The sequence below is a fragment of the Chenopodium quinoa genome, unplaced genomic scaffold (genome assembly GCF_001683475.1).
Source record: "Chenopodium quinoa cultivar QQ74 unplaced genomic scaffold, ASM168347v1, whole genome shotgun sequence".
Classification (NCBI taxonomy): Eukaryota; Viridiplantae; Streptophyta; class Magnoliopsida; order Caryophyllales; family Amaranthaceae; genus Chenopodium; species Chenopodium quinoa.
The window spans coordinates 5,509,165-5,581,253 of NW_018745684.1; the positions used below are offsets into that span (position 1 = coordinate 5,509,165).

General features: G+C 33.8%; 5 protein-coding genes and 1 long non-coding RNA gene across 14 annotated transcripts in view; 3 read left to right on the forward strand and 3 right to left on the reverse strand.

The window, feature by feature from the left end:
- Positions 1 to 704: 704 nt before the first annotated feature.
- On the forward strand, positions 705 to 4,002 carry LOC110717643 (probable peroxidase 61). Its single transcript, XM_021896394.1, has 4 exons — positions 705 to 1,030; positions 2,311 to 2,490; positions 2,877 to 3,036; positions 3,346 to 4,002. Exons 1-4 carry the CDS (start codon positions 776 to 778, stop codon positions 3,780 to 3,782), a joined length of 1,032 nt encoding a protein of 343 aa, XP_021752086.1. The 5' UTR covers positions 705 to 775; the 3' UTR covers positions 3,783 to 4,002.
- Positions 4,003 to 5,228: 1,226 nt separating this feature from the next.
- LOC110717987 (coatomer subunit delta-1-like) lies at positions 5,229 to 25,745 on the reverse strand. Its single transcript, XM_021896789.1, has 14 exons — positions 25,615 to 25,745; positions 24,984 to 24,988; positions 24,847 to 24,869; positions 24,476 to 24,526; positions 15,171 to 15,210; positions 14,679 to 14,902; positions 14,224 to 14,466; positions 13,880 to 14,063; positions 13,150 to 13,439; positions 12,200 to 12,392; positions 11,966 to 12,119; positions 11,337 to 11,399; positions 11,159 to 11,255; positions 5,229 to 5,361 (listed from the first exon to the last, which is right to left on the reverse strand). Exons 1-14 carry the CDS (start codon positions 25,743 to 25,745, stop codon positions 5,272 to 5,274), a joined length of 1,788 nt encoding a protein of 595 aa, XP_021752481.1. The 3' UTR covers positions 5,229 to 5,271.
- LOC110717384 (small G protein signaling modulator 1-like) lies at positions 24,560 to 36,126 on the reverse strand. Of its 4 annotated transcripts, none has more exons than XM_021896067.1 (12): positions 35,843 to 36,126; positions 34,894 to 35,065; positions 33,275 to 33,373; positions 31,924 to 32,027; positions 30,456 to 31,270; positions 30,227 to 30,349; positions 30,007 to 30,095; positions 29,716 to 29,916; positions 27,826 to 28,230; positions 26,821 to 26,904; positions 25,615 to 25,844; positions 24,560 to 24,869 (listed from the first exon to the last, which is right to left on the reverse strand). In XM_021896067.1, exons 2-11 carry the CDS (start codon positions 35,032 to 35,034, stop codon positions 25,797 to 25,799), a joined length of 2,109 nt encoding a protein of 702 aa, XP_021751759.1. In that variant the 5' UTR covers positions 35,035 to 35,065; positions 35,843 to 36,126; the 3' UTR covers positions 24,560 to 24,869; positions 25,615 to 25,796. The 4 variants fall into 4 exon arrangements, with proteins under 4 accessions (XP_021751759.1, XP_021751762.1, XP_021751760.1 ...); XM_021896070.1 differs by having other exon boundaries at positions 34,989 to 35,065; positions 35,843 to 36,125; XM_021896068.1 differs by having other exon boundaries at positions 34,906 to 35,065; positions 35,843 to 36,125.
- A 9,023-nt stretch (positions 36,127 to 45,149) lies between these two features.
- LOC110717794 lies at positions 45,150 to 48,094 on the forward strand. 3 transcript variants are annotated; one of them, XR_002510795.1, is made up of 3 exons: positions 45,150 to 46,150; positions 46,228 to 47,144; positions 47,785 to 48,094. It is a non-coding gene; the product is annotated as an uncharacterized LOC110717794 (long non-coding RNA). The 3 variants fall into 3 exon arrangements; XR_002510794.1 differs by having other exon boundaries at positions 46,228 to 46,384; positions 47,036 to 48,094; XR_002510796.1 differs by having other exon boundaries at positions 46,228 to 46,384; positions 47,045 to 48,094.
- Positions 48,095 to 57,576: 9,482 nt separating this feature from the next.
- Positions 57,577 to 65,588, forward strand: LOC110717683 (peroxisomal membrane protein 13-like). Of its 2 annotated transcripts, none has more exons than XM_021896446.1 (5): positions 57,577 to 57,734; positions 58,482 to 58,718; positions 58,840 to 59,168; positions 64,355 to 64,447; positions 65,061 to 65,588. In XM_021896446.1, exons 1-5 carry the CDS (start codon positions 57,713 to 57,715, stop codon positions 65,277 to 65,279), a joined length of 900 nt encoding a protein of 299 aa, XP_021752138.1. In that variant the 5' UTR covers positions 57,577 to 57,712; the 3' UTR covers positions 65,280 to 65,588. The 2 variants fall into 2 exon arrangements, with proteins under 2 accessions (XP_021752138.1, XP_021752139.1); XM_021896447.1 differs by having other exon boundaries at positions 58,482 to 58,715.
- A 1,208-nt stretch (positions 65,589 to 66,796) lies between these two features.
- Positions 66,797 to 72,089, reverse strand: part of LOC110717682 (uncharacterized GPI-anchored protein At1g61900-like) — a 6,321-nt gene continuing 1,028 nt past the window's right edge. Inside the window, exons 2-8 of one of the 3 annotated variants that reach the window (XM_021896445.1) lie at positions 71,652 to 71,784; positions 70,318 to 71,172; positions 69,077 to 69,322; positions 68,953 to 68,967; positions 68,549 to 68,689; positions 68,037 to 68,084; positions 66,797 to 67,064 (exon numbers count right to left, since the gene is read on the reverse strand). In XM_021896445.1, coding sequence (XP_021752137.1) covers positions 66,991 to 67,064; positions 68,037 to 68,084; positions 68,549 to 68,689; positions 68,953 to 68,967; positions 69,077 to 69,322; positions 70,318 to 71,172; positions 71,652 to 71,700 — 1,428 coding nt within the window. In that variant the 5' untranslated portion in view covers positions 71,701 to 71,784 and the 3' untranslated portion in view covers positions 66,797 to 66,990. Of the gene's footprint in view, positions 67,065 to 68,036; positions 68,085 to 68,548; positions 68,690 to 68,952; positions 68,974 to 69,076; positions 69,323 to 70,317; positions 71,173 to 71,651; positions 71,785 to 72,089 lie in introns of all 3 variants that reach the window. The other 2 variants (XM_021896443.1, XM_021896444.1) reach the window with 2 other exon arrangements.

The window sequence follows — 72,089 nt, forward strand, 5'->3', positions numbered from 1 at the left end:
AAAATCAGGTTGATAAAATAAACATACCTTAAATCATTTATGATCTACTAATATATCAATCTTACTTTCGGTATATAATCTAATAGTTTAGGCGTGGTTATTGCATAACACAAATTCTTGAATAAGGGTAACTTTAATAACTAACTTATATATATACTTCGTATATACTATTAAAGTTATCTTTTTTTGGCATAAATTCTGAGGATAACTTTAATTACTAACTTATATAATCAAATTTCTTTTTACATATGCATCAATTTTATAATAAATAAAATTAAATTATACTACAAAGTACAAAGTATGCAAAAGTGTATTATCTTTTATGATTGCATGAAATTACGTGAAAGATTTAAGGGAAGTTTCTAGCTAGGAACAACTTTGCATTATTCAAATGGCCATGGTAGAATAAATACAAAGTTATAGAATATTTTTAATTTGCATCCAAAAAATAATTAGTAGTAATTTTTTAATTATAAATTAAAAGCCGACTTTCGCAATACTAGGAAAATTGTAGCATAAACAAGCTTAACAACTAATATTGCATGAAAAATGAAGCAAAATACTTACGTACAACACTAAAATATACCAAAACCTATTAAATAGTTACACTAATTGGAGTGTAATTTACTCAACTAAGCTGGCATATTATACACTATATAAATCCTTTACCAATAACGCTAATTTCAATATCAGTTAAGCTTAGAAATCTAAATTTATAGAGTTAGAGCACCACTAAAGAGAAGTTTTAAGCCTTTTTTTCGGGTAAGAGAGTAAAATGGAGGAAGGCAAGCAATTGTACTTTCCTCTAGTGGCTCTTCTTTTCCTTGTGGTGGGTTTTTTGATGATCGGAGATGTCGAAGGGGCGGTTACAGTGCCTCGAGACACCTTGACCCGAAGTTATTACAAGAAGACTAACACTTGTTATCATGCTGAGGCATATGTGAAGCACCTTGTGAAAGTGTTTTGGGATCAAGACAAGAGCATTACTCCTAAACTTCTTCGGTTGGCCTACTCAGATTGTATGGTCACGGTAATTTTATTTTCACCTTTAAACTACTTTTCTTTCTTAAGGTTTAGTACGTGTATATTACTATTAAAGCTGACATTGAGCCGTGCTCGCCGCTAGGCGGCCGGCCCGTGTTTTGTGCCAAAGGGCTGAGGGATGTGTGGTCATTCCGTTTGGCACAATGAATGTTCAAGTTATGTAGGCATGAATTGTGTCATGCTGGTTTATGTTAATACGGTCTAGATGGAGGTCTCTTGTGATAGGTTGTTTTAATTTACCATATATATGTTCTCCTTGTACTTCTTGATGAATTAGTCGTTAAACAACTTTGTGTTGTGTTCATTATTTGCAACCTTTCACAGTTCAATATACAGTTCAAATTAATTAGTATGGAAATAAGCTAGGGGGGCGAGGAATGTAGCACAACTGCACAAGAGTCCATATTTACAAATCCGCTAAAATTTCTAAAAATTATAAGCCTAAAATTTGCTTATTAAAAAATTTAATGGTTATTGTTCTTTTTCAATATTGTCAATGACAGCTTAGATCTAGTCTACAATGCAAGAACTTTTTTTTTTGTTGTTTAGAGAGTTACAAGGGCGGGTGATAAGAGTCGATGTTAGATCTCCTAAAATCAGAAAGGAAGCTTTAACCAAATGAGCTATTAAATTTTGGAAAAACAAAAAATTAGTACAAAGCCTAAATTAGTGTTAGTTAAAGATGCCTTGATGAATTTTCGTTAGCAACATAAGTCACGTGCTTTGGTTTTCCTTTTGGAAAAGTACCTTTTTTTTTTATTATTATTTTTTTAGGTAAGAAGAAGGCACATCCTAGAAGGAGGATATATGAGAAATTCCTCCTAAAATGTGCTTGGTGAGATTCGACCCCTGGTTTTACGCCTGGAAGTCAGAGAACTAGCCAACTACTCTAGCCTCCTATCTCAAAAATTAGGTTATAAGATCCACCGAATTGAAGTGGGTAGCCTTAACCGGATGTGTATGTTAACAGGAAAGCCCGAAGGCCATTCCCATCTCTATTAGGGGAGATGCCAACCATCTCTCCTTTCTATGATCACATTAGCAGCAGTAGTATAGCGTGGTGAACTGATCATCGTACGTTAATACCGTATTTATACATTTTCATTTATGAGAATCAAGATTGGCCAATTGTTAGCCATTTTTCATAGGTTTCGATTTTCAACCCATTGTAAGGTGTGTGATCCCTACATAAGCGTATGCAATACACTATTATGCAATGTTTATAAAGTTGTCATATTCTCTAAACTCGTATGTAACGTGATTCAGGGATGTGATGCCTCGATTCTCTTAGACGGACCAAACTCAGAGAAAACGGCACCACAAAATACCGGACTTGGAGGATTTGCGTTCATTGACAAAATCAAGGAAGTCCTTGAAGAAAGATGTCCTGGAGTTGTCTCTTGTGCTGATATCCTTCAACTTGCTACTAGAGATGCTGCTTACTTGGTAATTTCTATTTTCTTATGCATCATTATTTAATTTATAGTAATTTTTATTTAAATCAAAATTATTCCTTCTAAATCGTAGAGAAATAGGGAGTAATTCGTACTTAAATATTTCCCTTTATCTCTGATTCTCCACAATCAATTTAGGAAAATTATTAGGAGTAATACAACAATGTTTTACTCAAAAGTGACGCATTATTTTAAAACAACCTAAAACAACGTTGAGATCTAGGAAGTACTTTGTATTATATTATTTAATCAAGAATGAAATATCACAATTACTTGTCTAGTTGAATCATACTTGTAAATTTTTTTTTAATTTTTTTGAAGTTGAATATTAATAATAATATTTATAATATGTAATAATATTTTTTGGAAAAATTCCAGTCTGGTGCTCCATCCTACCCAATTCTTACAGGAAGAAAGGATGGGTACACTTCAATGGTTTCATCTGTGGACCTCCCTTCACCAAATATCTCATGGGAAGAAGGATTTGCATATTTCCAAGCTAGAGGCCTTGATCTTCAGGATTTCACAACACTCTTAGGTAACACCTTCAAGAAAGCCTCTAATTTCAATCTACTAATTTATTATTTCACCCCGTACTTTATTTATTTTTACTCACATTTTAAAAATTCTTAGATAAAAGGTTCGGTTGATAATGTAATTTATGTACGAACAAGAAACAACTTAGACGTGCATTAATGAATTCTACGTGCTAAATAACTATACCATCCTATTTAAATCGATCAAATTTTTTAGATAACGAAAAATATTGGTTTTAAACATAAGTCCTACCCGTATAGACATAACTTTTTAGACTGTCAATTCATGTATACTTTGTTATGATTTATAGGAGCACATTCAACCGGGAGGGCAAGATGTCGTTACATTTATGATCGTCTATACAACTTTCAAGGCACCGGAAAGCCGGATCCAACCCTAGACTCTTCAAGTCTAGAGGACTTAAGGAAGCAATGTCCACAAAAGTACCAAAAAGGCGAACACGAAGGACTAATTGCCCTAAACAAGGGCTCGGATGGAGCCTATAGGTTCACAAACGACTACTACAAAAACATCATAGCAAACCAAGCTGTGCTTAGAATTGATCAAGAACTCTTGTATGGGAATGAAACCCAACAACTTAGTGAACAATTTGCTCACCCTGGTTACGGGTTTGAAGACTTCCGGAGGGCATTCGCATTGTCGATGAATCGATTGGGTATTTACAAGGCGTTAACTGGACAAAAAGGAGAAGTCAGGAAGAACTGTCACAAACGTAATAGTTATTAATCCCAAACCTAAGTATTAGCTAGGGATCATCTTCAAGTATTGAGTTATTTTTCTTGTGTTAATTCTTGTAATTTATTGTGTTTGAATTTGTGCTTTTGACAGCCAATAAAATAAATGAGGACAAATCTGTATACTAATTTGTATCATACAATAAGTTAAATCATTTTTTGTCGAATGTAGCAATCAAAATTGCATTGATCTCTACAAATTTATTAAACTTTTTTTTTTTTTTAATTATTTTTAATTTAGATAAATTTTTCTAAGAATTTTCTAAAATACTTGTACAGTACAGCACGTCTTGTGTGTGACTGACCGTATTATGTGACCACTTGTAAAATAACAAAGTAACCCCTATAAAATTGATTGACTAACCCTGTAATATTGACCGAAAAACCCCTGCAACACTGGCGAAGTAAATCTTGTAACACTGACCGAGTAACCCCTATAACACTAATGAGCAAGAGCAACCCCATGATGGCCGGCCACATATAAAAATGTGTGTGTACCTTATATTATAAATCAAGTAGAAATTTATAAATGCTATAAATGCAAATTACTGAAACAATCATCTTGGCCAGAATGGCCACATGACTTAACCAAGGTACCAGGCATTCAATTAGGGTGCATTAAAATTTTCATGTGTTAACATATAATACGATGTATTAATGACAACAGCTAAAAAACGATTAAGAAAAAACTATTCTTTGACAAGGTACAACGAAAAAACGATTAAGAAAAAACTATTCTTTGACAAGGTACAGCTAAAAAACGATTAAGAAATCTTATGAATTAAAAATGATGTCCAAACATCAGCATATATTGGAATACGAGGTACAACTTGAAGAACGGATTTTGAATTAAATATTATCATGCCTTATGTGGGTTCGATATTTAAATAGTCGGTCACTTTTTATTGAGTCGTTTATGAGAAATTTGGCTTAAACATTATATTTGTCCTTGTAAGAATCTTTTTGCTTCGGAGTAATCTTACTTCAAGTAATCTTAAGAGCAACATGGGCTAATTGTAAGTTATTAAGCTAAACTTATAAAGCAAACTATAGAACTCGTAATTTTTAGACAATAATCCAAAATAGAAATATAGTCTATAATTCAGGGACAAAGAAAGTATGAATACTATTTAAAAAGTTCCAGGACACCGCAAAAGAAACTTTTTCTACATTGTTAAGTTATGTAACTTTGGCATTCAAACAAAAATCCAAGTAATTGTAACTTAAGGAAGAAATATCGTTGACCAAATTTTTTTGCAATTCAAAAGTCAATTCAAAACTTGTACTGAAAAAAGTCATTTTTAGGATGGAAGGTCATACTGGGTTGCAGTCGATGAGCAATCCTTAAGGAACAAGAACAAATTTGTACTCAAGCTAGGGAAGTAAAAACCATGAGCTAGCAATGTGCAAATTAGCCCGGCGATAAGCATCTGTCGAAAAATAGCTGCAAAGTCACATATATGTAAGACTACCTTGCCTGATCAAACCACAGTGTAATTCTCTGCACAAAGCATGGTTCTCTGAACAAATTTGGGTGGCGAACCGCCTTTTAGTGGCATGATATTAACAACCTGTGAGACATTATCAAGAAAGAGTAAGGCCAGGTAAAAGGGATACGAGTATCCACATCCATTAGGCTCCCCATAGTTTCTTTCTTCTTACCTCATTAGTCCACATCACTTTCCACTAACTTCTTCACATATCCTTCCCATTTTACATTTTCATACCTATATTCATTAACCTCCTTATTTACTTTCGCTCTCCTATTGTCCATACCCCATCACATTTTCTCTCTCCTACTTTCCATATCCTACCAATTTTAATTAAATACTAACCCGTTAACAATTATTTGCAACATATGCCAAAAAAGGATGCTATTTATTATTTGCAACAAAACTATTTCTTTCCTAATATAGTAACTTTTTATGGTAAAATGACCAAATTACCCTCATTTAAAAATTATTAACATATAATACTACACATAATTACAAATTATTATAACCCTAATCTAACTTAATAGTCTAAACTTTTCCTCCCAAAAAAATCAGATCAATCCCTAATTTCATCTCCCCACCATCTCTCTCCTCCATCTTCATCTCTCAGTTCATCATCATCTCTCATCTTCTTCCTTCTTCCTTCTTCATCTCATTTCTCATCATCTTCTTCATTGTCATCTCTCATCTCAGTTCGTGGGTGGTTGTTGGTGGTTTGTGGGTGGGTTCGGTAAATCTGGTGATAGTGGTTGTTTGTGGGTGGTTGTTTGTGGTTTGTGGGTGGGTGTTGGTGGTTTGTGGGTGGCTATTTCGTGGTTAGCGGATGGTTGCTTTGTGGGTGGGTGTCGGTGGTGGTGGTTTTGGGCGGTTCGTGGGGGTAGTTTTTGGATGGGTTTGGTTTTTGGATTTCAGATCTGGTGGTTCTAGGGTGGTTTTCGTGGTTTTTTCGTGATTCTTAGGTGGATTTCAGTGGTTTGTGGGTGACTTTCAGTGATTTGTGGATGGCGTGGATGGTAGTTCGTGGGTTCTGGGTGGCATGGGTGGTGGTTCTGGGTGGCGTGTGGTGGTGGTGGTGGTGGTTCTGTGTGGCGTGCGGTGGTGGTTGTTCTGGGCGGTTCTTTTTAATTGTAACTGGTTTTTTTTTAAGATTAATAGTTAATTACATGTTCATAAGTTTCAATAATCATGTTTAAGAAGTTTTGCCTAGGAGTTCACACTGACCCCCTTTATTGCAAATAACTGTTAACGGAAGTAGTAATTTGATTCATCACACTAATTAATCAGATTAGTTTTCTTAAAAAAAAAATTAATCGCATTATCGTAAAAAAAACAAAAAAAAATTAATCGCATTACTTGATAAAAAAATTTAATTAATCGCAAATATTATTTATATTATTTATTATTACAACAACTAAATACTTAAAAAAAAACATGCATAGATTGTATTTAGGGGGAAAAAAACAAAAAGAAACATAGATGAAATTAAACACGATACCACATAATTAATTTTTTTGATTAAATTGCGGGTAGATATTCAGTTGTCATCGGTAGACCGCCCACAATATTGCCAAATATGCTGAGCCAAGTCTCTTTGTAAGGCGTTGTGAACATTTATATCCCACGCGTCAGCTCTCCTTTTCATATATCGGTCCAATCCAGTATCATTAAATCGACCAGGTTGCATAGAATAGGTTGTTCGAGTTGATCCATCAATTACTGACCTGTTTTCTTGCTCAAATTCAGACATGTCATGATAATTCTGGTATGTATCTCGTTCATCTTCAACAATCATATTGTGAAGAATTATACAAGCCAACATTATCTCCCACAACAAGTGTTCGTCCCATACAAGAGCTGGTCTTTGTATTATTGCGAAACGTGATTGAAGAACGCCTAAAGCACGCTCAACATCTTTTCGAACCGATTCTTGCCGCTGGGTGAACAACTCATCCACGGGATTCATTGGGAGTCGAATAGCTGGGATGAACACTAACCACTTAGGGTATATCCTATCAATTAGATAGTACCCTTTTGTATATGTGTTCCCATTGACTATAAAGTTCACTTCAGGAGCTTTACCTTGATATAAGTCATCGAATACCGGAGATCGTTGCAACACATTGATGTCGTTGCAAGTTCTAGGTGTCCCAAAAAATGCGTGCCATATCCACAAGTCACCAAAGGCAACTGCTTCTAAGATAACCGTTGGAAATTTACTACTTCCTTGGTATAAGCCTTTCCAAGCACGCGAACTGTTTTCCATTGCCAATGCATGCAAGTATGCAACCTATACTGCCTATCATGTCTTGGAAGCCTCGTCTTTCCCTATCACGTAGGAGGCATTGCAAATCTGTAATAGTAGGCCTCCTCAAGTACTCTTCCGTGAACGCCTCTCGAACCCCACTAACGAAGTGAGCAAGACTTTCTCTTGCAGTTGACTGAGCTATTTTGATGTACTCATCAATTGAATCAGCTAAAGTTCCGTAGGCTAACATCCTCAACGCTGCCATGCATTTTTGGATTGGAGTGGCTCCTAGCTTTCAAAGCTGCTGGAAGTATCTGTGTTGCTTAGCGGTAACTCCTTCCACAACTCGAAGGAATAGTGGTCTTCTCATACGGAATCTGCGTCGAAATACAGAGTCTGGGTATAAAGGACGATCAATAAAGTAATCGTTCATTAACCTTGTGTTTGCAGCTTCACGATCTCTATCAATGTACTTCAACTTTTTGTAAGATCTTCTTCTGTGGCTGAGACAACAACCAATTGAGCAGCTTGCTCCATAATGAAGGCTTTTTCTTCATCTAGACACTCGTTCATAGCGATCATGTTGTTAACATAATCATCAAAGAAATCATCACTTGAGCTAGAAGAATTTTCATTCGGGTTCATGTTTGTGGAGCAATTTGCATTGAAGAGGGGGAAAGCTATATTGTTTGTTGGAAGAAGAAGGATATTGTGAAAAACAAATGCAATGTAACTCTTCTTTTATAAACTTATACGGATAAGATAGCAATCTTGAATCTATGGACAAAAAGCATTCAATCACTACGGATAAGATTGCAAGCAAAATTTGCTGATAAGGTTGTAATCTATCATTCGTAACACAATCAATCAATGGATAAGGTTGTAATCTATCAATGAATATAAAATCTAATATTGGATAAGGTTGTAATCTATAATGTCAGTGGATAAGATATCAATATTTATTTATTATTAATAAGCTTTAAAACACAATTACATTTTACTCTAAAACTTAATTAGACTAATCATAAAATACTACCACAATAAGCATAAATTACTACTACATTTTACTATAAATCAAAGTTACAGTTATCATAAAATACTACTTCCTCTGATTTTTTTTAATTGCAACTTTTTCTATTTTAGTCCGATTTTAATTAAATGCAACTTTCTATTTTATTTCTATTTTGGGTAAACAAAAACCCTTAAAATTATTACTTCACCCACAACTTTACCAAGTGGTGGGCCAAACTTTCTCTCTCTACACACTACTTTAAACTATTTTACCCACTACTTTACCAAGTGGTGGGCCAAACTTTCTCTCTCTACACACTTTAATCAACTTCAATTAACCCCACTTTCACATACCCCTTAACTTTTGCATCGTGAACCGCGTAAGGCCCCAAAGTTGCATTTAAAAAAAATCGGAGGGAGTATTATAATAAGCTTTAAAACACAACTACATTAATCATAAAATACTAGTTATCCTAAAAGTAGATGATTCACTTCAAAAACTCTTCCTTCAGTTTAGCAAGATACTCTTCCTCAAATGGTTCAAGATGCGATTTTGTCATCAACAACTGAAACGTTTTAAACCTCAATTTAGTTTGATCTCGCTGTTTTTAATACTCGAGCATATCAGACATTCCCTTCCTCATAAGGCCCCTCTCATCTTTCAACCCACCTATGTTGTTGTTTAATTCATCCATGCATGCTGCTGCAACACCTTTCATTTTATTTTGGGCTTTCACTTTTTCCACACCATCGGGACGTTTTGGCATTCCAGCTTCATCGCTTGATCTCTTAGAACTCCCTTCACTCACAACGGTTGAAACTTTACCAGACATCCATCGTGGAAGGTGTTGCATTCCAACCCAACAATGGTAAAATACAAAAGGTTGACCACCTTCCCTTTTTTGAACATAAAGTTCATGTGCTTTAGCCTCTACGTCATTAACAACGTAACCACTAGCCCGCCGCTTCACCAAATTGTGCAAACCGACAGAGTAACAGCTTCGTTGATTTGATCCCAGCACCTTTTAAGAGCTTTCATGCTTCTTTAATGCAAGACATTTGGTTTTTTAGCAACTGCTGCGTCATAGGACTCTTTGATTTCAGCCCATAACGCTCCCTTTTGTCGATCTGTTGCTTCCTTTGGATCACCGAAACAATTGAGGTAAGCGGAAACCAAGTGTTTATCTTCTTCTGCATTCCACCTGTCCTTTCCCCCCCTTTATTACCACTAATTAACTCAATGTCGTGAACTTGAACTTCATCTTTATCATCAGCAAGTGATTGCTTTGGATATTGGCATTCAAAAGGCATTCTGGTGCTAATCCTGTCTCCTCCGGGAGTTGTGGGATGTGGCTCTACTTGTGGAGATGTTGGCCGAAGTGTGCCCTGTGAGGAACTTTGTATAGTATTCTGGTTCACGAATGCTTGGAACATAGCAAGGAATTGAGGATTGTTTAGCATATTGGATCAAACAAATTATTAGTACTTTGTTGAGAATTTGGATTTGGTGGGTAATTTGGATTTGTTTGGTAATTTGGATTTTGCTGAGAACTTGAATTTGGTTGGAAACTTGGGTTTTGTTGGGAATTTGTATTTCTTTGATATCTATTTCCATAATTAGGATGATTGGAAGGGTTGTGATGGACGTGAAGCTAGTACCATTGGTGGGAAGGTCCCCATTTCTACTTTTTGTCAAATGGGGAGCTAAATTTCCCACCAATGTACATGCTCTTACATACTAACTATCAATTGATTACTATTAAAGCCACAAAAATTTATGGTTATCGATATTAGCCAAAAGCAGCAATTCTTTTAGGACTTCAACTCTCTGTTTGGTTGAACTTGTTGGAATTCCATGGTTTTATTTGTTTGGTTGGATTGTTTAAGTATGGAATCTCATACTTGAGGTTTTCTAACTCCACCCCATTCCATTGGAATCTCATACTCACCTCCCCTCTAAGGATTCATAATCCATATTATTACTCAAGTATGAGAATCCATTCCAGATTAAACCAAACAACTTTAGATTGGTATGGGATATAGAATCCATACCACCCAAGTATGAGAATCCATATCAATCTATTTCAGCTTATTGAACCAAACGACCCCTAAGAAGCTCAAGATTGTTGAACCAAGTAGCCAGCAGGCCAGCATTGTGACAATATTTCTTGCCATCGGATTTTCTTTTGTTTGAAAAGTGTTCAAAGTTGAGTTCAGGATAATAAGTCCGGTTAAGATAAAATAAATTCAGTTATGTTCAGTTCAGGAAAAATAATGATTATACCTAAATTGAATTTACAACTAACATAAGGCTTAATCAATTCAAATAAGTTATATTCTGAGTGCAAATAAATTCAGATAAATTATGTTCAAGAAAGATAAGTTCACATGAGAGAAAATCAGGTGAATAAAATGCACTCTAATAATTATAGTGGTTCAATTCAATGCTTTTTCCACCTTATTGAATTGCAAACTGTTAAGCATGCAATTCAATGTAAAAAGGTTGTTTTGCATGTATCATACATTCATACACCAAACCTGTCTGTGAGGGGAAGCAGGACAATAGTAAGGTTTTCCGCAGGTTTGGAAAAACAAAGCATCAGAAAATGTGCAACAGACCTTTAATCCACTGAATGTATTCACAGCGGAAAACTGCACAGAGATAGGGAAAAAGGCTGATGAATCTGCGGCAGGAACAGCAAACTCCACTGATCCACTGGCAGGAGGTCAGAACTTATTGTTAGACAAAAGATAAGAGAGTGAGTTTGTGATCAGGTATTCTGATTGAGAATCTCACCTACGGTTAGAGTTATCAATTAATAATATGGACCATTCGAATACTGAATTCTTGGAGTCATTCCTGTCATTAAACAGAAATTGTCAATGAACATGCTTTTTGTACAGATGCAACTATGCAAGGGTTGTGCGAGTTTCATAAAGCCATAAAGGCACGATAGAAGCATAGTGGAGCAATGCAAAAGATGAATGAAATAGAATTCAAAGAAAAATAGCAACTATGACGAAATAATTATTCGAAATCAGATCTTGGCAGGCACAATTCTCATTAAGAATTTGTTCAAAAAAAAAAATAAAAAAAATCATGAATTGCAACTAAACTGAACTTTACAAACTCTTTAGTTCCCTGGAAAGCTTGAGACTACATATCCAATCAACATAATCTAGACAAATGAATGAGAATAGAATATCTCATCAAAGAATACTAGTCTTTTCCTAAAATTTGTAGTGTCCTTTGACTCCATTCACTCTTTTTCTGATAAAAGGAAAGGATCATACATAGTTCAAATGTATACATGTAAGTTGTCTCCTAAGCTAATGGCATCTGAAAAAGTCGAACAAATCCTATTAACAAAATGATTTCAGCAATGTCGAGAAATTCCCAGTAAAATATAGAGAAATACAACTCACCTCCATCCACCATCAATCTGTCTCACATTTGGGGCCTGTTTGAGTGATGGAAGTGGCACTGATATGATGACATTTTGAAGATCAAAGTTGGACGACGCTTCATACTCGATGCTAACATCAGTTACATTGCCAGAGACACTAGGCCAACAACTGACTACAAAGAATATAAAAGTATATAAATAAGTATAGTGTATGTTGACAATTCATGAGAGACATTGCAAAAGGTAAACTCACTTGTTAATGGGATAGCTGACTCATCCAAACTCTGCATCTTCCATTTCAAAAGGCCAACGCCATCCACGGATTGGCCAGTAGGAAAAGGCCTATTTGGATCTTTGAGCCCTAAAATACTTTCATTGGAGAACAATTCTTTGTTGATGTTAGGATGTGTTTTGAATAGTATGCTTGGCTTATTTCCAGACTCAACCTACTTGAGATGGCAGTGTAAACAATAAGATAGGTATGTAATCAGTTGATGATCATAGAGCTTCAATAAATGATCATTATGAAGCAATAAAGTCACAACAATTACATATTTTCCTTCATTGCTCTCATATTTGCAACCATTAACTGATAGGAAAATTGCATAGGACCGATGACTTTTAGCTTATATAGACATTGCTTAAGATTCTTTACATGGAAGTATGGATATGAAGCACTAAATCTTGTATAAAGTGAAAAAATGTCCACAGGACATTGAAAATTCAGAATACACTTCCTCCATCCAACTACAAGCAAGTTCCACTGCAAGATTGGACATTACAACAGTAACAGTGTCTTTCACTCTTTCTATCAGTCAACATGTAGCCAATCTTTAGAATGAAAATCTTTCTTACTCTAAATGACAAATTTCTTGTTCTCTAGTTGGATAAGAAAGCTGATGTGGAAATGGATCCTTCAAAAAGTAGTATACTTACATGCAATCTGATCATCAATAAGGTCCATTGAAATGCATTAGCAAGTGTTTTCATCTTTCTGTCATTGCTCATCTTATAACAGTAATAAAACTGATAAACTAACAATCTTAGTAACCCTCTTTATTCATTGACATTTATCAGTTAATGGTTACTTTTGCCATATAAACTTGAAAGAGCAATTACGAAGTATTAATTAGATCGATACCAAGAGGCAATATAGCAGGTTCCCTTTGACCATGAACTGTATAATAGTGAAGAAGTGAGCACCTGAACATGGAGATAATCATCTTTCTCCTCAAGAATTTGAAGTGACAAAGTCCCTTGAACATCAAAGTTAGCAAGCCCACCATCTCTTTTGAGTGTGACAAAAAGCTTCTCCTCAACAACTAGTGTAACTGGATCAGAGGGTGGTGGAATAACGGCCCTAGATTTAATCAAACTTGGCTGCAAGTCCTCAATAATTTCTTCACCTTCGGCTTTCAAGGACTGCAAGAACTGATTTGTTCTTTGGTTTTTCCCAAGCTGCATTCCTTGACCCTTAAATGTAGCACTATGAGCTGCATTCCAAAATTACCAGATGGTAAAAAAGTCTGAAAAAGAGATAAAAGGCTTATATATACATTTAAAGTTCCAGCTAATGGTTTGGAAAAAAAGCTTATCCAGGACAAACAAGTTAAGTGATGTGCACAAATTTATGTTATCCATAGTGCTATAAATTAACATAGATTTAAGAGATTATGGACTAAAATGATGTATAAAGGGAAGAAGAAGGATGATTAGTGAAGAACAAGCTAGATATCACTGATTTAATGCTAATTACAGCTTTGCCAATGTTTCGAGAGGAATGCCCAATTTTGAGTTTGCTCTATGGTGTGCAAATTCTGGCAACTCTGATTCAAACCATATGTTTAGAATGATCACACAAGAAAATTTCTTCTGTCACCTGCAGATGGATCCCAAAACAAATGAAGCAGATGAGAAATCACGCAATGCAAACCTTTGGGCTGGTTGGAGTAGGATTCCAGATCAGTACTCGATCCAAAAGCTGAAAGCCCAGAGGCATTTCCAGATCCACTGTTGCTACTTGATATGCTGAGATCATCCAAAGGACGTTCAATTAATACAGAACCCATTGATTGTAAAGACATGAAACCTCCTTTCCCGCCTCTACTACTCTCAGCCTGCAGAGCACCGTATAAGAGTTACATGGATACAGATACCTTTAGAACAGTGAAGCATGTAGACATTTGGCAAACACAAGCACATTACAGCACAAAACAGGGAAAAAGTAACAGGGAAAAGAAAAAAAATCAGGTGGAGCTTCTCTCCCAGGCAACATACCTTGCTCTTATCGATGTCAATTGCTTTGTGCTTCATGTTTTCTTTTGTTTCTTTGATTTTGTTCTGCAACACTATTTTGTGCAATTTCTCTTCCTCACTTTCCATCTTACAAAATTGCTTAACCTGTGTGACCGTGACATTTTCTCTGTGCCCCAATGATATGACTTCATCGAATGCAAAAATTAGCTCAAAAGCCATCTTGCAAATCCCTTCTTCGTTTAATGGAAATGCATATTCAGGTACCTAGATGTGGTATAAGGATTTAACAAACTAGTTTCCAGCATGCATTTGCAGTAATCTGTGAGCGAGTAATTTTAATCCCCATCCCCCCTAACAAAAAGAAAGAGTGCAGCTAAAGTGTAAGGTCTTCTAGATAAATAAAATAAAATGAAATACATAAAACTGTTACATACAGATTCTAATCAATATATTAACAAAGAGAACAAAAAGGATACAAGCTTTGAAAGCATCCTCAAAGTCTCCAAATCTTCTAATATGTTGCTCTGCTTACTTGTCAAGAGAATCAAATAAATGGTTTCTATTGGCTGATAGACATAGCGAACATCATCAGTCTCAACGTAGCTATGCTGCTTTCCCGTTCCAATCAATTTTGGGAAAGCTGCCAGGAGTCCTTCAACTCTTATCCGACTTATGTTTACAGACTGTCTTGATAAAAGTGCTGAGAAAAACCAACAAAAAAGGTTATAAAAGGTATAATCTCAAAAAGGAATTTGAAAATATGCCATTTAAGATAGATTTTATGAGAAAACTTAGATGGTACACACACCCCAACACCAACAGTACTCAGGCATCAATAGGAGCCCCTACATCAACACAAGGCAAGGGTGATCCAATATACACAGCCTTAGGCCCATACGGCCATAACCCTTCGATAACAGGAGGCTATTCATATTTCTTTACATGTTCCATATTTATAAACAACGTACCTTTTCCAGATTTACTTGTAATGGAAGCTGCAAGGACAACCTGCAGTAGGAAGGTGAAGTTCAGTGCACAAAAAGGATTATTATTTTCGAAAGAGATGTATGAAATAGCATTTCTACGTAATTTTGATTCCTAGCAGCACAACAGGTGACTACAGGAAAAAGCTACCTGTCTACCACCTCCTCCTTAAAAAGAATGTTGTCACTTGTGGAAAAACAGTTCAGTAGGCATAATGCACAAATATAGCAACCACAAATAATACACTACTACTCTCTAATAAACTATATTCGTCCCACTATGACCAATAGAAATACAAATTCTTCCAAGAACGAAGTTAGGTATTCTTGTTTCCTTTGATTATATGATCAGTCTTCCAATGGCATACCCAGGTATATACTACTACATACAATTCTACAAAAAAGGCGATAAGGCCTAACACGCACTGAGACATCTCACTATCAGGAAACGAAACATGCTTAAAACGAGTAGCATCAATTTGTTTATATACCCAATAAAGAGATCAGGTAACACATTTACCATCTTTTAACCCTGAACATGCGTCTTATATGTGTTCAAAATGTGTAGAACGGCACGTACCAAGCTAATCCTTTTTCACTTGACCAATAAACTGGACGTTTGATTTCAGAGGTCAAACACACATGTTCACTGGTCCTAGACTCCTAGGTGTATATATGCATGTTGGATGGTGTGTCCATGCATTCTAGGCAATAACAAACTTACCTTATTTGATGTGTGGTTAAACAAAACTAATAATCCTTGCATCCGATTTGTGTTGCAAATGAGATAATGCATAAGTAAATCATTCCTTAGTCAAAGCTTGTTTGTTAAGTAAACGAGCATACCTGAACAAGAGACATAGAATTTTCTTTGAAATGAGCCAAACTTGAACAACTTTAATTTTCATTAATGTTAGCAAACTTAGGTTCAATTTAATTTAGTTCAGCTCCTTCATTCCAAAATAACAGGGCTCTAGTTTTCATCACTCATTTGTTACAATATCATTTTTAATAATTTGCTAGATTTCCATTTTTTGTGGCCATTATAAATATCCCTACAACTTGATTAATTCGATAAACTACCTTGTTTAAAGGTTGATTTATTTTGAACTCTTAGTTCATTTTAGTTAGGGTAGGTATTAGTTAATGAGAATTGTTATTGCTTTCATGATATATTTTGCATGTGTAGAACTTAATAATACTTTCGATGACCCACCTCTTTAATATTACAATAAGGGGGGATTTATGATTTCCAAAGCATAATTTAAATTTTAAATACTTCGTATATCAATTAGTTATAAAAGTTGATATTATAAAAGTATACTTAGAGACACGTCTTTTGAGAAATGGGGAAGTTTTAGATAAAACTTGATATTCAAGCTCAATTGTGAACAAGTAAAATAAATCAACAAAGCACGAACATGAGATTTCAAAGTGATAGAGTATAAAACATATTCCTGGGCCTCAACCATCAGCTTAAGTTTTTGATTGAGTTGGTCTTTTAACACAAAGCTCGTTTGAGCTTAATATACAGTTCTACAACACTCAAAATTATTGTCAAACTTAGCTTTAATATAGCGTCAGGTTAAACTTTTGGTTGAGTTAGTCCTTTAATACAAAGCTCGTTTGAGCTTAATCTACAGTTCTACAACACTCAAAATCAATACCAACTTAGCTTCAATATACCATCAGGTTAAACTTTTGGTTGATTTGGTCCTTTAATACAAAACTCGTTTGAGCTTAATCTACAGTTCTACAACACTCAAAATCATTGTAAAACTTAGCTTCAGTATATCAAAATGGGGCTTGCTACAAAAGTTGACTCATTTTGCATATGAGTGAAGGTATACTAAAACAAAATGAGGGAGGTGGGTATCATCTGGTTGATTCAACTGGAAAACTAAAGGGGAAATGGAGAATTTTCTTTGTTAAAGTAGGTGTGAATTTTTCAAATTAGAGCTTTAAGAAATGAAGTTACACACATTTCAATTTTGCATCATTTATTATTGCGTATTTAATCTAATTTTAATGCTCCATGTATAAAATGCCCCTAGATTTCTCTAATTTTTCGTGTCATCTATCTATATATACTATACTAAAATAGGATACACTAGCTCTAAAGCTGACACGTGTTCCTGCTTTATTTTTTATTTTTTTTATTTTTTTGAGCTGTCTATTGTAGAATGTATATCATTGTCAAATATTTTATTAATTGCATATTATAAAATAATCTTCCTAACATATAAAATCTGATATATTTTACACATGAATATTGAATATTTTAGTTAAGTTTCTATTACAATTTAGTAAAGATATAATTGACTATATTTTAAAGGTAGATTATCACTCAAATACACTAATTTTATAAAAAAAATTATTTATAAAATATACTACGTAATATACTACCTCCACTTTAACCTTAGGAATTGTAAATGGATAGAACTCAGGAAAGCGAGGGTAGTATTAAGTAGCAAATTAATTTTGTAAAAGATGTTGAATAATATTTTTATACTTCAATTATAGTAAATAATTTTTTATCCTACATACATAATCCTAATTAAGAAATAAATTTTTTGATTGTATTTTTGTATGGAACTCAATATAATGTATACGTATTTTTTTTTTTGAAGAAATATAATGTATACGTAATGAATATATAGATTATCACTCATCTATCACTCAAGTATACTATTCATTAAAATATATATTTTATAATATGTAATATTATCTCTTTTTCATAGAATGTAATATATTATTAAGTAGAATATTATTAAAAGAAATGGAGTGATACATATAATTTATAGAAAAGATATATTTATCCTATATTTTACCACTCTATATATAAAATCTATGTAATAGTATTAAAAATCTCTTACAGTTTGGTAAAAGATTGACAAGTGATATTTTTTCCTACAATGATAGTCAATAATAGATTATGAATAGCTACAAATTATAAGCATTCTTCACCCTTTTATGAAGCTAGAAAATTTTATAAATTATATTAGTAAAAGATTTATAATATTGTATATTATAGAATAATCTATAATATCTTATATCCTCCATATTTTAGTCAAGTTTAGATTATAGTTTTGTTAATTAATGATATTATTGATAATATAGATTATCAATCATATATCATTCAAATATACTAATTTATATAACACATGGTCTAAATAAGAAATTATGATAAGTGCATTTCCATATTTTTCATTTACTCGAATTTGATTATTTTACATATTTATACACTTATAAAAATTGTATATACTCATTTATAGAAGGTGATATGATTATTTTTCGTGAATCTTAGTCTAAAAACATGTAACAAAAAAATAATAATAATAATAATTATTATTATTTCACCAAAAAATCAATCAAAAAAATAATTGACTAGAAACTATTATCAGAATCCCACTATACATAAAAATGATATACCGCTAATTAAAAATCAATCACAAAATTATGAATTTTGATTTATTATTTGATATACTACGAATTGATTTTGATTTATTCAAAAATGTTTAATAGTAAGTCTATTTTTAAATTATGTTTTTAACATATGTGAATTGTGAGCCAATTATGTTGATATAATACTAATTTTCTACTGTATGATTTTAGGTATATCATATCTATTTTTAAAAAAAAAATCTACATATGGTATATAATTCAGTTTCACAAACTTTTATATGTGGCTGGCCACACCGTGTAGCTAGCCACATATTTTTTTTATTTTTGAAATAATGGTCAGGGTTACTTGGTCAAGGGTTACTCGGTCAGTTAGGGGTTACTCACTTGATCAGGGGTTACTCGGTCGGTCAAAAACTCAGGGGTTACTTGGTCAGGATTACTCGGTCACTCAGGGATTACCTGATCACGTCAAGGATTACTCATTTGTTAGCTCGCCACACCGTGTGGCAAGCAACACACTAGAGTTGTTGATTCAATTTTTTGCTATAAGGCAAACATTTGTTTCAGTACCTAGCACGTTTCCTGGTCAGACATATACATCATCTCCTATGCCTGCATATGCCTCTGCTTTGTTACAAAATTCTTAAACCCGGAATCTCTTAATATTATAATAGGATTTTATATTTATGCTACACTTATTATAATCAAACCATTTATTTGGCAACTGATATTACAATACACTCATGCATAATATCTATAATCTACATATTTAAGATGTGGGTATTGTTAGTTAGACAGTTAGTTCATGGAATAAATATAGGGATAATATTATACTTGATCCTACATATACGTATCTATTATGAATTTATGAGTACTGAGTGTGCATAAGAATGATTTTAATTTATTTATCTATCGTATATAAATTTGCATAATAGATATAAATAAATGCATATAAAAAATAAAAAATAAAAAAGATATGAGGCATGTAAGTGTACCACCCTATAAGATAAACTATAATTTTCATTTTTAATATAGATTTTGGTACTAATTTTATATGTGTGTAGCCAACCATCATAAGGTTACTCGGTTAGTGTTATAGGGGTTACCCAGTTAGTGTTATAATTGTTACTTTGTTAGTGTTGTACTTTGTTATTTAAGGGTTACTAAATAAGTATAATAAGACTCTGTTCACTTCATCTTAAAGATATAATGTTTGGAAAAAAATAATTTCAGTTTAGTATAAATAAGTTCAATTTGGTATATTTAATTTCAGTTCAATAAAAAGTAATTACTTTAAAGAAGAAATATAATAGAGAAACAATTAAAAAAAATAATCAACAAAAATAATTTCAATTCAATGAAATTAATTTCAGTTCAGTAAACATAATTTAAGTTCAGCAAAAATAATTTTAGTTCAATAAAAATAATTTTATTTAAGTAAATATAAGGTGAAGTGAACAGGGCTTAGAAGTTACTCTGTCAATATAATAGGGTTTAGTTAGTTAGTGTCATAGGGGTTACTCCGTTTTTTTTACAAGCGGTCACACGATGTGACCAGCCACACAGAAAAAATGTTGTAGATTTTGTATATGTCGTCACGAGTGATATGTAAGAATGATATGCATTTTATTTTTCTTCTCTTATATGCTTGTATATTTAATTTTTTTATTTACTATTATATATATGCAATAAAAATATAAAACGGTTACATATAATTCAAAAAAGACGGATACTCAAACAACTGACAAGCCTAAACATCATTCCGAGGTTAAAATTTTAGAAAAAAAATAAATTATACGTCGTAATAAGCTTTAAGTTAGTGTCTTTGCAAATTTTTTAGACGGGTAAATTTTTGGTTGTAGAAGGTGCGATAGGTGTGTGGTGATGATTAGGTGAATTCATCATGTAATAAAATCAAGATAGTAAGTGATGGGATCAAAAATCCTATTTTTAAAAGTTTCATGTTAAACTTTAAGTGTTTTTAGAAGCCATAGAGGAGAAAAAAGATACGAAAATATATGTGATATACGATGTACAACATATAATGATCATGTTATTTTAATGGTAAACTTTTCCAAAAATATATTGAGTTAGTGGACGAAGATGGTCATTTAAAAGGCAAATTTTTATATGTGGTTGGCCACACCTATGGCAGGGGTTACTCGAGTTACTCAATTAGGGGTTACTTGAGGAGTTCAGTCAGGGGCTACTTGAGGAGTTCGGTCTGGGGTTACTTGAGGGGTTCAGTAAGGGGTTAGTTACTCGGTCATGAGTTACTTAAGGGGTTACTCAATCAGGGGTTACTCGAGGGGTTACTCGGTTATGAATTACTCGACCAGGGTTTACTTGGGGGGTTCAGTCATGGGTTAATTGAGGGGTTCGGTCAGGGGCTAGTTACTCGGTCATGGGTTACTTAAGGGGTTACTCAGTCAGGGGTTACTCGAGGGGTTATTCGGTCATGAGTTACTCGAGTTACTATGTCAAGGTTTACTTGAGGGGTTCGGTCAGGGGTTCGATCAGGGGTTAGTTACTCGGTCATGGGTTACTTAAGGGGTTACTCAGTCAAGGGTTACTCGAGGGGTTACTCGGTCAGGGGTTACTCGAGGGGTTACTCTGTCAGGGTTTATTTAAGGGGTTACTTGAGGGGTTCGGTCAGGGGTTATTTAAGGGGTTACTTGAGGGGTTCGGTCAGGGGTTATTTAAGGGGTTACTTGAGGGGTTCGGTCAGGGGTTACTCGGTCATGGATTACTTGAGGGGTTCGGTTAGGGGTTACTTGGTCATGGGTTACTTAAGGGGTTCCTCGAGTTACTCTGTCAGGGGTTTAATTTACTCGAGGTCGGGGGTTCGGTGAGGGGTTACGAGTTACTCGGTCAGGGGTTGCTCGGTCAGAAGTAACTCGAGTAACCCCTGACTAAGTAACTCGAGTCATCCCGGCCACCCGGTGTGACCAGCCACGCAAAAAATCCCCCATTTAAAAATGAGGTGGCCAGTGGCTCAAGTAAAAATGAGGGGAAAAATATGACTTAATATGGGTATTGATTGTCAGTACATTGAGTTGAATTATTTTTCAAATCTTTCCATACAATTCAAGAATTAAAAAAAAAAAGGTAGTTTTCAAGTAATACTTCGTATATTAATATTTTGAGGGTTAAAAATATATGATTAAGACATATTTATAAGTAAATTCATTATTACTCATTAAATCATTTTATTTTAAAATTTTGTGAAATGAATATGAGTATCAAGATTTGTAAGCCGTGCATCGTAGGGGTGAAAGTTCGGTATTCGGTTTGGATTTTGAACCAAACCGAATCCAAACCGAATTAATTCGGTTTTGAAATTTTCAAACCGAATTCAAACCGAACTAGATTTGAAACCGATCCAATCCAAACCGAAATTTAAAAACCTAATTCGATTCAAAACCGAAAATCGAACTTTTAAGGGGATTTTTCCAGATTGTTGAAGAAAAATATTTTTTTAAAAAAACAGTCAAATTTACAATGAATAGATCTAAAAAAATAATAATAATAAAAAGAAGTAATACACTAACACAACTATAATAATTTTATAAATTGTATTGATTACAAGACTAACATCTAGAACTATAGATTATATAAAGGATAATTAAAAAAATCAAGGATAACCCAGAAAATTTATGGTGGTGGTGATTGATGAGCGACGATGAACACAAGCGGCGACGAACACGAATAGCGGTGGAATAAGGTGACAAATCGTGACTGAAGGAGTGATGGAGGTGGTGACCGGACTGAGGAAGGTGGTATCGTGGTGATGACAAACACCGGAACACAAGCTGCTTTTAGAAATCGTGACTAGATCGAGGGAGCACAAACACGAACTGTCGAACTGATGAAGGTGGTTGTGAGATACGTACTGAGGAAGGTAGTTGTCGGAGTTAGTGAGGAGGTGGATGGAGTGAGTGAGGTGTTGAGAGAGGAATGGAGGATAAGGGTTTTGGTGAGGAATAGTGGAAGGCCGCAGAAATGAGAACTGACTAACTGAGAAGAGTGAAAGAAGGGAAGTAAAAAATTAGGGTTTTGCTTTATATATGTAGGGGATATCCGGATATATGGGCTGAGAATCTTTGGGCTTTAAAACTTCGGTTTGGATTTCGGTTTTCGGTTTTTGAAAGCCCCAAACCGAATCCAAACCGAAATATTTCGGTTTCAATTTTTTGAAACCGATCCAAACCGAAAACCGAAAAAAACCAAACCGAATTTCTAATTCGGTTTGGTTTGGTTCGGTTTTCGGTTTTTGTCCATATCACTTTCACCCCTAGTGCATCGCACGAGTGATATAATAGTATATATATTAAAACTCAATGGGAAGACATGAGCTCGCCACGTGTCATCATGTTTAGGCAGATGATGTGGTGACATGTCATACAATTACTATAATTCATTTTAAAAAATAAAGAATTGTTAGCATGAATGTTCAAACCTATGACCTCATGCTTATTATACTTTAACTTCAACCACTACTCCAATGACACATCTCATATCTACAATGTTTTGTTAAAAAGAGTTAATCATATTCATAAACTTGAAGTTGAACGAAGCAAATTAATAATTTTAAATACTAAATATTGGATAATATATTTTAATGTTCAATAATAATTGGAAAAATATATTTAAATAGCACGAGTACTGAAGTAAATGTTGTTGGAATAAAGTAAGGAAATTCAACAGCCTAATCAGACGCGTGTTGGCCTGTTGGACTCCAACAGTTTGATCTTTGGATTCCCTCACTTTATTTCTTGAGTAATTCTTATAACCCCCAATTTAAGAGGTTGTTTAAGGTGATTAATCACCACAATTATTCTCTTGATAAGTTACTCTCATAACCCCCCATTTAAGAGGATGTTTAAGGTGATTATTCACCTCCCTTGATGCTTGGGATTCTTATCTATGTTCTTTCATGTTTCTCTATAAATAGAAGAAGCCTTTTTTTTTCCTCTGATATTTACACTTAAAAAATACATCAAACACAATAGTCTAAACACATTCTCTATTGGGCATAAGTTACTTGACTCAAACCTTCCACCCAAAAGTGTCATTGTGTGGAAGGGGGTGTGTTAGCCTTAGAGAACGTGCCGGCAAATACAACTGAGCACCTTGGTTGCGCCGGAAATTCGTTTTTAAGTCAGTGATTTGCATCACGACACACCGACATTATTCCATTGTTTGTGAGATTATCTTTTTAAAAATGATTATATTTTTGAAGATGATTATAATGTAGTCTTATGACTTTTGACTACCACAGTTTTTTTTAAATGAACGGTTGAGATGATTTGTTTTCTGATTTATTTTAATTAAAAATAATTTTTTAAATAATTTTAAACATATTTTTATCTTCCAGAAATTATTTTTTGATATTTTTAAAATTCTAGAAATAAAAAAAATATAAAATGATTAAAAAATGATTTTTTTCATTAAAATTAATAATTAAAAATACATCAAAAAACAAATAATCTCAATCGTCCATTTTAAAAAATTGTGGTGGTCAAAAGTCATAAGACTACATTATAATTTTCATCTTTTTTATCTTACTTAAATATTTTTATACTGTTTGTACTAGACTACTCTTTTATTTACAACAAATATAACTAATTTAATCTATATTTGTATTTTATTACAACTTTTATTATAAAACCTCATTTATAATATACATATAATAACCAGGGACATTACCCGGCCAAAAACTAGTTATTTATCCTATATCCAAAGCTTTGAAGGTTATGCACTTTCTCTATAATTCTTGATTCGGTGAATGATGTTAAACGGGCGCTATATTATGAGCAGTATTTTCTACTCAACATAGCCAATATTTTAAAATCTTATAGATATCAATTATCTCAGTTGCTTACAGTTTTGAACAGTGGTAAATCTGGTAGCAAAAGACTTTGGAAAAATCTTGTCTGTAACAATATAAAGTACTTAACAAAAAGGCATATCTTTAAAATTTAGATCATATAGAGATTAATCTACTTTCCTTTAAAGCTTTCTAAAGTCAATTTTTGTTCACATATTAAGGTGTAAAACCACCTATTTGTGCATTGAAAGTAAGGAACAACAACTAACTGAAACAACATTATATTGATTTTTGATATATTTTGTGTCAAAGAATTGGGTGTACCAACTACAAAATTGTGCTATCAAATTTTATTTTCCCTCCTGATAGAGTGACATGTAGATCAAACTCTTAGAGCCACATCATCTGTGATCCATCTGTGCACACCTTGACAGCCTTCATTCCATCAACTGTTACATACAAATTCACGATAATAATCAGAATAAGATCAAGCCATATATATTTACCGGGTAGTTATTACCTAAAAAAACCAAAAAAAAAAAAAAAAAAAAAGAGCAACTAACTGGAACTATTACCGACATAATTCGTTCACATCAATAGAATAAACCATCTAATGCATTAGATACCAACTTAAGATGGTGAACAAATAACCACCAGGTTCGTGACAAGAGCAACCTTGTTAGCCACAATTCTCATTAGATGAACCAGACAAAGCGTCTACCAAGACCATACCTGCTTGGTGGGTTTGCTTGAATAAAAAATTGCCTTAGCTAGAATCTAGATCAGATACCTAATGCAAACCTCCCTTTTAGGTCAGTAATCAACCACTTGGATGAGAGGAGAGCAAATACCGCAAATGAAGAAAAAGAGTGGAGGAAACAGAAGTTTGAAAGAAGATTCAATGGATGGGCCAAAGCTGGCAAGTTTGATGGTAGGAAAATGCTTTGACTGATCAATATAATTTAAGTTATCCTTTACTGGTAGCCAAAGTATTGTAAGATACAAACCTTCACCCAACCTAGCCCCGTGTTCGCTTTATACAGCTGGGATATAAAATTTCATCATTTAGCTGGAATTTGTGCAAGCAAGCCAACACTGAACAGCAATAATTTTGAGCCACACATCCCAGACTTGGCCAAACAGAAAGTTATGAATTCTTAAAAAGAAACAGAAGGTAAAAGGAAAACCACGTACCTCATCAGAAAGGCAGAATTTGTTGCAATAAACATCACAGGATGAGCCAATAGAAAATACAAAGACCTCAAAACTACAGCACAAAGAATCACATGAAGATCTACAAGAAGCTTTGCACGATCAAGCAGCATGGATTCAAACGTAAATGGCTCAGCCTTCCTAGGTGAATGCGCATCACCAGGTTAATTTGGAGGGTCTTTCTGAGGCGATGGATTACTATACTTTATCATCTGTTGAAGACAGGAAACATATAGGAAATTAAATATATAATCAAACATTGTGACACTCAATGGGTACAGTTGAGGTATAATTAATCCTTCAACATAACCAACTACAAAGAATGAATATTGATTTTTGCAACACCAAGTATCCCAACACCAAAAAAATGGTTTGAATTGACAGAATCAAACAAGTAAATTTTATCCCACATAATAAACAAATAAATAGAAAGTGGTCTGCTACAAAATACTGATTGAAAGAAATTGTTGGAGACTCAGAGGGAAAGACTTAAGGAAGTTAGGAGAGCGTAGTAAACGAGGATAAAAGTAATGTATCATGAGGTCTTTCTGCAATTATAAATTAATGGAAAAACATAATGTAAGATGGAAGGTAGAATGATTTACGGAAATGAGAGGCTAATTAATGAGAATAGCTCTATCTCCCATAAATCCATTACAGTATTAGTGTGCAGCATGCTCTACTACTATGTCATTTAACATTGAGCCATTTGGGGCCCCTAAGATATTGAGGCCCTGTAAGTAGGTGAGGTACAATTGGACCACCACATACGCTGATGATTGTAAGAGTAAGATTTATTCTGGCTCACTTTTTTAAAAGAAGATGGTTCTATAAAAGTCTGCTTTGCTTGCTATAATTTCTAAGTCTGGAGGAAGCATGAAGGAAGAATCCTGTGATAACTGATAAGTGACTTATCTAGAGTCATTTTAGGTTTTCTCCAACAAATTTGTGCCCAGGTTATACTCTATCACAGATCCACCAACGGTGATTCACTAGATTTTTTTTTATTTTTTTTAGTTTTGTCACTATTGATATGTCAGAGCTCAAGCCAGAAAATATAGCTTTGCATCCAATTGGATCAGCTAACATCATTAATTCTTCTGAATAGAGAACAAATGCCTTATGAGGCAGTTGATGGCACATCAATTTAACATGAAACACTCGAGGCTAGCTAAGATGAAAAAGCACCTTGTAGAAATATTTTTTCCGGAGCTTGATTGCTGTCCGTATGCATCTTTTGACTCTTATCTTCAGCACATTATCATTACAAATCTGCCAAATAATATTTATAAGCATAGACTGATATCACTTATATTTTTCAGAAACAATAAATAAAGATACTAATAACAAACACATACACAGTAACTAGTAAGTCCGATATGACAATAGAAATCGTGTAGGATAATTCTCAAAATATATAGTAAGAACACCTTCCCTCTCCTACCCCAACCTTAAAGTCACCATTGCAATTTACCGGTGATGCCAGATAATTTGAAACATAATTTTCAAAGACCACTCCTCCATGGGAACAAAGACATAATATAACTACATAATCAAAAATAATGTAGTGCTCCAGAATGGAAAAACAAATATCATAAGGTCAATATTAAGAAAGGGTGGCATCAATTACAATGAGCCAAAATCTAAATTCAAAAATTAAGAAATGGAACAACATGCAATGAGTTAATAATACTTTAGCACAATGTCAATTAAGCAACGGAAGTGAAGTATACCCTGCTTAAGCAGAGTGCAACATTAAAGAATAAGATAGAAGATACAATAAAGCAAAGAACCCTTTGACAGAACTGATGATATAATTAAGTGACCCCTGTCTTCTGAAAATAACGCTCATATAGTGAGCAACGGTTTTTCTTAGTCCATTTTTCACTTTATACTACTTTATATTCATATCAAAAACCACAAAAAGAAACTCCTTACAGGAAAGGTCTTAAAATGACTTTTTGAGGGTCAAAAACTCACATTTTAGTGGGCTTAATCTCAGCATAGCTTTGCTATTCAAAATTTTAGTTCAAGGGAAAAGAAAATCAAACTATATATATTAGTTCAATAGTGAGCACTGAGCATAACTAATTTAAAGATCTGAGACTTAAAATGTAACAGACTAACAGGCATGAAAAAAAAATATATAGCAAAAGCCACATTGCAGAGAAAAGAGCAGGTAAGATCAGTCACCTTGATTAAATCATCTATTGAACGAGTTTCTTTGATGACTTTGTGACGGTTTAAAATTAAAATTGCCGCCACACAAAACACAGGTAGGTCATCCTCCCCATTCCTTGTTGCTGAGAACCCAGTGCGCTCATGTGTGCGGTCACTCCGAGACCAGAAGGTCCTAGTTAAGCCACAAAAGGAATGGTTAGATGCTAAGGACTTCATCGCCGCCTCCTCAGAACTGGCATGTTCACTATTTTCATTTTTTGCAAGTGGGCCAGACTTTGAACTGCTCTCGTCCGTTTCTTTCCTTTCCTCTCCGCTCTCAGTGCCCACATCATCCGGCAGTTGCAGCACCAATGGTTCAAGACAGTTTTGAGCAAGATTCCAAGCAAGGGGTTCATCAAAATCAGCAGCCCACATCATCTGCATGAATGGTCAATTTCTAAATGACAAGGAAACATGCAAAATAGAGCTTCTAGCTTTAGAAAATCAAAGAGTATCGAAAAAATACAAATGAACGCGAAAGATTAAAAAATAAAATTAAAAGGGTAAAGACTATAAAGCATATAATGATACACACTAGGTGCTTATAATTTTGTTATAAGAAATCAGTCCAGCCAAGATACATTCAACTCCATCAAAAGTAAAAAGGACATTAAACAGCATTAGGAGAAAATTGACTTGCAAGTTGCAACTAAACACATGTCAAAGAATTGATTGCATATGCTAGAGGTCAAGTCTTTCTATCCCTTAACTTCCATGACAGTTTACAGGCAATTGCACACTATGGTAGCAAATCACTGCAGTGTAAGCCACACTCTGGCAACAATAAGTACAAATTCTGCAGTCTAAGCGCTTCCCATGGACCCCATGAGACTCCTAGGAAACCACTTGGGTAGTTAGAACCGTGCACTTTCCCTTTAAAGTTTAAACTGTCAATTTAGCCGGTTATGTACACGGCTCTTTTCATTAATTCAAGGCCACCACGGCACATTTTGTGATTAGGTAATGGTTATATTTGGTTCCAAATAAGTGAATAACATTATATGACTTCGGAATGGATCTCCTATCATCACTTGATTTTTCGACACCAAATTATGGATTTTACAAAAAGACAATCCCTAATCACTAACAAAACTTATCTCCTTAATATTGTTGGCTCTCAGAATCTTTTCATTTTCCTACAAATATCAAAAAAAGTACCTTGACATTCTTAGCCCATCTCAAAATTTAAAAATTGAAGGTTGCCACATTTTGTAAGGAGTATCCCTTTTCCAAAATACCTATCATTGCAGTTTAAAATAATTTATGACAGTCTTAAAGTCTTAAAATCCTGACTCTTAGTAGCAATAGCTAAATTTGTTACTTATTGGACTGCAGAAAACAGTTCAAGCCACAATGACTGAATTCCTGTCAATGATAAATCATATAATACTACGGGAAGATACTTTAATTGACATTATAATAGAAGTTTAAGCATTGATTGAGTTGTTTCATATGCACAGATATAAACACATACAGCTTTTGATCTATTATTTTGAACAATTACTAATGCAACAACAAAAACCAAAATACAGCAAGCAAATCAACTATCATCATCAACCAACTTAGCACTATGGCTAAGATCATTCATTGACAACGTAAATACATGCTTGAGGTAATCTTATTAACTTCAAATTATCTGCATTAACAAGTGAAATTGGAGTCATTCGGTTCAACTGAGAGAGATATTTCTGACATAAACAGCTAAACACTACCATTTATTCTCAGATTACAAGGAAATAAACTTAAAACATCAATTTTATAATATTTTTTTTACAACTTGAGTCTCCTGGAAATTCTTGATTTCATAGATTAAAAAAATTATGTACCAGCAAGGGTGATTGTCAGGAAATTAAGAGAACAAACCTCCCACATACAAAGGGCTTCAGTAAATGATAATTCTCTTCTGAAAAGCACTAGCAGCATACGGAAGGCAAAATGAAGGCTTTCCGCACCTATGTGAGTTAAGTGTGAGAACATTTCTCTGTCAGTCAGTTTTAAGATTTGCCAAAGTGTTTGCAACTGCTTCATTACTCCAGTTTGTCCTTCCATTCGAAAGTTTTCTCTCTGAAGAGGTAGAGCCATAGAGTAAACACAAATTAGACAAAATACAAGCCAAATTATTATCCAAATGAGAACAAAGAAAATAAGTCAGACCGTTCGTCGAAGAAGCATCTCAAAGCACCAAAATGCATCCGCGTCATTTTCAAAAAGAACGACAAATGGAGACAGTAAATCACTCATTCCTGTACCAACAACATACATCAAAACATCAAACATCTTTTTATAAAAATATGAACCATAACACATCTTTACATTTCTCAACAAAAGTTCAGAAAAATGAGCATCAGCCCAAATACTGAGGAAAGCCCTTAACCTTGGCAGTATCCTGTCTCAGGATCAACCCATGCGTAAACAGCAAGAATGTCAGACATCCTCGCCAAATTCTTTGGATCCTCGTAGAACTCAAGATGACTATCAGTTCTAACCACATCTACCACTGTCAACAAACATGCTCCAATTGATTAAAGCACATTAAGAAAGCATGAATGAGCACTTCAAAGAAAGAGTGAAAGAGAAAATTTAGCAAAAAAAAATTCCATTACCTATTCTATGCAGAGTCCAGAGCCATTCAGATACTTTATCTTCACTAGGTTCAGCTTCTTCGCATTTGCTTGAATAAAGCTCTGCTGTTTCTGGCACATCAGATATTCTCAATTTGTTCAGTACTTTATTTTTGTACTTTTGGATATCCTGTCTCAACACTTGCTCGTGAGGAGTATCACAGTGGCCATCAGCCATCTCAATTTCGGAACTGATAGACTGTCGAACACTATCAGATCGTGAGCCATTTGATTCAATAACTAATTCATCATTATTATCAATCTGAAAACTGTGCATGCTTTGATTGCCAACTCTTTTCCATGGTGTAGAATGTCCATCATCATGTGATTCATTTGCTTGATCACTTTCATCGCTCTTCTCAAATAAATCTGTGACCGGTAAGGCAGGAAAATCATAATATTCATCAACTGGAAATTGAGGTTCATTAGTTTGCCTCCTAGGTCTCAAGGAACTGCAATTGAATTTTACAGGGCTGGGAACAAGGCAAGATGAATCATAAGCAGCACTATCAATGCTTTCTCTCACACTGGCAATATCAGAAGAATCGCTAGAGCTTTCCCTTTGGCATGTATATGTTGTATCTGTACAATTATTATTCCTATCACAGTAAGCGTTAAGTTTGTTAGTATCATCTCCGGAAGCATGTCTTTCTTCAGATTCAGCTTCTCTTTTCACATCATCTTTAGAATATGCCCTCACATCCATAATTTTCGAGCCAACAACATAAGCAAGTGAGCCCGTTCCTATGCTTGAATGCATTTTTTGACATTGTCTTACAAGTTCTTCATATCGCTCCCTGCATGACAGATCATAGGAACCAAACCAAGCCAAGAGTTATTTTCCTATGCAGGTAACTCAGTAAGCAGCCAAAAGAGCTTAACAATATACCGAATATTGGTCTAAACATTTACTTCACTATCCAAAGTCCACAACAAATTTGAGAAACACGCCCTTCACATTAAAAAAAATATAAAAAAAAAAAAGGAAAAAAAGAGAGCATAAACTTGCATGTTTATCATCGCACATATCATTTGAGCGACATGCACCAATATTTAATGTCCTAGTAAGCCCCAGTGGCCCTACCATATACATCAATTTCAATGACATTTCAATCACTGACTGACTACTCATGGTTCAATAGGCACATGCAATGTCTTAGTTCAGATAACCAAATAACCAACGTTTGCATCCAAGGCGCACCAAGGTGATGGAAATTTCCCAACGCCTTAAGCATGCCTCAGTGCGCCTCATTGAAATGTCATTGAGATTGATGTGTATGGTGAGGTGCACTTAATAAAAAAATTGGGGAAAAAAAAGGGAAATACAACAAAACAAAAGTTGTGCACCTCAAGCTGCACCTAACTGAAATCGCCTAGCCTAGGCCAAAAAAGGCGAGCAATAATCATTTAAAGAAAATTTGAATGCTAGTAAAGGTGAAAAGAAATGCACCTTCTGGCTGCTCTCAGCAGATTACGGTACTCTCTGGTACTGCCCAGTGCATAACAACCAAGAAGAAATTCCCATACTTCTGACCTTATAGATGGATCCACGCCCTACAATGAAAGCCAATACGTTAACCATATAATTGGAGCTTTACATTAAGAAAAGAAGAAAACATATCAACAATTATAATAATTGTCCCAGACAGAGTACAGAAACTTTGCTCAAGACGGACACTTAGCAAACAAAAACAGTGAAGATTAGTGACAAAATGATTATGCTGAATAGTAGAATTAAAATTGATGGAGGGGACCAAATGTAAATTGACTTTATAGTGATGGATTATTGAGTTATTGATTGCAGGGTGATAGCAACTCATCTCATGAAGACCTCTCTTTCAGAAGCTGATACGCAAGATGTCAAATAAAAGAGCAATATTTTTCAAAGTAGATATAATGTGAACAAAATTTGTCTTTGTTGGTAGCAAGCGAGCTCATAAAGCTAGTAACAAAGCCTTAGAAATTTACCAAAATTAGATACAGACTGAAAAGGTTGAAAGCTGTGTGCAAAGCTTGTAAGAGCTACAAAAGTGCCTCACAGATTAAGACTTGTAATCATTATTTTTAGAGCTATGTCTCCCTAATAAGGTCCAGATTATGATATAGAATAATATATCAGTAGATTAAAAGCAACGAGAGAAGTTACAGGTGATATATTGAATGCTATGACTTCATCCATAACTTGGCGGTGTGGTCACTAAGACTTTCCCTGGTGACAGAACAACAATGTGAAGAAGCGCTAAAATGATTACTAATAATTACTATAACATCTAACCTTCCTAAAATTTTGTCCCTACTTTATGGTAGTATGTGTTGCTCAATGTCCATTAAAAAAATACGTCAATTACGCAGATGTCCTAAATTGCCAACATAAATAAAGAGCTTTTTGTCGCCTACATTTATTGAGAACCTGTGTACTAGTAAAAATTTAGACTTATATAGAGTACATATCATTGAAAACATCCATACATGTGTCCATCTAAAAGCAAACTTTCCATAATAAGAAGCAAAAATTGAGGATGTAAGAATATTGGAATATTTGTGGATTTGCACATTAAATGCTTACAAAGACGATGAATAATTAAGAATCAATAATATATGGATCAAAATTATACCTATATATATATATATATATATATATATATATATATATATATATATATATATATATATATATATATATATATATATATATATATATATATAACAAATTCCACAATTGCAGAATGCTAAGCTGGTATTGACATGCTGAATGAATCTTCTCAAAAGTATGGAAAACTTAAAATAGTAGTAAAACCCACCCCTAAGATAATCAACTTCAAAGCTTTTTGAAAACCTAGAGCCTTGCCTTCACTATCAAAAACTGCCTGCCACTTATCAGGCTTCAGCATTTTGTTTACCTGCAATGTCAGAAAATCAGAAAGAGTGAGCATCTTCATATTTCAGTTATAGAGTACCATCAAATCAACCAGCAATAAATCTACAATTTCAGGAAAGCTAAAAGAATTTCAATTGTGATACATATATAATCCACCAGGACTAAGATATATATTTTTCTCATCCATCCCCATGTAAGCTAGAAATATCAAATAATCATTTAAAATAATTTATACAGAATATACATGGTAAGAAAATCACAGTATCCTCTATCTTTGTCGATGCAGAGAGAGAGAGAAAACCAAGCCTATCCAACTAGACAAGCAAGTGCTGTACATAATAAAAATGTGCACATCAGCTTCTGTAGGGTCAATCACCAAGCACACAAAAATTAACAATAACACCCGACTATGAATTTTATCAATGGAAGGGGATGAGGGTAGTCTAGATGTGCGCAACCTATATTCACATCCACCCGGGGGGAGGGGGGGTAGGGGAGTGTCACTAGAAGTATTGGGCTGGAAGTATGGTATGATATCGCTTGAAAGATTATTTGAATGAAGTGTTCGCAAATATCATAACTTGCCATGATGTTTACAATCTTTTACCCTACTACAATCCCTTTATCTGTTGCCTCAATGAGTTAGCAAAACATACGTCAAACTACTAATCCGAACAAATTGGAACAGTGATCTCAATCCATTTCTTCCTCACTCTCCGATCATGATTCTATGCATGCCTTTCTACTGGCATCTGGATCAAATTCATCCAGAAATTTATGTTTTTCTTTCAGGTTACCATGCCAAATCACAACTATAAATAGATGAATGAACAGATTCAAAGTACATTCTAAATATCTTGAAGCCCCATTCTCAGGGCAAGAGACTAAATAGCCAATCAGAGAGTATGGGCGGTCTTATAAGAAAAACCGCTTTATTTATCGGGAACAAACAATAAACAAAAGGAGGGAAGTGGGAGGACTAGAAAACCAACAAGGAAGAAACTAGAACTACAACCATTTTGAAAACTAATAAGAACACAGCTAGAAAAAGAATTGGAGACACCTAGAGAACTTATTTCCAATATATTCTATCACGCTTCTCCAAAGACAAATCCCAAAAGTTATCCATAGAAGCATAAATCCACTATAAAATCGTGTTTGTTATGAAGTAAGAGCCTGGTAGCCACATGAAATCAACGCGGGGAGATATGGATGGTATGTAATTTACAGTTAATAAATACAAATTGTAATAAAAATAGCAAGTCAAGGATAATCCTCCAATGACGGAACATATACTTTAAATTGACATGATAAGGTAACATAAATCTGATCCTAGAACATACCATAGGCAGAAGCATCCTGGAAAGAAATGCTGATGGTAAGTTGCGGTATGGTATAGTACAAACAACAAAGCGTAACGAGATTCGCAAGACAGAACTCACTCCCTAATTCAGGAACTTAGCGTGTGGTGCAAGTTTTAATATAAAGGTTTCAATGAGAAAAGGGGGAGGGGGCGACGACAACTCCTAAAAAATGTCTTACAGTCACCATAACCTTGATAGGCGAATGATGAAGGCAAGGATCCCCTATGTCGCAAACGATAGAAGTGATAGAACCCATTCTCTGATTATTCGCACCTGGTTTTCCACAACCCCATTGCTTGACAAGGCTATCAACAGACATCACCTAATTACACTTCTCAACTTCTCTCCACCTACATGTTTGACAAGATTAAACATATGCAACTCAATTAGATAAATTAACAACAAAACTGCCAGTACAAAAATGTTAGCAGAAATAAGGAAAAACAGAAATTTTAACCCAAAATAGATTATTTAGTGCCAACTCTTAAATGCCAACCTAATTTCTAGATCATCTGTTACTTTAGCAAGATACTCCTATCATTTTCCATCTAAGCATACCCATTTATAAAAAATAAAAAATTTAAAAAATTCCAACAAAATAATTAGTAAATGGTCATTTTCCTCTATTATTATTATTTTTTTTAATAAATAAGAATATTCCAATAATAAAATAATAATAATTTTCCAATAATAATATGGAATAATTATTATTTTCTACTAATATTAAAAATAAAAATCACCAAAATAATCAGTACACCATCCATGCTCATCATCCTATTTAATTTATACAGAGTACATAAATTTTTAAAAATTAAAAAAGAGAAAACACGCTATCCCACTCCTTTTACGGGATGAAATTGTGCTAAAATCAGTCAAAATTAACATTTTTTATACATTTTATACCATAAAAACTACCCAATTCTCTCAAAAATCACCAATTCCTTACAAATCAAAACACAACCCAGAAAAATTAACGAAATTTTGAATACTGGGTTTTAAAAAACAGCATTGCAAAATCACCAGTTGATGATCATATCAATCAATCTAAAAACAGTAAACTAATAACAAAAAAAATTAAATCTAACAAAAAAAAATTAAAATCAAGAGTAAAATGCAGAAGAAATAACCTGAGATAAGATGGCGAAGATTGCAAAGAATAACGGAGATCGGTTGACGAGCTCCGTCGCCATCTACACACAACACACCTACAAGAACACCCTCAGACCGTTTCTCTCTCCTAACACCTGAATTTTTTTATGTTTTTTTTATTGTTTTTTTAAGTCATGTTTTAGAGGGTTTTTCTTTTATGATTTTATTTTTTATTTACAAAAAAATAACGGTTTGACAAAATGGGGCTATGAATTCTTTCAAAAAAAAAATGGGAAATGAATTATGATGGATGTTCTTGTAATGTCAATTGGAGACCAATTTATAGTAGGTAAGAAGATTGCATGATGAGCATTTTTTTTTATTGGGGAAATTTGCGTCGATTTTAATTAAATTAAATCAATTTTCGCCATAGTACTATGATGGGTTTAACACTTTGGCTACTAAAATTTATTTTGAAATATATATAATAGATTTGATCACTCTATAAATTATAACGTAAAAGTCATAGGGTAAGTTCGTTAATGGTACGTAATATGAAGTATGAAGCATGGCATGCTAATTTCTAACCTTAAACATTGATTTGACTTTTTAATATATTTTTTAATTAATCATGCATATCTTACATACGTAAAAAGTAAGTTACTGATTATTTTCCAATGAAACTTATTTTTAAAACGTATAAAATTAAAATAGTTGCAATTTTTTTAGGGGACATAACCTAGGTTTTTTATATATAGATATTTATAAGCGAAAGTTAAAAAATTTACTTATGACATTCGCGTCTAAGAAGATTTATTAATCAATAAAAAACGAGTGCTTTAATTACTATTATTATTATTTTTTTTAGAGTTAGTGGATATTTTTGTTGATCCATTTGGATATATTTCCTAATTTTGTTTGTAAATAAATTCATTTTCATGTATCAAATATGATTTCTTACCATATATTATTAATTTATTATATTGTTTTCACATGTAACTTAACTATTGTAACTTTATCCTATTTAAAAAAAAACAAATATTTTAACTTTAAGGATTCTTTGTCAGCAACTAATCCCTCCAAACTTATATATTCCTGATAATTTGACTGACTCAAATGTTAATATACAAATTTGACTTTTAATGTATGCAATTATGTATTTTGTATTAAATAATTATGAAAATATAATGTTTAAAAATATACATTGTGACTAATTAATAACAACATACTCTCTCTTTCCCTTTTTTTTGCCCCATTTTACTTTTCATGGTTTTCAAGACGCGTTATCAAACCATAGACGGATCTAGGGGCGGGGCGGCCTACCCCATGAACAAAAACTTATCGCAAATAAATACTATATTGCTGCACTAAATGCCATAAAATTGTGTGTGCTAAGTTGGTTGTCACTAGATTGCCCAAACACTCAAATGAAACTAGTGGTTCCATGTTAAATTCTTGTTGGCAACATTTTTTTTGTTGTTCTTTCTTTTAAATTTATAAAAACCTATAGTGTACGACCCGCCCAATAAAATAATCCTAATTCCTTCTTTCCATCAAACGTATATATCTCCATTTCTATATGTGTTAAAATTATAAAAACTTGATATTTATAAAATATACAATGAAACAATTCTAAGAAGATCCCACTTGAATACATTATTTGTAACACCCCAATAATTATCCCTATTTCCAAACCACATACTTCAAATAAAATAGAGGAGAACTATTGACATGTTACCGCCACGTGTTAAAACGTTACGGCTTTATCAGAATATCGAAGCGGAAAAACTAAACATAAGTCCTTAAAATAATATAGTAAAGAAAACCAATAAGTCAATGGTTACAAACTGGAACCATAAAGGCCCTTATTTAAAACCAAATCAATATTCAAAACTCAAATCATAAATGAAAGCGTAAAATATAAATAAGTTCAACACAAGGAACGGATACTCTCAATTACGCCAAGCCCTTGACAATGCATTTGTCAAATCCCCGAACTTTACATCATCAAGCTAACCTGTGCAATACTGCTCCCCAATAATACAATTCAAGTGTAATAATTGGATCATCACAGGGTTATTGAAAAGCGAAGGCATGACAAAAAAAAATACATACAAAAGCACGCAATCAGCAAAGTTGAGTACATACAAGCTACAACGCACCAACCTAGCATGCTCAACTAATTAAAGTAAATAATAAAAATATTACATCACAAATTCATTAAACAAGACTCCTGACTTAAATAATTCAATCAACTCAACATACTTACTAACCAATTCCAATCACTTGACTCATTATATTTAATTTAATTAATTGGAGTACGTAAGCAATAGACGAGGTTGTCCAACCCACCAAATCATTTTGGTCTCAAATGACCATTTAAAATAAAAATATAGCGCGATGCAAGAATGGGCGCGACTCCATTCTCACAAAGTTAGTTTAGGATTCCATCTAACTTTTATTATAAAATAAAATGTAAATACCAAAAGAAAAGAGGACATGTTGATCAAACAAGCCTCAGAAAGCCACGGGCTACCACCGTGTACCCCAACCCACAATTGTCAATACTCTAGAAGTGCACCCTTTCCAGAGTTTTATTGCTCATCCATGTTTCACTTTACGTGATTACAAGTTTAATTAATAGCCGACTCATTCAAGTAAACCATACATAATAATCATACATATAATTCACTTTTAATCTTATTTAGGACAACGGTGATCACATCACAAATTGACCTAAAATTCCTTTAAATTCCAAAATATCCAAAATTGTTGAACACAGTCAACCCACCTAGCTATTTCGGCTTAATCCACCTTTACTCAACATACTAACAAGTCATGCTTGAGTAATAAATAAAATAATAATAACCTCATGGAATACTTAGTAAATTCATTACACTTAAACCATTAAATTCCAATCCTTCAATAATCCAAATGTGGTTATCAATCCAATCCAATAAAATATGCTTGTATCAACAATCCATACAAACAATTAATCCAATATAATTCAACATTCTTGCATCCATAATTCCATACAAACATAATCAATTCACCAAAACATGTCTCGTAAACATAAGCACTTGCATTAATTCAATGTTTAACCAAACAATTTCCATCCAAAAGTTCTCTAAACATGAAACTAATTTCATTCCTTTTGGTACCTAAACATGATACTACTTATAACGAAGTAGACATGTACGTACCTAGTATAAACAATCATTTGTGACACTTTTAATCACTTAAAAGTCTCCTAGGGAATAATCACCTCCTAGAAAACAATACACAATCACAAATTAATTCCCAAACTAATTTCTAGCAATATAAATTTGATTAAAACTCCCTTTAAAACATGTTTTTATGCTTAATCAATCATTAAAAATTCAATAGGATCAAAAGCCCCAATTTAATTGCTCTTTAGAACCCTAAAATCCCAATTTCAATAAATTAAAACCCGAAGTTTTATAATTACAAAATCTGAAAATTAAAACTAACATTATAATCTGAATAGTTTAAAACATCAAAAACATGATTTTGATACTAAATAAACTAATTTCAAACAATCAAAATAAAAACCCAAAATTAATTACATAAACACTAAGGAAATAATAGGAAACAAAGGAGGAAGAAGGGGAAAGCGGGCTGCCGGCTGTGGGAAGCGTCGCCGGTGGTCCGGCGGTCAGGTGCCAGGTGGCTGGCAGTAGATTATGGGAGGCAGTGAAAAGCAACTCACGTAGGAAGGAGGAAAGAAAAATAAAGGAAAAAAAATAGAAAAAATAAAGGAAAAAAAATAAAAGAAAAATAATGAGAAAATAAAATCATATGTCACTAATAAATAAACCGGGTCTCGCAGCCGGGACAGCGACACTTGGCATCTCAGTTTTTCGCCAAGTGTCGTGCCACGTAGACGACAAATAGGTATTATTGTGACACATATGATGCTAAGTAAGCGAGTTTTGGATAGATTATTTAAGATAAAAATGTTGCATAGACTTTTATTATCGATAAACTACTAATATTTCATATATGCAAAATTAATCATAACTTTTAATAAATATCTAATAACTCGGTTCTATTTCCATCATAAAATTCGTTTTAAAAAGCTCTTTAAAATAATATCCATTTATAGTATACTATCTTTTTATTTTAAAAAAAGTCGAGAATCAGTTAAAAAAAAAAGGTTTTAATTAGTAAAAATAATTTTAGTTTAGTAAAAATACTTTCATTTTATTAAAAATAATTTAAGTATGATATCGCATGTCTAAATATCCTGCAATATCAAAATGGATCGGATTATATGACCGTATTTAACATTCAAGCCAAAAAGTTTATCCTAAAATTCAATAAATAATCTGGCCAGGGCACAAAACTAGTAAAGAAAATAAAGGGAAAAGAAATAAAGACTAACCTTTTTATGCGGGGGGAAATTTGGGGATTCATAGGGTATTTATAGGAGAGAGTTGTAGGGTAAAATTAGGCATCATGAAAATAGTGGGTTAATTAAATAAATAACAATGGACTAGGCTTGTTTGTAATTTGTATGGGCATAAATTATAGAATGAAGGTTCATAAAATAATTTGTGCTAAAATAATTATTGACTCAAATTAATAATTGAAACTTTTGAAATTAAATTTTAAAAAAGATACAAATAAATATTATAAATAAAATAAAATTTCATTTATAAAATATTTAAAAATACGGGGGATTACATTATCAATTATAGATTAACGAGAATTCATGGTCAGTTTTAAAAGTTTAACCCATATATTTGCAATTAGGGATGTCAATGGGCGGGGCGGATTTTGGCTTTCCCATCCCTATCCCCATCTCCGCCTAACATTCTCATCCCCATCCCTATCACCGCGGCGGATCCAAAACTCATCCTCATCCCCACCCCGCCAGGTCCAACTCTAAAACCATCCCCGCCTCACTTGGATATTCACCCCCACCTAATCCCCACCCACGACCCGCTTAATCCTCGCCTCCTAAATACAACAACACTATATAATTTAGATTACAATAAAAAAAATTAAAAAAAAAACATTGTTTATATTATACTTTTTTAATTTTTATTTATTTATATAATATAAGTATATTTGTATTATATTTACTACTTCATTTTACATAATTATTTTATATGAAATAGTATAAAAGTATACAATTATTTTTTTTAAATATATAGATGGGTATGGGATGAGGATGGGACGGGTGGGGCGGAGCGGGGATAGGGCGGGTACAACCTAAAATCCACCCCCGCCCCATCACCTATGGCAGGTATGGTTTTTATCCCCATCCCCGCCACACCACCCGCCAAACCGAGACCCATCCCCGCCCCACTGCCATCCCTATTTGCAATGGGGCAAAAAAAATAAGGGACATAGGGAGTATTTCATAAAAATAGTTGATTTTTACATAATAGAAAAAAGATATATAATCAAAGTTAATATATGAATAATGTCAAAGTTAAACTGTTATGAGTATTCAATAAAAGCGCATGAGATATCTTTTGAGTTTCAACTTTTGCGAACAACTACCTTTTTAATTTTTGCAAACAACTACATGTTCTATTCACCTTAAATTCTTAAAACAATAATACTCAGCAAATATAATTTAAATTCAGGAGAACTAATATAATAGAAAATCGATAAAAATAATTTAAGTTTTTTTTTGTTAATTTAAGGTCCTGTTTGGCGGTAGTGTTTTAGATAGCGATAGCGTTTGGACCAAGTTAAAACACTAGTAGGAAAAAATTAATTGACAACTACCAGCTACTTTAACTGCTACCTTCTACTCGATCGCTAAAAGCTACTTGCTACCTCTAGTTTTGCCAAACAGGACCTAAGTTCAACAAAATAATTTAATTTCAGTATAAAAAAAAATTTAAGTTCAATAAAAAATATTTCATTTCACATAATTAATTGAAGTTCAATAAATATCTAGTGAGGGAATAAAGCATTACTCTGTCTTAGAGTTTTACCTAACAGTGAGCGTCTCACCTAAAAATAATTTCTAGGCAAATTGAACTTTTAGGCCCTGTTTACTTCATCTAATTTTTGTCAAACTTAAATTTTATTAAATGAAAGTAAATTATTTTTGCTAAACTTAAATTATGTTTTCCACTAAACTTAGAATATTATGTTTACCCATTAAAACTCATTTATATTGATTCTCTATTATATTTGTTAAATGTTATACGTAGTAGAACTTAATTTATATTTTTTGAAATGAGAAGAGTAATTCTAGCTGCAAAAATTGAATCATTTTATCATTATTTTTTTTTATCAAATTGTCCAATTTGTGTATTTAGTAATATAGTTTCTAGAAGAAAATACAAATAAACTTTTATTCACGGATTTTGTCAAATTCATTGACATTATATTCTTAATACGTAGTATATAAAAAAAATAAACAATATTACACTTTCTTAAAAGTATTATCTTTCCATATTAGCTAATCGCATATAAATCTAAAAAAGGTACGACGTTATTTCTCATTTATACGTATAGTTGACAAAGACAAATTATGTTTAAACAATTTCGTAAAAAAAAGTACTTCATAAAAAAAAGTTATTAAAAATACATAATGACACACAAAAGATAACAAGTGTCATTGCTAGTTTATCTTTTTTTAGGGTTTGTTCACTAAAGGATATTTATTAAGAAAGGTTAAGGAATTGATTTAGTTTGATGGGAAGGAAATAATTTAGTTTAAAAACGCATGTCAATTCCTAATATTGCAAATATAGGCGTACCATTAATATTTTTCACTTTCATAATTCTACTTGCATAAAATATTATGCAAATGACCCATGTGACAAGGAAAAAATGATGTGAATACAAATTTCATACTCGGGTGTAACACCCCAATAATTCCCCTATTTTCAAACCACTTACTTCAAATAAAATAGAGGAGAACTATTGACATGTTACCGCCACGTGTTAAAACGTTAATGCTTTATCAGAATATCGCAGCGGAAAAACCAAACTTAAGTCCTTAAAATAATATAGTACAACCAATAAGTCAAAGGTTACAAACTTGAACCATAAAGGCCCTTATTTAAAACCAAATCAATATTCAAAACCCAAATCATAAATGAAAGAGTAAAGCATAAATAAGTTCAACACAAGGAACGAATACTCTTAATCACACCAAGCCCTTGACAATGCATTTGTCAAATCCCCGAACTTCACATCATCAAGCTAACCTGTGCAATACTCGTATAAACAATCTTTTGTCACTCTTAATCACTTAAAAGTCCCTTAAAAAAATCACTTAAAAGACTCATAGGGAATAATCACCTCCTCATTAAATAACTCAGGGTATCTCTTTCTCATATCATCCTCGGCCTCCCAAATAGCCTCCTCATACTCTTGGTTTGACCAAAGAACTTTAACAATTCTTACATCCTTATTGCGTGTACTACGCATCTTATGATCCAAAATTTTCACATGTCTTTCCTTATAGGTCAAAGTCTCATCTAATTGAATTGATTCAGGTTGTAGCACGTGCTTTGAATAAGGAACATACTTTTTCAATTGAGAGATATGAAACACATCATGCATTTTCTCAAATTCCATAGGTAATGCCAATTTGTAAGCAACCTTGCCTACATGCTCCAAAATTTCATAAGGACCTACATACTTGGCATTCAATTTGCCCTTTTTTTCAAATCTCATCACTCCTTTTGTAGGTGAGACCTTCAAAAAGACTTTATCACCCACATTAAACTCATCATCTCGCCTTTTAAAATCGGCATAGCTTTTCTGCCTATCTTGTGGAGCTTGAATTCTCGAGCGAATCAACTTCACTTTATTCACCATTTCCTCAATATACTCTGTTCCTAAGATAAGATTCTCACTGTAGTCATTCCAACATACATGACTTCTACACTTTCGACCATATAATGCTTCAAAAGGTGCCATGCTAATGCTAGCATGGTAGCTATTATTGTAAGAAAACTCAATCAAATCCAAATGTTGATCTTCCCAAGTACCTTAAAAATCCAAGGCATACACACCCTTAGAATATCTTCCATGGTTTGATAGGTCCTTTATGTCTGTCCATCCGTTGCTGGGTGGAACGCAATACTCATTTTCAGTGTTGTTCCCGAGTTGGCTTGAACCTTTTGCCAAAATTTGGACATGAACCTTGAATCTCGATCGGAGATTATGTCCTTAGGCACTCCATGTAGTCGAACTACATTCTTCACATAGACCTTTGCCAATTGTTTCTTCTTCTAAGTTCCCTTTATTGGAATAAACACCACAGACTTTGTAAGCTAGTATACAATCACCTAAATAGTGTCATTGCCACTCTTGGTTCTAGGCAATCCTGTGACAAAATCCATGGATATCGAATCCCATTTCCAACTTGGAATCTCTAAAGGTTGAACCTTTTCCATAGGTCTCTTGTGATCAATCTTGACCTTTTGACAAGTCAAGCATTTACTCACAAACTCAGCTACTTCTCTCTTCATGTTTGGCCACCAATACAACTCTTTCAAATCCTTGTATAACTTGTCCCCTCCTGGGTGTACAGAATATGGAGTATTGTGGCTTTCTTCCATGATTTTTCTCTTTAAATCCTCACACTTTTCTGGTATGCATACATAATTGACTTTATGTAACATGTACTTGGTAACACTTCTTGAAATGCAAAATATTAGATTAATAAGTAACACTTTGGTAATACTTTACTAGAATGTAACACTTAATGTAACACTTTTAACATAAGTAACACTTTGATAGAAGGTAGCACTTAGTTGTAAGTCTTGTATCACTTTTTTTTTTGGAAGAAACACAATCCTTTTTTTTTTTTATTATCAAATATTTTTATTAAAATCAACCCTTACAGTAACAGCCTCACAACTTTCTTCATCCCTCGTATTTCTCCATCCCCATGGGCGGATCTAGCGTGGGTTCATTGAACCCACTGAATTTTTGAAAAAAATTAAAAAGTTTTTTGTTTGTTAAAAAAAAAAAAAAAAAAAAAAAAAGTGAAATAGGTTTAAATAGAATATTTGTGTATCAAATGGCAACAAGTGAAGCTGTAGCCCAGTGATATTTTTCACTTCCCATCACACAAGAGTTGTGGGTTCAAAACCCATAACTCACACTTTTTTTTTTCTTTTTGTTCCTGTTTTCGTCAAAACTTAGAATGCTTACTGGCTTCCCTCTTCCTCATTCCCCCAAATTGCAAACCCTAACTTATTCCTCCTTCTCTTCCCGACTTCCCGTGTTCCAGAGTACCGGACTTCCGGCTGTTCGCACTCCGCCACATCCGAGCAACGCAGCCTCGCAGAGCCCCTCAGTCTGGTAGTGCCGTACAGCCGTAGGGGAGGTAAGGGATTAAGTGAATTTGGGGATTTTTTTGCTAATGTAATTTACTCTCAATTTGTGGATTTTTTTTGCTAAATCGTTAATTTCATATGCTAATATAGTAATATACATTACGAATTTACTTCTCAAGTTCTCAATTTGGGGATTTTTTTTGCTAAATCGTTAATTTCATATTTTCATATGCTAATATAGTAATATACATTACGAATTTACTTCTCAAGTTCTCAATTTGGGGATTTTTTTTGCTAAATCGTTAATTTCATATTTTCATATGCTAATATAGTAATATACATTACGAATTTACTTCTCAAGTTCTCAATTTGGGGATTTGTTTTGCTAAATTGTAGAATTCCATATGCTATTTGACCGTATATTTGACTAATTTGAGTATTTGAGCCGTAATGCCGTATAATAGTATAATTTCTGCTTAATTTATACTGATTTATTACTTGATTATTTCTGATATTCTTTTTCATTGATAATTTGATATTGTCATATTGATTATTGAATTTATCATTCATTCATTGATTTCATTCTGCAATCTGCATTTATCATGTGTGAGTAGGACTGTAGCAGACTAGTAGTATATGCCATTATACCATGAGTTTAGAGTCATTTTGGAAACGTGTCGGGAAGTCACAAAAGTCTTCAACTTGTTCTTCACCTAGTTAATTACAATTTCAAACTTCCGAAGTTTCGAACCCACACTTCAAAAATCCTGGAGACGCCACTGTCCATCCCAAGCTTTTTCGTTTGATTTCTTCTCCTTCCTCCTCTCATTCGCTCAATTTGTCGTTCTTTCTCCTTTCTCCCTCCCTCCCTCTCTCTTCTCAAAGATGAAAGTGTAGCCGCAGAAGATCACATCCACAACTATAAAAAAAAAAAATGGCAGAAGATCACGAACTAGATGAGAGAAAAGATGGAATAGTGGTTGTGTTCGATACTCCGATTTTAAGCTCAATTTCGCCTATCAAACCCTAATTTATCTCATGAAACTAAAACACTTTCAGGTTTTTCTTCTTTCCCGTTTCAATTTCATGTTTAATTGCCATAATTTTGATTATAATAGTTGATTTTTTTAAATTAGGGTTTCAAGCTCAACAAACTATTAGTATAGATGACGCAAGTGTGAAAATATAGAGAATGGCAGGAAGCATAAGTTTACCGTCACGAATACTCTCCTTTTTTGTGGGCAGCGATCGTTAAATCCGCCCTTTGCAACACCCTTTTTCGCTCTTGTCCAGGTCCCTCTTTCTCTCTCTCTTACACTTTGTCTTTTGCTTTCATTGTATATTGCTCAACTAAATTACTGATTCACCACTTTAGTACTTCTATTTCAACTTTAATTTGATTTCTTTTACTGTTTGTGCTTAATTGTTGATTGGATTAGTTTAATATGTAGTATTCTCTATGTATATTGCAAAAATATGATTGTTAAATTAATTTTTGATTGTAAATGGAAAATGAAGCCTATTAGTTTTAATTTAATGGAGTTGTAGGGTGTTAATTACAATCTGACAACGTATTTTGTTAGTTATGTATACAAATATTGATGTTGAATTGGTTATTGGATGTAGATTGCAGAGTATATCTTGAGATATGGCAATTTGTGAGTTTGGGGATATGGTCTTAGGTTTGAGGAGTTTGACCATAGGTTTGAGGAGTTTGAAGAGAAAATCGCACTGCTTTCACAATGATAAATCAACTTGAGTACTTACGAGTTTGCAAAGTCGTGGTTAAAAGTTTGGAAACTAATATATTCTTATTTATACAATGATTTTATTGATTTAGATACTCTACTGCACTTTGTCATAATTGTTAAATTCATCTTTTATCAGATAAATGTTAGGAAAACTAGATTAATGAAGAACAATTTGAATTGTTTTCAATGTCAGGTACACCAGTCCTACAGACAACATATTATCTCCTATATCTAAAGGTCTTCTTGCTCAAAAAAGCCAAAGAGGCGGCGCACTCTTGCCACCCTCCATCATTCAGTCTAAGGTACGTTACATCATTCCTTAATTTTATTCTACTGTGGTAACTCTATTGTACATGTTACATGTCAAATTTATATGACCACTTGCCCATTTTTTGAAATTTCGTACTAGAATGTATGATTTAATCAATTTTCTTGCTGGAAGATTCAAGAACTGCGATCTCCAGATGTAGAGCAGTATCAATTGAACATGAAACAATAAATTTATCGAGGTATCAAAGGATCGAAACACTCTGTTGTTCGAGTTTGGGGCCTGTTGAAAAATTACCTGTACAAGCATTGTATTTGTACAGAGTGACATTTAACTATATTAGGTTCTAGACTTGTGGTTGAAACAAGCAAGTTTTAGTAGACTGCTTTGTAAGTTGATTTGAGAGTGGTGAGACTTGTGAAGGAATGGGCTTCCTGCTATTAACGTTTCCATAGTTGAATATCCATATTTTTTTTGTGGTGTCAATATATATGACAGTCCTTAATGATTTCTATTTTTTTTTTCCTATTGTTGTGCATTATTTAGATCTAAATTTTAAAATGATTAGGAAAGGGTTGTTATAAGTTATAATATTGTCTATTCTTCCAGCTTATAAGCTGTAATATTAAGTTGTTTCCTTATAGCTGACTTCTTTAGCAAGTATATGTCCTTAGGTTTTGATGCTTTCTTGATGCTTCTACTGCTCTTACCTGTTGCTGTTGTTGCTGTTCCGCTTATGTGCTCCTGTTGTTCTGCATATGTGCTCCTGCTGTTCTGCATATGTGCTGCTGCTGTTCTGCTTTTGTGCTGCTGCTGCTGCTGCTGTTCTGTTTCCGAGCTGCTGCTGTTCTGTTTTCGAGCTGCTGCTTTTCTTTTTCCAAGCTCTTGTTGTTCTGTTTCCAAGTTGCTGCTGTTTTGTATATTGTAATTTTTTTTTGTATAAAATTGTAATATTACAAGCATTTATTAATAAAAATATCTAAGTTTATATATATAATGGTTTATCAATTTTACTTTTATTTAGGCATAAAAGGCACCGATTCAAGGGAAAATCGGTGCCCTTAATTTATGTTAAGGGCACTAGTTTGAACCGGTGCCCTAAGTCGGCTTTGAACTAGTGCCGATTACACTTTTTCTACTAGTGAATAATAATAATAATAATAATAATAATAATAATAATAAAATAATAATAATAATAATAATAATAATAATAATAATAATAATAATAATAATAATAATAATAATAATAATAATAATAATAATAATAATAATAATAATAATAATAATAATAATAAATAATAATAATAATAATAATAATAATAATAATAATAATAATAATAATAATAATAATAATAATAATAATAATAATAATAATTACTATTACCAATTGATTAATAAGGTGCTACATTAGTTTGCAAAAAGTGATACATAATATTGAATATGGTGATACTATATGTCAAATGATGATTGAAAAATGTTACCTAATAATCAACGAGGTGTTACATTAGTTCGTAAAAGTGATACACAATGTCAGATAAGGTGTTACTAAATGATTGAAAAATGATACTAAAGATAAGTAAGTGTTACCTAAGAAATAAAAAGTAACACTTTAAAAGTGATACCTATAATATAAAAAACTGTTACATAAGAGAGTTTATAGTAACACTTTAAAAAGTGTTACTATACTTTACCCAAAGTGTTACATGAGACCTTAGGTAACATGGGCGGATGTATCACCCACTAAAGTGTTACCTATTGTCTATAATAACACTTCTATCACTTTATGTAACACTTTATAGTTGTTACTTAAGGTTAGTTTTGCACTAGTGGCACCACCTTTCTTTGTAACTCAAACTTCCATCATCATGGATCTTGAAATCTACATTTTTCCCTTGGCTCATTTTCTCCTTAATTGATTGGATTCTTTCATCACCTTTCTGACTCTCTTTTATTTTATCCAACAATAAACTCCCACGTAAAAGAGCACTCAACATTGCCTCTAGTTCACCATAGTTCACAACCTCCAAGTTCAAACGCTTCATATATTCACATAACTTGTCAAGCACAATTAAAGCCTTCACACCATGACTTGATTTCCTACTTAAGGCATCCGCAACAACATTTGCTTTCCCTTCATGGTACTGTATGCTTACGTCATAGTCATTGAACAACTCCAACCAACGCCTCTGTCTCATATTGAGATTTGTCTGAGAGAAAATATACTTGAGACTTTTGTGATCCGTAAAGATCTTACACCTTACCCCATACAAATAATGCCTCCAAATCTTCAATAAAAACACTATAACCGCAAGCTCAAGATCATGTGTAGGGTAATTAACTTCATAAGGTTTGACTTGGCGAGAAGCATACGCTATCACCTTCCCATTTTGTTGCAACACACACCCTAATCCATTCTTCGAAGCATCAATATAGACTTCAAATCTATTGCTTCCATTAGGTAAGGCTAAAACAGGCGCAGTAGTTAAACGCTCTTTAACAGTTTGAAAGGCTTGTTCACACTTCTCATCCCATTCAAACTTACTTTCCTTCTTCATCAAGGTAGTTAACGGTCTAGCAATTTTCGAAAAATCCTTCACAAACCGTCTATAATAACTGGCTAAACCTAAGAAACTCCTTATGTCAGACACATTCTTAGGTGTAGGCCACTCACTCACTGCTTGAACCTTTGCTAGATCGACAGAAACACCTTCTTTAGACACATAATGTCCCAAAAATGCAACCTTCTCTAACCAGAACTCGCACTTCAAAAACTTAGCATACAACTTGTTGTCTTTAAGAGTCCTAAGCACAGTCCTTAAATGCTCATTGTGCTCTTCCTCACTTCTCAAGTATACCAAAATATCATTAATGCAAACAACCACAAACTATCCAAATACTCATGGAATACTCGATTCATCAAATCCATAAATATTGTAGGTGCATTGGTCAACCCAAAAGACATATATGTAAACTCATAGTGCCCATATCTAGTCCTAAAAGCAGTCTTAGGTATGTCCTTATCAGCAACTCTCAGTTGATGGTACCCCGAACATAAATCAATCTTGGAAACACGCTAGCTCCCTTCAATTGATCAAACAAATAAATCATCGTTCCTGGGCAGTGGGTACTTATTCTTTATTGTCACATTATTCAATTCTCTATAGTCAATATACAGTCTCATGCTCCTATCTTTCTTCTTCACAAACAAAACTGGTGCTCCCCAAGGAGATGCACTTGGCCTAATATATCCCTTATCTAATAATTCTTGCAATTGTACTTTCAACTCCCCCATCTCAGCAGGTGCCATTCTATATGGTGCCTTAGAAATCGGTGCCGTTCTAGGAACCAAATCTATTGTCAACTCTAATTCCCTCTTTGGTGGCATACTAGAAATCTCTTCTGGAAATACATCCAAAAATTCATTCACATTTGGCACATCTTCCACATTCACCTTATTATTAATTTCCAAGTCTTGCACACAACAAAAGAACAAAGGATACCCCTTACTCACAAGTTTCGACTTCATTGCAGAAATAATCCCAATACCTTTTGGTTTTCCAAAATGTCTGTAAGACACAGTCTTTCCCAAAGGACTCCTTAAATAAACCTTTTGTACCTCACAATCAATCTTAGCTTTATAAGTGGGCAACTAATCCATTCCCAAGATAACATCAAGGTCACCCAACTTAAGTTCTATAAGATCGGATGGAAAATCAGTCTCTCCAATCCTCAAAGGTAAACCCTTATGTACCTTGGTGCACCTCACAACTTCACCAGTAGGTAAACTAATAGGCAAGTCAATCGAATTCGGCTCAACTAATTCTAACCGTTTCACAACAGAACTAGAAATAAAAGAATAGGTGGCTCCAGAATCAAACATAGCTTTAACATAAATAGAATGAATAGAAAAGTTATTAGTGACAACATCAGAAGACCTTTTAGATTCCTTCATGCTCATTACAGACACACGACCTGGAGTGAAATTCTTTCCTTGATTCCCGGAGTTGTTGTTGCCAACATTTTCGTTCTTTGCATTCCCAATATGACCATTCGAATTCCCTCCTTGATTGATTGTTGGAGTAAACTTGTTCCCACCTTGTTGCTTCAGTTTGGAGAAACACTCAAACTCCCTATGACCCTTCTTGTTATAGAACCTATACACAACCATGTTCCCATCACAATCCTTTCCAGGATGATCCTTGCCACATCTCCTACAGTTGTAATGCCTCTCAGCTTGGCCTGTAGGTCTAGAAGATCCTCCATTATTCTGAAAATTCCTATTTTGGAAATTCTCATTCCTTGGCTTCTTGTAGCTACCTTGATTACTCGAATTCCCAAAATCCTTACGCTTTTCTCCAACACTCACACTCTCAGTCGCACTCCTAACATTCAAATTGTACACGTGCGTTACTCTTCTATAAACCTTATCAAGAGTCTTAAAGGTCTTTCCAGCCAAGTCCGATCCTTTTGTAATTGCTTAGTCAAACCTTGCTCAAATCTTTAAGACTTCAACTCCTCAGTAGGTACTACTTTAGGAGCAAATCGACATGTTGTTCATTTGCAGATTAATAAACTCTTGTGCCTTTTGATTCCTTAAGAATGGTGGATAGAACTTCTCTCTAAGTTTGGTCTTGAATGTCCCCCAATCAAAATTAGCCTCAGCACGAATCACATCTCCATTATCCCTCCACCAAATATGTGCCTCTTCCTTCAAATACATGGCAGCTTGATCAACTCTCATACTCTCAAGGCAATTCAAAGCAGCAAAGATCTTATTAAACTTGTAACACCCCCAAATCTCACTCTACGGAAATACTAGTACAATACGTATAATTATACCGTAGAGATAGACTTAGGTGTATTACCGCCGCGTGACTACGCACGGCTACTCAAACTACTAACCAAAACCAATACTTGCAGCGGAAATTCAAACTCTTTCTTTATTAATAATAGTTATAAATAGAAACCATTGTCATGAGTACTCATAAATAAACAAAGACCAACATTCCTAATCTAGGTGAAGAACATCCCGGACTCCCTTACGCTCAAATATTGACTCCACCTGAAAATAGTCAACATTGCTTACCATTAAGGTAAACAGGCGAACCAAAACATATAGGAATACAGATTAGCAAAATATGTTAAGTACGATAAGTGCAAAATAAGTAAACTCAATTTATTTGCAACATGCTTTTAAAAACCAATTCCAATGTTAATCCAATAATTCCAAAACTCATAGTTTCAAAACCAATTCTCAATATTCTCAAAACAACTCCAATAACTCAATAATTCAATAAAAACGATTTATAAAACCAATTCCTCTTTTGAAAACCAATTCCTCACCAATTCCTCTTTTGAAAACCAATTTTCAATAATTCCAAAAACTCAATAACTCAATAATAATGATTAGTAAAATCAATTATTTTCGAAAACTCAATCTCCTCTCTAAGTGTGCACACCCCCCAAGCTAGTCTTTTACTATTTCAAGGCTATTCTTGAGGAAAGACTAGGTCATACAAAGTCCATAGTCTTCAATGAATCCGCATACTGGGATTAATATAATAATCATGCTTGTAAAGCTTTTTAATAAATAATTCAATAAATCCTCTTTAAATTCCTCTTTGAATAAATTCAAACTTTTCAAAAACTCCTTTTGTATTTAATTTAACAAGCTTTTAAAATCAAACCTTTTTTTTTGTTTCAAAAACTCTTTTAAAACAATCCAACATACTTATAAAAGCCAAACTCCTTTAAACATAATAATTTCAAACCATTCAAAACATAATATGAAATCAATCCTCCAATTCATTTATCAAAACCAATTTTTAAAACATGCTTTATTTCATAGATCATAATTTAATTCAATTTAATTCAATCATCATAAAAATCATATAAAACATGCTATTCAAACCAATCACTTTCGAAGGTATCTAGCCACCTAAACGTACCTTGGTTCCAAATATCAATTAACAATTCGCACTTTCAAAGTTCAATCACGAATACACCTAGTAATAATAATGAACATAACCATAAGGTTATCACAACATCTTTAGACATAAACCCAAATTCAATGTGCATGGACTATAAAACTCTTTTTAAAATAATACTTTAATATAAAATTATAGCTTGAAATAAGTATTTATATTTTAGAAAACTAACCATGAAGAAAATAAAGGAATAGGATTAAAGAGAATTGAATTTGCGTTGGAAAGAATAGGCAGAACTTGCAGAGGCTATAACTCATTCAAGATAACTTTGAATTGGGTGATTCTTGATCCTAACCTCAAGGATTTTTCAAGAGGAACAATTTTCTGTGAAATAGAAAAACCCCAAAACTGACCAGAAGTGCCTGAAAATTGGCTCCAAAGATATACGAGCTAATTTTCTTTTATAAAAGAGGAGAAGAAAAGTAGGAAAAGGTTGAGGGAAAAGAAGAGTAAAAGAGAAGAAGAGAATTGAGTTTTTGGTGTGAAGAATATGAGAGGTATGAGGGGGTATTTATAAGCTAGCTCATGTAAGAATTATGGTAGGAGAATGTAAGAAGAACTATGGTAAATTGGTTTAAGGAAATTACTTGGAGAAGAGAGCTAAAGAATTATGGATGTCTAGATTATGGTGATTAAGTAATGAAGAAATAAGGTAAGTATGTAGTCATGAAATATTAAATGGTAAATGTCTTTGCTTGGGGAATAATCAAGAATGATTTAAGGTAGGGAAATAAGATGTCAAATATTTAGGAGATGGAAAATAAAAATTAAGGAAAATAATAGAACTGAGGAAGATAGTTAAAATACAAAAACTACCAAACTAATTTTGCTCAAAATACAATATAGTGGCCGAAAATTTGAGCTTTCCTAAGCTCATATTTTCGAACCCCCCTTTAAATATTTAGGCAATTATTTTGCTAGTTTTTAAGGAATAAAAATGATTGTGTAAATAATATATTTTGTATAAAATAATTAATTAGAAAAATACCAATTATTCACTAATTAATTTAACTAAGAAAATCAGATTTTCTACACATAGATAATCCAAAAATCCTAGCTAATTAATTAGGGAAATTCGACCCTTTTAAATCAAATAAGAAAATATAAATTTTGCTCAATTAAAATATCCAAAATATATATAAATAATCCGGTTTTTAAAATAAAATAAATGGATAATAAATCTTATCCAAAAATCCATAATAATAATTGAGTTTTAAAATGTTTTTAGTGCCAAAATTCAAATATCATTTTGGCTCTAAAATTCAAATAGTAAAATAAATTACTAAAATACCATTTTTAGAAAATATTAATTAATTAGAAAATACGTTTCAAAAATACGGGTATTACAAAACTCCCTAACCTAATTCTCTAGAAAAGGGGTCTCCACCTCCCTTAAAGTATGGTGCCTTGAGTTGAGCAAGCTTCTTAAACATCTCACCAGGGGGATCAGGATTATCATTGCGGTTTTGGTTCAAGTTCTCAGCTAGTAGCCTAATGGCATTAGCTAAAACATCGTTGCTAGCCATCCTCCTTCTCTGCCTAAAAATATAACGCACTCTTAGGCCAACGTCAACACAAAAGAACTCTACTTGCTCAACACATCGCATTCATGATCATTAAATATATATATATATATATATTAAGGTAGAAAGGTGGACACGGCCACACGATTTCCCCTAATAAATCACTTTCAAAGGAAATGATTATTAAATTTCAATCATTCCTACACAGAAGAAAAATAAATAAAAGAGTTGCATTGATTCAATCCCCACCAAAATCCAAGCATTAAGTAAACAACATCATTAAATAGACATAAATTAATAGTCACATAATTACATGCTTCACATAATAATTATTTACACATATCACATAGCACAAATCATCACATATCCTTCCATATTACATTCTTTACACCTTAAACATGATACTAGATGATCACACTCAAATTGCACCATTTACGTAAAACATACAAAATTAAATAACTTGCATAATCACTTCTTAAAAGAATAAAAGCACAAAAGAATTAATTACAATGCATATAGAAAGAAAAAAAATCTATCCTATACGCCCTTCCTAATACTACCCAAATCTCACCGATAAATTAAAATAAGCACACAAGTTAAGAATAAATAAATAATCAAATTTATTTTATTTCAAAATAATTAAATAACTCGAAAATATATATATAACAAATAAATACATTTTTTTTTTGAAATGCCGAATTAAATTTATTAAAATTAAATAATTTTTGAAAATTAAATTACACTTAAAATAATGTAGTTAAATCAAACTCTCTAGATTTAAAGCGTTAGGCGCCTAAAAACTTTAAAATTGGCTTTAGTGGTAATTAAAATCTAACCTAAGCACCCAGATACCACTTGATTAAAACTCCTTATAACTTCCTTTAAAACATGTTTTTAAGCTTAATTAATCATTAGAAATACAATAGGAACAAAAACCCCAACTAAATTGCTCATTAGAACCCTAAAATCCCAATTTACATAAATTAAAACCCTAGGTTTTAGAATTCATAAAATCTGAAAATCATACCAACATTAATAATCTGAAATTTTAACTTTTATAACATCAAAATATAGTTTTGATACTAAAAACATAAACTTTATACTACAAAATCAAAACTCAAACAATTACATGTAGAAATTATACAAAATAGTAAAAATAAAAAGGAGGAAGAAGAGGGCCATGTGGGCCAGCTGCTGGGTCGGTGGTGGGTCGCTGACAGTCGATGGTGGCGACGGCAGCCGGAGTCCGGCGGGGCCGGTGGCGGCAGTTGTTGGGAAATAGTGAGCCATGCTCACGTATGAAAGGAGGGGAAAAAGAAAGAAAGAAAAAAGAAAGGAAAAAGAAAAAAAAAAAAAAGAAAAGGAATAAAAAAAAAATAAGGAGAAAGAAATAAGACTAACCTTTGATGTGGGGAAAATTTTAGGGATTCATGGGATACTTATAGGAGGGAAATTGTAGGGTAAGTAGGGTAGGATTGAGCCTCACGAAAATAATGGGCCAATTAAATAAACAAAATGGGTTAGGCTTTGTTTTTTTTATGATCATGAATTGTAGGATATAGGTTCATAGAAATCCTACTGGAGTAAAATATTTTTCCACCCAAAAATACTTTGAAACTTTTAAAATAAATTTTAAATATTAAAAATAAAATAAAAATTCATTTATAAAATATTTAAAAAATACGGGGGATTACATCGAGTTATTGATTCTCTCTTTCAACTGAAAAATTCCTCGATGCATACTCTATCTCTCTGCACTTCTCCTCCCCTTCCATTTAATTGAACGAATTCACTAAAATCATTTTATAAAATTTAGAGTGTATGCACATGTTTTCCCTTTAAACTTATATTTTAAATTTTTATAAAAAAAATTCTTTAATTGCTAACACTTTTTAAAATGTATACGACGACAACAATAATAATATTCAAAGCAAAAAATTAAATTATATACACATAGTATGTGAAAACTCACCCATATCTATATGATGAATTGAGTTATTCAAATCGAGACATAATAATATCAACACCAGCTGAAAATCAAAATCGAAATAATTGAATCAACCCCAAATTACCTAGGGTGTAATGATTTTCATCGATTTAACTCAAACTTATTTACACACAAAATGAAAATCATCCAAAACAAATTAGCCCCAAAATGGACAATCAAGAATTAACCTAAATATTTTTGCAAATGTAGGATTATTTTACTTGGTATAATATATCCTCATAACCTTTTAATATTTCTTTTTCATAACACGATGACATCTATAAAGTTCACCTTTGATCTTATACTATAATTTGATATGCATTAGTGTATATTATGTATAATAAAAACACTAAAATGAATTAGTAGAAAGATCCACATGATAATATCTTGTAAACTTTACACATTTCCTTAACTTATGCAAACTGTATTTAGTAAAAATAATTTCAATTCAGTAAATAAGTTAAGTTCAACAAAAATAAGTTTAGTTCATCATTTAAAAACAAATATAGTACTTTAGTGAATAAGCAAGAATAGTTTTAATCCGTAAAAAAATAATTTAACCTCAGCAAAAATAATTATAGTTTAATTTCATTTTAATAATTATAATTGCAGGAGGCTCATGGAGTGGCCATCCTCCCCTAAATGGCGAGGGTTCGATCCTCAATTCCTCACCCACCTCCTGTGATAGGAGGGGACCTTTCATATCTCTGATTGTTGTGATATGTAATATATTTCTCTAAAAACTTCTATATTAAAAAATTAATCTTTTAGTTGAATTGATCTTGAATCCATTTAAATTTAAAAATCACAATAACTTGGCTCGATCAAGCATACCTTCAAGCGCGTGTCGTGTTGACGGAAACACAACACACTCTTGAAGGCTACAACCCAAGAGAAAGAAAACCCAATCAGTTGAAAAAACGCGGCTACATATTTTATTTTTGACGGTCGTTGTAATATGATAATTAATCTTAATCTAATTAATTATAACGAGTATGAATCATGAATGTATGATGTTGTACGACTAGCTGTTTCTGTCTCTTCTTTCTCTCTCTTCTCCTCTTCTTTTCTTGGCGCTTTCTCTCAATCTTCTTGAGAGTCGCCAATGGCGACGACAACACAAGGAGGTGTTTTTCCCTTCTCCAATTCTCCATTTTCCATCAATTTCCTTGATTAATTGTGTTATTTTTTTGCTCTACTTTTGGTTATTGATTTCCGTTAATTTTAGGGTTTCTGTGGATGTTATGTGTTTGATTTCGAATTTTTACCTTTTCATGTCGTAATTATCGATGCGATTGATTGAATTGATTAGGGTTTTCGCTTTTAGTTACGATTTTTCTGCAACTTTGCAATTGAGTTGAGTAATTGGGTAGTTTTGGCAAGATTGATTAATTTGGGGTATTGAATATTGATCTTGGTTTTAGGAATTATTCTGTATTGCATGCCAATTTTTTGAGATTAGTGGCTCTTTGGTGTAGAATTGAAGATTTTGCTTGATCTGGATATACCTCCGTATTAGAAATTGAAGAAAAAGAAAGAGAAATTGAGGAAATTAACAAATTACGGCTGCTGTTATAAGGTGTAAAATTGTATTTTTTTTTTTTTGTTTTTTTCTATATTTTGGGATTTTATCGAGTTTTGGACAGCTTGTGCTGAATAACTGCTGATATTAAAATTTACATAATGAAAGTATGTATGGACCATAATTCAGCTTTTGCAAGGTCTTGGGATTGACTCTTGGAGTGACTAAGTTGCTGTTAAATTATCTACCTACTCCATTGCTGGGTTTAATTCAGCAAGGGGAACATTTTTTCCCCTTATTCGAGTTAATACGGTGTAATTTCACTAACGAGGCATATTGTTTCTTTCTGCAGCTAGTGGCCCTCCGCCGAAACCTTGGGAAAGATCTGGATCGTCATCTGGTCCAGCGCCATTTAGACCCCCTTCAGCTGGTACTACAAGTGATGTCGTAGAAGCTTCTGGGACTGCAAAGCCTGGAGAAATCGTTTCAACTTCTGATCGAAATAATACTGTTAACACAAATGCGGTTGGCAGGCCTCTTCCGACAAGGCCTTGGGAGAATAATATCGGAAACAGCAGTTACGGAGGTAGTTGTATTTTTTATTCATTGAGACATATAGGAGTATATCAGAACAAGAGCTTTGTTAGAAGCACTGGAGTTATGATGCTGCTACTATGCTTCTGAACCGTTTGATAAACTGTTATTTGCAGGATACAATTCTGGCATGACGTATAACTCTGGATATGGATCAGGGATGTATAATTCAATTGGTGGGGGATATGGAGGAATGAGCGGGGGTATGTACGGTAGTAGCATGTATAGAGGGGGAATTGGAGGGGGCATTGGTGGAGGATATGGTGGCGGACTTTATGGTTCTGGAATGTATGGTGGAGGAGGGATGTACAATAGTGGCTTGGGAGGAAGCATGGGTGGTTATGGAACGGGAATGGGAATGGGGATGGGTGGTCCCTTCGGACCCCAAGATCCCAATAATCCTCCTCCATCCCCTCCTGGGTTTTGGATTTCTTTTCTTCGTGTGGTAAGTATCAACCTCTTTGCATTTTTTTTTTTATAATTTTAATCTATAGATTTTCTGCATGTATATTAGACTTAATCTTGTGGACATCTGGATGTGACTTAACGGCTTTTTGATGTCATTTGTGGAAGTCATTTGAATTTCTCTATTTGACCTAGTTATTTTTAGTTCTTATTTCTCATTCACTGTGTTTATCAATGCTTAAGTTGTTAGGTTTGATCAATCTGTTAATCATTTCTTTGTGCCCCAGCTTGTTGCTTAGGATGTATATTTGTTTGTGATGCTGTGATCGTAGTGCTTTTTCTTTGGTTCAATTGTGTGCTACCTTGCCTCTCGTTTTTGGATAAGAAGACAGTCCAAATTCAGTTCCATTCTTTCATTGTTGCGCCCTTGCCTTGGCTAATCTCTTGGCTGTTTTTGGTGGGGGGGTGGGGTAGTTTAGTGGTTGCAGCAAACTAATTTTATAGTATAAGATAGTCTTACAGTGAGCTCTTGATAAATTTGAGATTATTATGGAGTCCATGGTGGTTCCCTCACCCTTTGGGATTTTTAAAGTTCAATCCTTGCTCGCTCCTTTGCCATGTTTTGTTGCAACCACTGCAGATCTCGATACAATGCCCCAAGGCTTACATTGAGAATGCTCAAAGCCGAATTCTTCACTGCTCATCTTGTATCCATTGAAGCATTACGTTAGTTCCTTGCTCAATCCAGCCTAGTCCTACCTTATTCTATACCCAACAACCTGAAAAACACGTTAATTGGAACAAAATTTGGATCTTACATAATTAGAAAGGAATCCTAGATAGGCATTTTTTGGCTGTCATATTGAGACATCACTACTCTTGTGCTTTTATCTTGCTTACTCTTGATGGCTGTGTCATATGATACTTCCACTTTTGCTAGTGTTCCAGCTGTTTTGGGGATTTTCCATTATCACTGTATATTTCCAGACCCACTCTTGATGGCTGTGTCATATGATACTTCCACTTTTGCTAGTGTTCCAGCTGTTTTGGGGATTTTCCATTATCACTGTATATTTCCAGACCCAAATTGAGCTCTTGACCAAAGTGCAGTTCTGAAATAGATGTTTAGCTGGAAGTTGGAACTTGTTGTTATCTCAGAAATAAGACTTGATTGCTAATCCACTAGTTTATAAGAATTATATTATCTAACCCCTAGTTGATTGCTAGTTGGCACCCCTTCCATATATGGTTGGTTACTGCACCACAGCACCATATCTGAAGATGTGGTCATAGGTTTATGAAGCAGCTGTCTCCCACCTTCTGACGATAACCTAATGGAAGAGCATTTTGTATCTTCAATAGACAAATCTTCCATTGCTAATTTGCAGTCATTGTCATAGTAATGTGTACTCTTGGTGGAGGCATCTATATCCAATTTTAAATGAGTAGTTTCCATCATTGGTTCAGTTCAAGATTATTGTGTCTTTATATTATGAAGGGTTGTGATGCTGAGAAATCTTTTCACCTAGTTGTTCGTTAATAGGCTTCATACGTTCGAACTATATTCTGGCTCCATGTTCCATTTCTTGAAATCAGACTATTAAACACCCGTTTATTATGTGGTCTGTCTTCTTCATTGGAGTTTCTATTGTTCATTAGTGGAGTTTGACTTCCCATCCATAGCCATGGTGGTACTTGGTTTTCACAGTTGCATCATCACCACATTTTTAGAGCACGATTTTCGCTGAAATGCATTCCAAGTATCCAGGGTATATTTTTAAGCAAAAAGATTTTAAGTTATTTTTTGCTTGAGAGGTTTTAACAAACCTCTCACACCCTTCTTGTATTATTAAGGTTAGAGCTTTTCCTCTTTTCTAGTGTTTCATGGATAGGAGGTTTGCTTCTAGGTAAAAGGCTTAGTCATTATCAATGAGGATATGCGAAATGATGAGAGCCTACTTTGCTACCTTGATGGTATTCTCCCCTCACATTTGCATCACCGTACCTGATAGTACTTATATGCACAAATATGAAAATATATGGTTTTAGTGGATCTCCTTGACAGACCCCACATGGCGGTTGACATGTTGAAAACACAATAATTGCATGGTTGGTTAATATGATTGGGTGATGAATTAATGGGTTACCCTTTGGTGTGGGAGCTTTGAAAGGTCAGCTGGAATGGGCCCGAGTTAAGTTTCCAATGGCCTGATGTTGGCGAGACAATGGACTGAGTTTGGAAGTAAATTTCTATTTTGTCAATTATGCTTCGTTTTTATGTTGGCAATATTTTTCCTTTTCATTCGTAGCATGGGGTGTTTTCCTATACATGGTATTACTCCCTCAAAGGGGTGGAGTTACTTCTTTAATCGTTGGTTGAAATGAGTTGATTAGAGAGAAAAGTGGTGGGGTTAGATGTAGTGGTTGTGAGATTATAGTTGTGGTCTCCACAACTAAAAAAGGATAAGATGAAGTTAAAGGGGTGAACTAAAAAGGAAACAACAACTTTTTGGTGGCAGGGGTTACCCGATTTATTTTGTTAGGGGTTACCCGAGTTATTCAGTTAGGGTTACTCGAGTTACTCGGTTAGGGGTTACTTGAGGGGTTGGGTTCGGACAGGGGTTCACTCGATCAAGGGTTACTTCAGGGGTTACTCGGTCAAGAGTTTCTCGAGTTACTCGGTCAAGGATTACTCGAGGGGTTACTCGAGGGGTTACTCAGTCATGGGTTACTTTAGTTACTCAGTTAGGGGTTACTCGTTAGGAGTTATTTAAAGAGTTCGATCAAGGGTTACTCCAGTAATTCGATCAAGGGTTACTTGTAAAGGTGTCAATTCGGATGTTCGGATCGGGTTTGATGAGATCGAGTCGTATCGGGTCAATTTTTAGAGTTGAGTCATGCTAAATTATTGTGTTCACACAAGTCAAAATCTAAATCGGATATTTTTCGGATCGATTTTGGATTGGGTCGGATTGGATGTGGTTTTGACACCTCTAGTTACTAGAAAGTTCAGTCAGGGGTTTTTCATTCAGGGGTTACTCGAGGGGTTCGGTCATGGATTACTTGAGGGGTTACTAGGTCAGGGGTTACTTAAAAAAAACGAGTAACCCCTGACCGAGTAACTCGAGTAACCCCGGCAACTCGAGTAACCCCTGACTGAGAAACTCGAGTGACCCCTGATCGAGAAACTCGACTAACCCTGACCGAGTAACTCCTGCCGCACGGTACAACAGGCTGCATACAAAAAATTGTGAAAAGAAAAATAGGGCAAGTATTTAGGGACAGAGGAAGTATTAGGTTTCTAGTATTCTTAGGAAAGGGTTTTAATTAATTTTAAAAAATAAATAAATAAATAAATAAATGATCTTTTAGGTAACAGGTTCACACTTCATGATGTAAGATATTTTGCAGAGCTCTTTGAATTTTCTTTCCAGCAAGCTTACGTTTTGAGCTTGTTTGACATTTAACCTGTGGTGGATTGGGCTATCATTTGGATCCATTTGATTCCGAAGTTTAGCAATGTTTTTGTTCACCTCCATTTGAGACCCGACAAAAACACCAAAACCTTAGTGTAGTATCTACAAAGTACAAACGCATCACCCTTGCTTGGGGAAGCAATGTAAGCTTAATCCTTGTCCAGCCCCTCCATGATACCTTCTTTTCCCTCTTCCATTTGTCCCGGTGAATACAATTCTTGGAAGTAGCGTTCTTGACACTTCTAAATGTGTCCATTGTTTGTTTCTTCACCTCTCTCCCTTTTTTCCATGCAAACTTCAATCGTTGGAACCTTTTGCATTCTTGGCACTTGTAAATGTGTCCACTTCAAGTTTCAGCCAATTAAAAGAATCAGTGTCAATGAGCCTATTCCTGTTGTTTTTGTTCCATCATCTTATGATCTTTGCTTCTGTCTTTTCACTTATTGAAATCTTGGACAATCTTGGAATTTAGCTTAAAGCTTTACACTAATATGGGATGATAGTTGGTTGCCTATACTCCCTTCCAGTACTGAGATTACTTGTAATACCTCTTAGGAAAGAGAATGTAATACACGTCAAACATATTGTAAATAATGGATGACAGCTTTATTGAGAGTCCAGTGCAATGCAAACAAGAATACTTTCTGAGATAGTATAAGGCTGTTGTTATTCTTTGGATGCTTATCAGTTTTACTCTTGTAAGTTGTGGAGGGTCCGTTTCTACCTATTGGCAGCTGTAGCCAATCTTTCCTCTACACAATAATTATGTATTAGTTACTTTCAATAGTGTGAAAGTTCTACACTTTATGTACGTTGAAAATAAGCAACTAATGTGGTGTGTCAATACATTATTGGCAAACTAAAGAAAAAGCTATTGTAATGTACCACAAAGTTACATGAGTCTCTTGTTCTCGGTCTTGCCCAGTACATACCCTATTTTATGCTGCATTGCCAGACTGGTGCCTTGTCCAAGTCTCAAACAAACACAAGTTCTCAATCAGTTTCTTGGACATATATAAACATTAATCATCTAAGAGACAGATGTGAACTTTGAAAAGGTTGCAAAGGAAGGGTGACCTTTGAATCATTGTTGAAGTATTCCTTCTTACTGTACTTTTCTTGTATCACCTTTGCTCTCAAAGTTCATTCACTAAGCAAATCGTGGAACTCTTATCTGAAATTTGATTTTTTATTTATCAAGTACATGAGGAATGGAAGAGATTCCTTTTCAAATTATTATTCTTATTGCCAATTTTCCTTTTGCTGGGCGCCTATACGTCATGCTACTTTATTTTACTTTCTTGTAGTGATTGTATCAGTTTTAGTACTCCCTCCGTGCCTTTTCTATGGTTATGTTTCTATTTTGGTCGTTCCCTTTCTTTGGTTATGTTTCTATTTAAAGTAATATTTTTACACCCCCTCATATTTACATAATCCCTAAACAACTATTCTCATTTACCAAAATATTTACATAATCCCAAAGCAATTATCCCATTTAACAAAAATATTTACCTACTCCCAAAGCAAATATTCCTGTGTACCAAGATTTTACCTACTTTCAAAATATATAATCACATTTTACCTACTCCCAAAGCATTTTTCTTAATACCCATGAAAAAAATTCGAACTTATCCTTAGAAAAGTAACTGAGAGAGTACTATGTTTGTCAAGTCCTGAGAGTACAATGTCCTATTGATGGTGAATTTTAAAATATCATTGCTGACTCTTCATATATTTACATTGATGTCAGATGGAAGGAGTGGTAAATTTTTTTGGACGGATATCTCTTCTTGTGGATCAGAACACACAAGCTGTTCATTTTTTCATGTCTGCACTCTTACAGGTATGCAGCTTATTTCACTGCTTTAACCTTTGTAGCTATTCTGATCATAGCATTAGTATTCATCAAAACTTGGGAAAATCAGGCTGTGGACCAAAACAAGTATGATTTGTTTGACATTGTGGACAAAAGAAGAAAGAAAAGGCTGCCTTTCAGTCACTATCTTGTGTTTATGTGATTCAGTGTGTTCAAATTTTAAGCTGTAACGGACGTGTGCACACCTACTTCATCGTACAAATATTAGGGTGTTGGAGACTAGAATGGTTGACCTATACTTTAGTTGCTCACTTAGTCACTTGTGCAAAACTTTTAATTTCTTGTGTTTGATGCATATGAAGTTAGAATTTTGGTTTGTGTGAATTGTGTCACTTCTTTACTTTGGCTGTGCGAGTAGGCTGTCCTGTCTTTTCTGTTTTTTATAGTAGAACCACATCATGAAGTAAAGTTTTTAATGTTCGGCTGACCTATTAGAATATAGCACCTTTTAAAAAAAAGAAAAAAAAAAAATTGTCTCCTGCTGCATATGCGTCCAAAACTCCAAATTTAGAACGTTCTTTTTTCTTCATGTAGTATATTTACTATATTAGTATTTTGATGAGCCATATCATTATTGCAGCTCTTCGACCGAGGTGGTATGCTATATGGCGAATTGGCCAGATTTGTATTTAGAATTTTGGGGCTAAGAAGAAAATCGAATAAGATTGGCCCTGCAGGCCCAAATGGCCTTCCATTGCCAGGACCAGACATGCAGAATGATCAGAGACTCCTAGAGGGACCAAAATCTGCACCTGCTGGCGCATGGGATAACGTATGGGGCAATGATGCTAGAAGATAATGCAGGACTTTTTTTGCTCTATGATCTCAATCTGGACTCTGCAGGATGCTAGAGAGCGACAAAAGCCTCTCTCCTACACAGGGAAATGAGTTAGATTTTGGTACCATTATTTCTGCAATTCTGTATGTCTTGTATAATAGCTTGTTCATTTTCTCTATATCTCATTGATGTATAAAATGTGCTATAAATGCTTTAAGCTACTACTTTGTTTGTGCTATTGTGATTGGCGCTCACTTTGAAGTTCCTACTCTGTAATGGGAGTCTGAAGTATTATGAATAAAGTTGTGTTCTTTGAAAAAAAAAAATGCATATTTAAATATAATAGTTCTACCCTAAGTCCCTAAATTTCCTTTTATTTTTTACTTCTCAACCTAAGCTAAAGTTTTAAAATTAGTAAATCACAAGACCAATTAGTTGATTAAGCTGGTTATAAGTTCTCGTTGGCCTATAGCACTAATCTTAAAAAACAAACAAACAAAAAAAAAAAAAAAACAAAAAAAAAATTTAACTCCAAATATATGTGATTACATGCGATTAGTTAACTCTAAATATATGTGATTACAATACTACATGCGACTAGTGTTGTCAGGTTTTTATTAAGACAATTATTATAGACGGGATTTAATCCTTTGTTTTTTATACTACCTCTAAATCTTTAATTAAGTAAATTAGTTGACATCTATAACACAAGTGTAATAATTTGTTTTATGGCCAGTGTCATCAATTAATTTTTTTTTATTTTTTATTTTTTATTTTTTTTTTTTACAAGGTCATCAATTATTGAATACAGTACTTGTACAATTCAAACAAAGTATACAAAGCCATAGGAATACAGGATACATCTTTTTAATTTGATAATGCTATCTGTTTTTGAAAAGTTTGACTCTTTTTCATGTAAACAATGGCAATACCATTATTTTCACAGATAATGATCAAGATAGAGTGGCAGCTAAGAATAAGATTCTTTAAACCTTAAAACTGTATATATATAAAAATTTCAACTATTGGTAGTTGTATCAATTTTCTAATCTTGTAAAATCAAGATCATTTCAGGTCAAAATCCAACACTCGTCAAACTCAAACTCCCGGTGCCAAGCCGTATACTTGGCACTGGCTATATAGGAAAGAGGGAGAAGTAAACGCTCTCAAGTCTCAACAGGATGGGTTCTATGACATGTAACTAGAACCCACATCATCTAGGGGGCAACCTGGGACTGTTCATTCTTGAGTAATTGATAAAGATATCTCCCAATATAAAGTTTCCATGTTAGCTTCCTCAACTTTCACATTTGCTATTAGTTGCTAAGTCACTATCACAATTTTATGCTTGAATTTACGGAATTCGCGACTAGAAAACAGGGATCCAACCACCTATAAGAATGAGATAGCCTTTCGGATTGAAATGAAGGGCACTTCTTTAAGGACAACCTGTCCCTCAAACATTCTCCACATCCAACAGCTAACTTGTTGATTCCTGTCATTCCATTATTAACTCATCTCACCTAAAGCAGACTAGATAAGTCAAACCCAGCTGTATTAAGGAAAGAAAAAGAAATAATAGAAAATTCGTGGAAAAAACAGCAGCTACTATACATGAAAAAGTATTATCTAACAATATACATCAAATCCTAGCAACAAACTACACTCCCCATATGCCCTTCTCGACCAGATACAACTCGCCTACATTCCTCCCTCTCGCAACAAAATATACTCAGTACAAAATTACACTGATTACAAAAACTAGAAAAATGGGTATACTGAGCTCCCATCCACCACGATGATAACCTGCAATATACCGTAGCACATGCATGTCAGCCAATTAGCATATAAGATTAGAAGGCTAGTAAAGTATAGCTCAAATTTCAGGCAATGGATCAGAAGCCTTAATTGACTTCAGACAAAAAAGACAAGATAGCACAATAAATAAAACAATAATCACAAACAATACTCCCAGTCAGTTTCCAATTTCTTCCGTGTATAGAGTTTTAAATTAAACTAGTACTCCGTATTAGGACGCTTGAATATAAATTTAAACTGAACTTCAGTGAATGGTCATACTTACAGCTTGGTGGAACCCAAGACTTTGAAATGACTATTCTCCACACCCCCACCCCCCTCCGCTTTCTTTTCCCGGTATCAAGGTTGTTACTACCATTTTCAAAATTTCAACTTGGTTTTATAAAATAACGACTTGGACAATCGGCTAATAATAAAAAAAATCACTAATACATTACTCTATTGATAGATCTAATAAAATACTCGTGAATTATTTGCTACATTTTAAAAAACCAAATTGCACAACAAACCAAATTGCACAACTGTGGATGTGCAAATTGTTTGTTGCTTTTGTGATTTGGTTAAAGTGGTTGCTAAAACTATACCACACAAAATTTGAACATAGGCTCAGCATTGCAATAACAACATGCCATTACTATGTGTAAGCCTATCATTTTCAACACCAATTGCAGTGTCATTGGAGTTCGTACAAACTGGAAACATTCCATAGGCAGTGATATGCAACTATCATAACAAGAAATGAAAATTTTAATTTATATTCTCCAAACAAACATTAGCATTTGACTTTCTCTTAGATAAGGGCATAGTTAGTAATTCTTAGTAATTTAACTTCACAAACAAAACACTCTTTACTAGTTAAGGGCTTTGGACAGAAATGTGTAAACTAACAGTCCAAAAAAAAAATGTAAACACTATCAATAAAGCTGCAATATTAACGGGGTTATACTGTTGTAGACATACCGTGACTTCCTGAATGCTTTGACTTTGGAAGAGCTGGTAATGACATTTCTGCATCGACAGCACAAAATTAATCAGGTGATATTGTCATATATACGCAGTAGTAGTGAGCCCAACAAAAAAAAAAATAAAAAAAAAAGGAGCACACTTCAGATAAATAGGGACATCTAATTACTAGCTCTACCATTTCCGGATAATACATCCCAAATAAAGTTGAAAGTATGTGGTATACTTTGATTTGCTTATATGTTTCATGACACAGATCAAGTAAATGGTATTGTGAAAATCTTAAAATGCATGTTGTTATGGCATGTTTTGGGTGGGATATGGTAGATTAAGTTTTCCCCATCTATCAGTACTAATGCCCATTGCCAAAAAAAGCCTCTGGATGAAGGATAGAGCACTTATCTGACCCTCGCAAAAAGAGAGGGAAGGATGACAAATAATTGGTAACCCATATACAAGTTACAGTAACAAACAAAACTAGAACTATAGAGTATTTTTTTCCGAGTTACCTGGAGCACACAGGGAATAGGACGACATAGAAGACGATGAAGGCCAGGGAGCTCCGATATTGTCATTTAAGTCACAAGTGAAACTATAGCCTGTTACATTGTCATACACAATATCTGCTGGCTGACTTCGAAGTAGACAACCTGCATTTCCAGAAGAGTGAGAATCAGGTGTCAACAGAACAGAAGAGGAGGGGGGGGGGGGCAAAAAAAAAGAGCAAAGTCAAAGCGCAATATAACAGGGTCAGATAAACCGTTTCTGACAAAAGGGGGCCAAAAAAAAAGCATAAGCTTCAATAATTTATTAATGGAGCTCAATGAAAATCCATTGGGAAAATTCATAGACATTGTAATCAACAAATATTATCATTAAATTACACATATCTCAGAGAAGAAAAAGTGCAGACCTTGCTGTCCATATGCTGTTACTGCGTCCAAAAACAGATCCATGCAAGGAAAAATTATAAAGTCAGACAGATATAATAAGAAGCAATACAGCAAAATAAACCAAAAATAGAGTTATCTTTGTACCTTGGATTGAAAAATCTTTCAAGTACACATCACAAAGTTCATAAACATTTGCCATAACTCCGGCCTTCTGTAACATTGATGCAAACATAGTTGAACAAATGATTGCTTGCTTATTTGTAATCAACATTTGCTTCTGAACCCCATTAATATAGCTATTTAATGAGCTGCAACAGGAAGGACCAGGAGCAGCTGTGTTACGGCATTGCTCAACTACTTCTAACGGATGTCTGAACTGCAACGGACAAACTGCATAAGGAAATCACTTATTAGAGGTTAAATAATTCAATGAGGCAAGAATTTGTATCTCTCAAAAGATCAATAACCCAGTTTGTTTAGTCGCCAAACTAAAATCTCAAGTCAAAACAATAACAATGACCTTTCGACCACAACTCTTTGTTGATCTGATGCCATAAAAGTTAATAATTAATGGCATGTAATCTATGTATATATTTGCTCATATCCTAATTTGCCTCCAGCTGCTCAGCAGGCATCACTAATCAGTCATCAATTTCAATATGCAAGTACCTGAAATACAATCATGTCTCTATAGTGACATGGGGAAGAGCTAAATCAAGGACAGGCATTATTTGCTACTCTATACTGTCACATGAAAATAATAAAGCCCTAAACTAATATATCAGCAAATTCAAAAAGTTGTTACTCCTATGGATTCATATTATTTGAATTTACAGCATGCATAAGTTGCTAACCTTGAAAAATGAGATCATAAAACAGGCAGCAAAATCAGAGAGAATATTATTGATAGATGAACTAAAATTGTTATGATGGTGATTCAGCTTGAAGCCAATATAACATGTCAGTAAGAACAAAAAAAAAAAAAGGTTCTTGGAATCCCTATTAAAATCAGGTAAACATGAACAAGAAGAAAATTGGGAAGAAAGGAGCTTTCAAGACAATCTAAATTAACGCTGAGAAAACCTTTGCCTTCAATTAACACTGGGAAAGTGGCAACAGATGGATGTTCAGAGCACTTCTATTCCTCTGAACCCCTATTCCTTTTTGCAAATAATCAATATTATCCTAAGGGACGATAATGGAGATTTTTTTTTTCTTCTCAGTATTACCTTGATAAAATGCCAAACAAACAAAAAGAGACCCATCTAGTATAAAGACATTTTAACAAAAATGAGCAAAAGAAGGCATAAAGCAGACTCAAGATACTACATCTAATGGCAGTATTAAGCACAACACATCAGTAATACAAACATCAAATACTGTACCTTTATTGACTTTACAACTAGAAACTATCCTGAAAGCAGTATTTGCAGCATCTGCTGAGAGTTTCCTTGAAAGCCATGAAAAGACAACTCCTCTACAATCATTAAGTGTGTCAATATTTATAGCTCCACCTGCCGCATTTTTTCCATCACTGGCTGCTAGTTGTCCTGAGAGCTGAAGTGCAGAATCTGTAATCGCGGGTTGGCAAACAGGTCTACAGCACTCCTTTAGAAGGTCAACAGTGCTGCAGGAATCTAACAACAGACTTGTGTTCACAATTTTTTCAAATGAATTTACATCTTTCACAGGACAGGATCCCCCCGTAATATTTGATGGTTTAACAGAACAAAGCCGTGAAATGGAGCTATTTGCCCCTTTGCTAGCAAGAATGCTAATAATGTCTGAGAAACAATCATCAGCAGTAGCATCTTGAAAAACCAACTTATCGGAAATTGTGCTGTGGTAACCCTGGAAAATACGGAGCAGACTACTAAATTGGGGACAGCATATAACATTTCCAACATAGGATGCTAACGGTTGAGAACAATCAAGAGCAGTTCTCTCAATGACGTCTGATATGGCAGAGAAGTTTACAGGACATTTCCCTGTCAATACAGGCGTGTATATCATTGGAAATCTAGGATACATTGGAGAATTAGATTCATCGGGAATTGGATCGTGAGGAATGACAGATGGTGATATCTGAATTGGTTGAAAAGCCCCTGTGGTCGGCAACTTATCAAGCTTATGATGAGAAGGAAGATGATACTGTTCAGCTAGCACTTTCAAAAACACCACATCTTCGAATGTGGAAAACCAGATAGTAAATAGCAAGAACCTCTGGCATAAAGTACCTGCTATGAAAAATAAGAATGCATTGACAGGAGATGATGATGTAGCGGGATGAAATATACAGAGACATGCATATTCAGAACAAGAAGCTATAATATACAAAGCAGAACAACAACATAAGCTATGTAAAATCTAGCAACAACAAGCAGGCTAGCAACAATCTTTGTAAGCTAAGATATGGATCCTCAACAAGGATTTTCACAAAACGAAAATAGCAATACACGTATTTGATGAATAGTCTCCACTCACTGTCTTGCAAAATCATCAACCAATTTTAAGACATCATCTACAACAATTTCCACATAGTCTACAGTAAGAAACATAAACAACAAGATCAAAAGCTCAAGCAAAGCATTATATCATTAATACGGACTTGAGAAGTTAGACACTTCTATGATTTGAATGGCAGCAAAATATAGACAAATCATGATCACCACAGGTAAAACATAAAACAGCTACAGCAAAATCAGAAAGATCTCTTTACCCTTGAGAAGATCCACCGTCCTTCTACAGTCCATAGTGCCACTAACCATTAGGCAACATCGAGATCCTCGAAGACACCCCCTCAAGATATAAATTCGACGGTCCAATGACTTATCCGAGCCATAAGACAAAGCCTGTCCATAGTAGAACAATGAAGTTGAGGTTTGGCTAGTACATGAACTTTAAAATTACAGAAACACAATCCAAACCACAAACATACCAAATTAAACCATTATATATCGTTACTTGGTTGGTCAAATATCAATCAAGTAAATAAATTACATTTTTTTTTTAACCAACACCTAATCTGACATAAACTGGGCATGGTAAAATTTACAATTCAAACTTTAAATCACTAGTTCAGCTCAAGGACTAAGCAAATTAACTTCTGAAACTGATAAATTTTACCATTTCCCCAGATAAGAAAAAAAACAAAAAC

Coding starts and splice junctions, on each gene's coding strand:
- LOC110717683 (XM_021896446.1), top strand. CDS start 57,713: ATGGCGACGACAACACAAGGAG. Junction 57,735..58,481: donor GGCGACGACAACACAAGGAG/GTGTTTTTCCCT, acceptor TTCTTTCTGCAG/CTAGTGGCCCTCCGCCGAAA. Junction 59,169..64,354: donor GGATTTCTTTTCTTCGTGTG/GTAAGTATCAAC, acceptor CATTGATGTCAG/ATGGAAGGAGTGGTAAATTT.
- LOC110717384 (XM_021896067.1), bottom strand. CDS start 35,034: ATGTCTGTTGATAGCCTTGTCAAGCAATGGGGTTGTGGAAAACCAGGT. Junction 29,917..30,006: donor AGATGCTTCTTCGACGAACG/GTCTGACTTATT, acceptor CTACCTCTTCAG/AGAGAAAACTTTCGAATGGA. Junction 26,905..27,825: donor CAATAGATGATTTAATCAAG/GTGACTGATCTT, acceptor ATTATTTGGCAG/ATTTGTAATGATAATGTGCT.
- LOC110717643 (XM_021896394.1), top strand. CDS start 776: ATGGAGGAAGGCAAGCAATTGTACTTTCCTCTAGTGGCTCTTCTTTTC. Junction 1,031..2,310: donor ACTCAGATTGTATGGTCACG/GTAATTTTATTT, acceptor AACGTGATTCAG/GGATGTGATGCCTCGATTCT. Junction 2,491..2,876: donor CTAGAGATGCTGCTTACTTG/GTAATTTCTATT, acceptor GAAAAATTCCAG/TCTGGTGCTCCATCCTACCC.
- LOC110717987 (XM_021896789.1), bottom strand. CDS start 25,745: ATGCTGCTTGATCGTGCAAAGCTTCTTGTAGATCTTCATGTGATTCTT. Junction 12,393..13,149: donor ATGATTATCTCCATGTTCAG/GTGCTCACTTCT, acceptor CATCTCAAGTAG/GTTGAGTCTGGAAATAAGCC. Junction 5,362..11,158: donor ATACATTCAGTGGATTAAAG/GTCTGTTGCACA, acceptor AATGTCTCACAG/GTTGTTAATATCATGCCACT.